General features: G+C 43.3%; 1 protein-coding gene across 3 annotated transcripts; it reads right to left on the reverse strand.

Annotated features, from left to right (window-relative positions):
* Nucleotides 1-22,523: 22,523 nt before the first annotated feature.
* On the reverse strand, nucleotides 22,524-53,215 carry LOC147454925 (uncharacterized). 3 transcript variants are annotated; one of them, XM_086516747.1, is made up of 7 exons: nucleotides 52,982-53,215; nucleotides 52,478-52,748; nucleotides 52,224-52,347; nucleotides 51,982-52,111; nucleotides 51,549-51,733; nucleotides 24,495-24,879; nucleotides 22,524-24,217 (listed from the first exon to the last, which is right to left on the reverse strand). In XM_086516747.1, exons 1-7 carry the CDS (start codon nucleotides 53,150-53,152, stop codon nucleotides 22,853-22,855), a joined length of 2,631 nt encoding a protein of 876 aa, XP_086372873.1. In that variant the 5' UTR covers nucleotides 53,153-53,215; the 3' UTR covers nucleotides 22,524-22,852. The 3 variants fall into 3 exon arrangements, with proteins under 3 accessions (XP_086372873.1, XP_086372874.1, XP_086372875.1); XM_086516748.1 differs by having other exon boundaries at nucleotides 52,478-52,756; nucleotides 52,982-53,120; XM_086516749.1 differs by lacking the exon at nucleotides 52,478-52,748 and having other exon boundaries at nucleotides 52,982-53,114.
* Nucleotides 53,216-72,089: the final 18,874 nt, after the last annotated feature.

Genomic DNA, 72,089 nt, shown 5'->3' on the forward strand with positions numbered 1-72,089 from the left:
CATAGTGCATATGTTGGTGTCCTTGAATGGTCCAAATGCTCTTTGAGAGCTTCTACATTGACCCCTAGGCCATCCTCTATCCTTTAGGCCATGAGTTCCTCTCTAGTATGATGTGAGACCCTATGGTCTTGGGGCCATAGCGTACCAATGTATAAGCTCAAGGGCCCAAAGGCTCTTTAAGAGCTTCTACATTCACACCTAGTCCACGCTATGGCTCTAGGGCCATAGAATGCCCTTTAGTATGATGTGAGATCCTATGGACTTAGGGCCATAATGTGCCAATGTATAAGGTAAAGGGCCATAGGTTGTTTCTCTCTATTCTAGTGAGAGATGCTATGGACCTAGGGCCAGAAAGTGCCAATGCATAAACTAAAGGGTCATATGTGTTTCTCTATTGCAAAAGAGATCCTATGGTCTATGGCCAAAGGGCTACTGTTATGCATATGTTGGTGCCCTTAAATGGCCCAAATGATCTTTGAGAGCTTCTACATTGACCCCTAGGCCGCTATCCTCTACCTTTAAGGCCATGGGTTACTCTCTAGTATGATGTGAGACCCTATGGATTTAGGGACATAGGGTACCAATGTATAGGCTAAAGGGCCCAAAGGATCTTTGAGAGCTTCTACATTGACACCTAATCCAGTGTATGGCCCGAGAGCCATAGAGTGCCCTTTAGTATGATGTGAGATCCTATGGACTTAGGGCTATAATGTGTCAATGTATAAGGTCAAGTGCCATAGGTTGTTTCCCTCTATTCTAGTGAGAGATCCTATGGACCTAGGGCCACAGAGGGTGCCAATGCATAAGCTCAAGGACTATAGATTTCTTCCTATTCCAAATAGAGATCATATAGTCCTAGGTCCAAAGGGCTACCATAATGCATATGTTGGTGTCCTTGAATTGTCTAAATGCTCTTTGAGAGCTTCTACATTGACTTATAGGCCATCCTCTACCCTTAAGGCCATGGGTTCCTCTCTAGTATGATGTGAGATCCTATGGCCTTAGGGGCATAGGGTACCAATGCATAAGCTCAAGGGCCAAAGGAACTTTTGAGAGCTTCTACATTGACACCTAGTCCACACCCTATGGCCCTAAGGCCATAGAGTGCCCTTTAGTATGGTGTGGAATCCTATGGACTTAGGGCCATAAGGTGCCAATGTATAAGGTAAAGGGCCATAGGTTGTTTCCCTCTATTCCACTGAGACATTCTATGGACATAGGGCCACAGGGTGTCAAAGCATAAGCTAAAGGTCCATAGGTTTCTCTCTATTTCAAATAGAGATCCTATGGTGCTAGGGCCATAGGGCTACTGTTATGCATATATCGGTGCCCTTAAATGGCCCAAATGCTCTTTGAGAGCTTCTACATTGACCCCTATGCCATGCTCTACCCTTACGGCCATGGGTTTCTCTCTCTAGTATGATGTGAGACCCAAGGCCATAGGGTACCAATGTAAAATCTGAAGGGCCCAAAGAATCTTTGAGAGCTTCTACATTGACACCTAGTCCGCCCTATGGCCCTAGGGCCATAATGCTACCATAGTGCATATGTTGGTGTCCTCGAATGGTCCAAATGCTCTTTGAGAGCTTCTACATTGACCCCTAGGCCATCCTCTACCCTTAAGGCCATGGGTTCCTCTCTAGTATGATGGGAGACCCTATGGTCTTGGGGCCATAGGGGTACCAATGTATTTGCTCAAGGCCCAAAGGCTCTTTGGGAGCTTCTACATTGACACCTAGTCCACCTATGGCCCTAGGGCCATAGAGTGTCCTTTAGTATGATGTGAGATCCCATGGACTTAAGGCCATAATGTGCCAATGTATAAGGTAAAGGGCCATAGGTTGTTTCCCTCTGTTCCACTGAGAGATGTTATGGACCTAGGGCCAACACTGTGCCAATGCATAAGCTAAAGGACCATATGTGTCTCTCTATTGCAAATAGAAATCCTTTGGCCATAGGGCTACATGGCCACTATAATGCATATGTTGGTGCCCTGGAATGGCCCAAATGATCTTTGAGAGCTTCTACATTGACGGCTAGGCCAGCCTTTACCCTTAAGGCCATGGGTTACTCTCTAGTATGATGTGAGATCCTATGGACTTAGGGCTATAAGGTGTCAATGTATAAGGTCAAGGGCCATAGGTTGTTTCCCTCTATTCTAGTGAGAGATCCTATGGACCTAGGGTCCGAGGGAGCCAATGCATAAGCTCAAGGACCATAGGTTTCTCCCTATTCCAAATAGAGATCCTATGGTCCTAGGGCCATAGGGCTACCATACTGCATATGTTGGTGTCCTTGAATTGTCCAAATGCTCTTTGAGAGCTTCTACATTGACCACTAGGCTATCCTCTACTCTTAAGGCCATGGGTTCCTCTCTATTATGATGTGAGACCCTATGGACTTAGGGACATAGGGCACCAATGTATAGGCTAAAGGGCCCAAAGGCTCTTTGAGAGCTTCTACATTGATAGCTAGTCCACCCTATGGCCCTAGGGCCATAGAGTGCCCTTTAGTGTGATGTGAGATCCTATGGACTTAGGGCCATAAGGTGTCAATGTATAAGGTCAAGGGCCATAGGTTGTTTCCCTCTATTCTAGTGAGAGATCCTATGGACCTAGGGCCACAGGGTACCAATGGATAAGCTCAAGGACCATAGGTTTCTCCCTATTCCAAATAAAGATCCTATGGTCCTAGTGCCATAGGGCTACCATAGTGCATACGTTGGTGTCCTTGAATTGTCCAAATGCTCTTTGATAGCTTCTACATTGACCACTAGGCCATCCTCTACCCTTAAGGCCATGGGTTCCTCTCTAGTATGATGTGAGACCCTATGGCCTTAGGGCCACAGGGTACCAATGTAAAATCCAAGGGCCCAAAGAAACTTTTTAGAGCTTCTACATTGACACCTAGTCCACCCTATGGCCCTAAGGTCATAGGGCTACCATAATGCATATGTTGGTGCCCTTAAATGGTCCAAATGATCTTTGAGAGCTTCTACATTGACCCCTAGGCCACCCTCTACCCTTAAGGCCCTGGGCTCCTCTCTAGTATGATGTGAGACCCTATGGTCTTGGGGCCATAGGGTACCAATGTATAAGCTCAAGTGACAAGGGCCCAAAGGCTCTTTGAGAGCTTCTACATTGACACCTAGTCCACCCTATGGCCCTAAGGCCATAGAGTGTTGTTTGGTATGGTGTGAGATTCTATGGACTTAGGGTCATAATGTGCCAATGTATAAGGTATAGGGCCATAGGTTGTTTCCCTCTATGCTAGTGAGAGATGCTATGGACCTAGGGCCACAGAGTTCCAATGCATAAGCTAAAGGGCCATAGGTGTCTCTCTATTGCAAATAGAGATCCTTTGGTCCTATGGACATAGGGCTACTGTAATGCATATGTTGGTGTCTTCGAATGGCCCAAGTGATTTTTGAGAGATTCTACATTTACCCCTAGGCCATCCTCTACCCTTAAGACCATGGGCTACTCTCTAGTATGATGTGAGACCCTATGGGCTTAGGGACATAGGGTACCAATGTATAGGCTAAAGGGCCCATAGCCTTTTTGAGAGCTTCTACATTAACACCTAGTCCACCCTATGGCCCTAGGGCCATAGAGTTCCCTTTAGTATGATGCAAGATCCTATGGACTTAGGGCCATAAGGTGCCAATGTATAAGGTAAAGGGCCATAGGTTATTTTCCTCTATTTAAGTGAGAGATCCTATGGACCTAGGGCCACAGGGTGCCAATGCATAAGATCAAGTACCATAGGTTTATCCCTATTCCAAATAAAGATCCTATGGTCCTAGGGACATAGGGCTACCATAGTGCATATGTTGGTGTCCTTGAATTGTCCAAATGCTCTTTGAGAGCTTCTACATTGACTACTAGATTATCCTCTACCCTTAAGGCCATGGGTTCCTCTCTAGTATGATGTGAGACCCTGTGGCCCTAAAGGACATTGGGTGATGTTATTTTCTTTGGGGATATGAATGCTCACACAAAAACATTACAACATGATACTATATGCGATACATTTCAAGGGAGTTGGAGGAAGTTCATTTGTATGATCGTACTTCAATGGATGAGAAAGAGCAGGATCACTATGAAAAGTTACTTTTACACATGTGTAATAGCACGGGTATGCTCATTGCCAACGGTGTATCTTTGTGGAGTGAAACCAATGGAGTTACATGTAGAAAACATAATGGGGATAGTGTGATTGACTATATGCTACTCTTCAAAGCCATCATGTATTACATAAAGAGTTTTACGCTTGGGCAATGGACCCCAAAATTAAACCATCGGACCTTATGTATTGATCTTGTATGTGGAGAAGCAACTAAGCACGATAATCTTAGCCAAAGGGAAGAGAAGTTACCACTATGTATGGATTTCAAATGGGTACCTATGTACATTGAAATGGTTGAACAAAAGTTATGGATGACAAAGCTTCAATATGATGCACCATTGGAAACTAAATGGAAAGCTTTTAAGAAAGTTATTTGTTCTTGTTAAAGCATGTCCATGGTATCAACAAAGATATATCATGCATAAGGTGGTTTGATAAAGAATGCCAAGATGCTCAAAAGTCCTTGAAAAAGCTTGATGCAACTATGGACACAGAAAACTATCAAAGTTATTTGTATGCATACAGGCATTGATTCAAAAGAAGATGTGAATTAAAGCAACCATTGTCTCAAGTCCAAGAAAAGGCACATGCATGTGGAAGATTTTGGAGAAACTTGAGGGGCAAGCTGGTTGAGAGTTTTGGTAACTTGAGTCTTGTGGATATGTACACACATTGTAGGCAACTATATGAGCAACCAAATGTTGGAACAATGCCAATTTATGATTCACTCCCATATATGTTCTCTTTTTCTTAGTATTGAGGATGTATGCGATGGGCTCAAAAAGGTTGCCACTCGCAAAGTGGGAGATCTTCAAGGTATTAAGCAAAAAATGATTAAATGGACATCAAATTTTACACATGAGTGGATGTGTGATATGTTCAACCTTGCACTTCAACATGGTATGCTTATGATTGGAGTACTAATTGGGTCAAACCTTTGCGGCATAAAGAAGGGGATGTAAAGAATATTAATAACTACCAGACTATAATGATTGGGTCTCTCATGGTCAAGTTGTTTGGGTGCATAATGGAGATAAAATTGAGTGATTGGGCTGGAACTAAATGCCCACTTTGCATCTACATCAACATCATAATCTCCTTTCCCAGAAGATTCTACACTAGATGCACATGTAGTAGAACCAGTCTTATGTAGGCAAAAAAGGCAAAAAAGGATACCAATTACTAGCAGTGTCTGGTAAAAATATGGCAATGCATGAAGAACAGTCTACACAAGTGAACTGTCAAAAATGACTTCTCCTGCAAAAGTGAGTTACTCATTAATTTCCTTGATACCACCAAGGAAATTATCCATGTCATCTTCCTCTTGCATAATCTTTGAGTCCATCTCTTTACGCAACAATGCAATTTTATCCCCATTATGTCTTGTATATAAAGACCTGGCAAAATATCCCAAGCTTGTTTTGCTGATTTCGTTGAGCGAATGTGAGGATTAATAGTGCGCTTCATAAATAATGCAATCAATATACTACTCTCTATGTTGTGTTAGCTTGAGCGTCTCCTTCATCTTCTCCATCTTTGTGTGCATTCTTGTAGCTGCATTTTTACCAACATATGTTGGGTGTGAGCTTTGTTGCACCTTATGTGTGTGAACACCCTCTACCTATGTCGAAGCTTGTGTGGTGGCATAGGTCATGTGATAGATCTACCATGTGATAGCATATGATTTACTTTTCACCTTGTGGATGATGATGTATATGTTGAGGTTTCACCTCATGATGTAGCCATGATGTCACCCTTTATGATGCCTATATAAGAGGCTTGTAATATCTATTTTCATAAGCATAATTTGTGCTTATTGTTTTTGTGGTTTACAAGGGAGGCTTGTTCATCTCCACCAAAGAAACTTGAAACTATAAGGAAACAAAAACATGTGTGAAGACAAAGGAGCTGATAATAAAAGATGTCATTCCAATATCCAACTTTTGAAAAATGATAGCATCTATCACAACTTGAATTAGAGGCATACGAATTCATTGGATGATTAAACAAGGTACTAGCATAGGGAGGTGTAATGCTATTGCAAGATGGTGAGCTTGAAAAATGGAGCAAAAAAAATCCATGAAGTAGTACATTTCGAGACATTTCCATCCATAGCCCCATAAATTGTTTAAAGCACATGAAAACTTCAGATTTATCTTTAAGCGGATATACCCATGCATGCCTGGAGCAATCACCAATGAAAGTCACAAAGTAGAGGTAATTGCCCGAGGAGGGAGTTTGCATGGGCCCACAAACATCACTATGCACAAGCTGCAACCTACATGTAGCCCTAACTGAACCATCCTTTGGAAACTTTGAATGTTGCATCTTACCCAAAATACAACATTCACAAACATGTCTAACAGGTACTTCAAGAGGCAGCAAAGAAGCAACCATATCAGATTTTTGTAAATGCAGCAAACTGGCAAAATTTAGATGCCCAAAACGTACATGCCAATGTTTTGCAGCTAAAACAACCCTTGAATCCACAACAACATTTGCAAAATTCTACCCACACTTGTCATATAAAGTGAGCTTATACTGCCCACATCATAAAATGCCAGATGCAAGAATTTCATCACCAAAATTGAGATCATATATTGTACATCTGTCATCCACAAATTTCACAACAAGACCAAGTCTAGCAAGTGCAGATACATACAAAAGATTCTTCTTGAGCCCAGGTATATACAATGCATCAACAAGTGTGAAAGAACTACCATTTGCAACAAGATTCACAATCTTTCCACTCCTTGAACCAGATAAGAGGCATTGTTGGCACAAGTGACTCAATTCCATGAGGGACAGACTCAAGAGAGGTTAACAAATCACGATGTGAGGTAATGTGCTTTGTAGAACCACTATCAAAATACCACACACATGAATTTGTAGCAACAAATTTGCATGCATCACGGACAACAGGATCATAACTACACTCTACACTAAAAGCTCACTCTACATCTATATCAACATCACAATCTCCTTTCACAAAAGACTCTACAATAGTTGCACTTGTATTGGACCATGTAGTTGATCCAGCCTCTTTCTTCTTAGCCTCTTTTGCCTTCAATTTTGGGCATTACTTGATCAAGTGATCACAACTTTACAATAATGGCAACGGATCTTCTTTTTTCCCTTATCACCAGAATTTCCAGACAAAGTGTTGTCAGCAGAAGCATTAGGAACATAATATTCTCCACTCACAAAAGAACCATGAGAAGTGGCTACATTGCTCTTACCACCTTGAGTCTTTGAGCAACAATAAAAGCATGTTTAATTGCACGTTGTTTAGAGCAAATTTTTTTTGGAAGATGACTCTTGCAATAGCAATGTGTGTAATGCATCAAACTTGACAACTTCAGGATTTCCCTGGGTCATAAGTCTCCAAGTACTAGCAAAAGTCTGGTAAGAATCTGGCAAAGCATCAAGAACAGCCTGCACAAGGGAACTGTCATAAATGACTTCGCCTGGAGAAATAAGTTGCTCATTGATATCCTTGACACCAGCAAGGAAAGTTTCCATTTCATCTTCCTCATGCATAATCTTTGACTCCAACTCTTTATGCAACAATGAAATTTTTGCCTCATTGCGTCTTGCATGAAGACCAGCCAGAATATCCCAAGCCTGTTTTACAAATTTTGCTGAACAAATATGAGGAGTAATCGTGTGCTTCACAGACAATACAATCACTGCATGAGCCTGCGCATCTTTTACAACCCAACGATCTTGCTCAGCCATAGGAAAAATAACTTTGCCAACAACAATCCTATCGCCAAAACTTGCAACATCCTCAACATCGCCTGCACCCTCAGAACTAGGACGTTCATCAATTCTCTACATAATATTCCAAATGCCCTTTGACACAAGAACATGTTGCATTATATAAGCCCACATAGGGTAATTGTCCCCATCTAACCTATCCTCAACATCAAACATTTTGAACACATCTATGTTGTTGTCAGCCATGGCAAATGGTGCACCGTATGTGAAAACTGCCCAAAAAGAGGAGAAACAAAGCAGGAACAAAACGTTCTATATAGCACAAACTGTAGAAGATTGTAAGGACCTGTTATGCAGAAAAAGGCATTGACAAAAATTATGCACATAATGATAGAATAGCCTCCGCAGTACTGCCTGTAGTGGAAACAGAGACCGAAATGAGCCCACATGAAATTTTTTAGTAGATCAAGCTCTACTAGCTTACCCAAAGTATTTGTCGACTTGATGACGCTCGCTAAAGCTCACAAAAGTCAGAGAAAGTGAGCAGGCGTGTGCTGGAGCTGCTAGCAACTAAGTCCGGGAAGACGCAACCTACTCTGATACTAAATGTTGGAATTAGGGTTGCAAGAAAACACACACATCTTGGAGAAGATGAAGGAAGCTCAAGGTACACAACAAAGTGTATTACTTAGTGTGCAATGAAAATATAAGATAGCCCTAGAGTGATGGGTGTATATACAATGCACGGGGGGGAAAACCTCCTAGAGAGAAAAAAAAAACCCCAGCGGTCCTAAGTGTGTTCACACACATCACTACCACATGTATATGGTAATAGTTTTGGAACTTGTCCCAAATATTGAACAATCATGTCATTCTTTGACTCCATCACATTCATATTCTTGACCAATTGAAATAAGTGCTTGATCATAGTAGCTTTCTTCCATCATGGTAATTTGTTTATCTCGAATCTTACTCGGTTGTGCTCCATCATGTTAGAATTGACTATTGATTTTGTAATCCATTTGCTTCCATGATGCATGCATTCTCTTAAGCATAGCCTTGAATTCTTCCTTTTCTTCCTATACCAAAAGGTTGGCTTGCTCCCATGAGCACCTCCATCTACATAGTGAAATTGTTAACAGCTTCTTGATACTATGACCAACATCTTTGTCTAATCCTAGTAGAATAAAGATAGGAAATCTCTAAAATACTTGTCTTTTACTAGAAGGTTACAAAAAAACACATTCTTGATTGTCTTGAAATATTTTCTCTTTCCAAAATAGTAGCATTTGCCTAGCCCCTTCAAAGAGGATTGCAAACTTGTTGCTCTAAATCTACGTAAGCATCACTTTCTTCCAAATAAACCCTTCTCTCTACCACATCTAACATGCGCTTCAAATGTCAAAATTTCCCTTCAAGTATTACCAATTGACTTTTCTCCTTAAGTAGGTTCTGAAAAAGCTCTTGGTACTACTTTCTTGCTCCTAATGCATCTTTGATGTTTAAGGTAGTTGTCTCAAAAGTGTGTAGCTCTTGGTACTAAGGACTCTGGTGTCCTTCTTGTTCTTGTCTTCAGGCTCTTTACATGAAAAATACGTGTGTGGAACAACAAATGTCACATACTTTAACATGCAGAGAAATATCTTACAATCTTCTCCTAGCATTTTCCACAAAGTCTAACTCATAAATAAGTAATTTCTATGCATCTCTTGGCCAATTTTATATATAATAGCACCAGATTGAAGCTTACTGCCATCCTTATCAGTCAAGAAAATCCCATACTTAGTGACACGAAGACTAAATAAAAGTGCACATATATTTCACATTGAGAAGCAAAATTCATTAGAAGGAAAAGGCACAAGAGTTAGCTTTAACTCTTGTGGGTGAAGGTCTCCATAACTATGATCATTGTGTCCCCAAGAGTGTAGACACCTAGCTCTAATAGCCCTACAAAACTTGGAACCATGGGGAGCTCGCAAAAAACACTCAATAAGAAGATATGAGAGAGAGAGAGAGAGAGAGAGAGAGAGAGAGAGAGAGAGAGAGAGAGAGAGAGAGAGAGAGAGAGAGAGAGAGAGAGAGAGAGAGAGAGAGATCAACATGCATTTATGTGTGCAAGCATGTAGAAAAGTGTATGTGTGAGAGCATACATGCATGCAAGAGGGAAAGAGAGAAGGACATGCATTTGGTACAATTGTGGCCCATGTAAGAGTGAGCAGCTCCCAGAAATTATCAGTTTGGTATGATACTCAAAATAGATACCTCAACGTGGGCAAGAATATGAATTATTCATATGTGCTACTTACAACAAAATAGTATGTGTCCTTGATAATACTGAGGGGGTTATAGTCTATGCCCCCACCATCATTATACTAAATATGACTATATTCTCCAAACTTGCAACCATTGCTCATCTTGCACTTCTCCATCACACTAATCTACAAAGAATCAAACTACAATAACATGATATCTTTGTAAATCGATCCGTATTCCAATATATATTTCCAAAACACACAATCTTTCCAACTACCATACCTTGAGCAATTCCGTCAGCTTTTGAATAGAAACCTTCCAAAATTTTGGTTGGAAACAGTGTTTGACATTGCCAACTACCCTTGATCTTGCTATGTTTCCTCTTCATTTGTAGCTTTTCCCTTACGTGCCTTGTCTTTTTTTTGTTCCCATTATAGATGTGACATGATTAGAAGAATACAATGGATTCTATGAAGAGGATGAAAAGACAAAAAATGATGTAATAGAGGTAGAGATTATGGGAATGAAACACTTGAAGAGGTTGATGTGAGAAGCCACTCTGCAGAAAAATAAGATTTTGAAGCATTTTGTGAATGACTTGCCTTATAGCGATCAGGTGATTCAAACATGGTGTGAGTGAGATCCTTGAATGATTTTCACACTTTCTATACCATGCTATTAGTGGAACATATTTGTTATAGAACATCCACTCCTCATTTTAGAGAACTAGAATGAGAAATTGGTATGTAGAATGCACGCCTTTTCTTAATTGCTCTAGAGATGTCTCTTCAAGGCATCTCTACAATCCTTGCAGATCTTGATGATACTTTGTACTTGGTATATCAAGAAGCATACTTTACTTGGTTGGGAAGCCTTATCTATGTCTACGTACATAAAGGAGAAAAACCTTTTGATGGAAGAATGCCATGTGACCACCTCCACTAGAATCTTTACCTCAACAAGTCTTAGAGCTGCATAAAACCTCAAGTGAAACATAAATGCTTCTATAGTAGCTTTCTTGAAAAATTAGCTCAATAATCTAGTCAAAGAATAAAAAATTTGAGATATTTTTTAGCAATATGAGTTCAAATGAGGTTCAAATTTTAAAAAAGCTTGCATGTGATTGAAAGGTCTAATTCTTCTTTGCACACCATATTTTGAGAAATGTGAATTGGAAGTCTCGAATTTGTTATGCAAAGATCAATGAAAGGGTTAAATAGAGGACTACTAAACCCAAACTTGATGTACGATTGAAAGGCTAGCTAAGCACTGCATACACACACTAATCAACTGCCTAATTATTGATAAAATTGAGAGTAGGGGATCAAACCAAAAGCCGATGACACCAAAATATGAGCAATACAATAAGAATATTAGTGTGATAGAGGCTTATTGGACCACGTCGATGATTGGAGAGAAAGAGAGAGATTGAATAGGATAAGTATGATCTCATAGTGATTAGGAAATGTTTTCTTGTATATAGTCAATCTGAGCAAAATAGATGAAAAACGATGAGGAATTTGTAAAAAGTTTCTTCTGCAAGTTTCTAGACCATGTCAAAATGGAGGGATGTAGCGAATAATATTTTCTCCTTGTAGATTGCAAAATAGTGCTATTGTGCACACACAAGTTTTGGGGTACCTTTAATTACTATCTTTTACACTCTCTTCTGAGATTCCACAAGAGTATACATCACTCTCAAGTGAGCTCACAAGATCCTATTGTAGTCTCACAAAGCTTCCAAGATTTCTTGATCTCCACCATCAAGAGCGAGCAAGCTATCACCTCAGAGCTCTCGACATTGTCATTCTCTCTTCCATCGCCAAGCCGTAGCTCTGATACCATTTTTGAGTGCCAAATCCCTAAGTATTTTGGTCCTCGATCTTTAGTACTTTTGGAACTAAGGATGTGGTCATGCCTACACCAATTATCAGTAATATGTTACGGAGGGAACTATGCCAAAATAGACATAGTTATAAAAAGGCTTGCATAGTTGCATATAAGATAAATAACTAATGCATGCACGTGTGACCATGCATAAGGCATAATTATTTCAAAAAAAATGCTAACTATGCATTGTGTGACCAGTGCCTAAAGAAAGCATTACGGCTAAAAGAGCTCTCAGAGGCTTAAAGAGTACCCTTGCCTAGACTAGGGAAGGAAATTAGATGGGCCAAATATAAATATGTCTAATGAGCTCAACAAAAAGATAGTGATTCATTTTATTGAACACTTGTGCGTTGTACCCTCCTAGAGCCAAGTACCCCTATCCCTTAGTAATATTAGTAGGATTGATGTAATACCACTATAATCTAGTCACGCCTCATTTGAGCCAATTTAGCAGGACTTACGGAACAAGATCCTAAAAAATAGAAATCCTCCATATAATCTTTTTTCCTTTGCATTAAGAGGACTTTAGCAAAGATAACCAAAGAGAATTGAGAATAGGAGTCTTGGATTTTGTACAAGAGATGCATGTTCCACTCTTTTAGCGTTTCTAGAAAAAGACTTTTTAATTTTTCAAGTCGGACTACCTATCAACTATAGAAATTTCTTAATACTACTAATTCTTTAAATACAAAGGGGGACCCGGCTCTTATTCAACAAATTTTATTGAGTGTTGTACATAAGTTCTTCTCCAGAGTACCCACTAAGAACTGAGGCTATCACTAAGACCGAAGACAAAGTTGTTGAGGGACTTCTGCCTTACCTTGGCAACCTAACTACATCCACTCAATTGAAGCCAGTTGCCAAAATAGCCCTATCACTTGTCAAGAAAGCATGTCAAAGATGACATGGGTTTAAAAGAAAATTGAACACAGCTTCTCACCTTAACTAATATGCATCTCAATGGGAGTACTAGGTCAAGTCAACATGGGCTTTTGCTAAATCAATTATAGTGCATAAAGTCTTACGAACTGTTAACACGGCTAAAAGATTTTCCATGATGGTTGTTCTAGGTGCAAGAAGGCAAAGAGACTATCCCCCATCTTGTCATGCCGTCAAACCTATCTTGGATCTCCTCCACAAAGCCGTTCTTGATCTTCACCCCCTTCCCGTCACTTAGAAGAAAATCATTATAGGACAGTGTCGTTGTTTGGATGTTTTATTTGTCAAAGTGCAGCCAAGATATGGTATCATGGCAACATGCATGTGCGAGAGAGAGAGAGACAGAGAGAGAGAGAGAGAGAGAGAGAGAGAGAGAGAGAGAGAGAGAGAGAGAGAGAGAGAGAGAGAGAGGGGGGGGGGGGGGGGGGGGGGGGGGGGGATGAAATGTCATATTAACGTCTGCAAAAAATCCAAATGACCTATGAGACCACAAATTACAACCATATGAGATATGATACAATTATTAGGGAGAAACATAATAAGGAAAAATCCAACATCCTAAAGAAAATCTGCTTACCAACAAGGATAATGAAGCTGAGGGGTGACTAGGATACACCTTAGTGATACAAATTGTAGTAATGGGGATGTAGAATGGGAAGGAGACAATGATGGGAGAAAAGGAAGTGAGTCATCCCATGAGCATTAGCATAGGTCATTGCAACATAGCATCAATCTCCTCCATTGTGAATAGTTTGGGAGGTCTCGTGCGGTCTCAAGTGATTTCTTAAATCTTCCTATGCATGTGTCTTGCCTATTCATAGACATCGGAGTCTAAGATGGCCAAGTTGGATTGCTCGATCAAGTAGTACACCCTGTGGAGGAGGTATCTTGTGGTGTCGCTCATAAGTCTCTTAAGTGATACTCATGAAGAAAGATGTAAGCTATCTTTGGACCAGCCCTTTATGTGTCGATCTTTTGCTCCTCAAAATTCTCTTTCAAAGTGGGCCCTTATAGAAAGAATCCCAACCATCTTTGATCAATGCAGTCCATAAATTAGAGAGATTCCTTTTTAAATAGAGAGTGGAATTGTCCCTAGACCTTATAATAAGCTATGCAACAACATTCGCAATGCTCCTTTGTCTCAGGCTCCTATCGACAAGTTTGACATATCCCCTCCTCCGGACGTGTATCATTATATTTGCCAACCTAAATATCTAACTTATGTGATGAGGTGTGTATCTGCCAATGGTACATCGTGAAAGGTGGATATCTTTATATTTTGGACACCAGATAAAGGCAAACGAAGGCATCCTCTGTATGTGAATAAAATGCTCTCTATAGAATGCCATTTTCGTCCCCACTTGTGTCAAGGTGTAAGGCATATCATCATGATATCCAATGGAGAGAGATCTTGCCTAAAATTCATGGTAATCTTTGAGTGACTCAAAGTAAGGGATGTTGTATCCACGATCTTGCCTAAAGATCAAGGTAATCGTTGAGTGACTTAAAGTAAGGGATGACGTATCCAAAGAGATCTCGAAGGGAGGTAGATTATCCATAATAAAGCCATGAAGTTGAAACCAAGATTATATTTGTAAATATCAACATGACATGTCACTCTCACTAGCTATAGCCGACATGAACCAATGCCAATTGAAAAGAAAAGATTGGAACACACTTTAGAACTTCAAACACAACTAAACACACACACACACACAAACATAGAATCCACATAGTAGACACAGAGTGGTGGAGTTCCACTCCCAAATGTGTTGGCCCCAAACCCTGGCGCCCCTTTCAATATTTCTTTTATATTGCTCCAACAAAGGTATAACTTCCGGGGAGATCCTATTCTGCACTCTGCGCACACTAGAATGCCAACGAGGTCTCCCATGGCTCATATTTAAATGTCCCAGGCCCTAAAAGCATCAAATAAAAAATCTATCATCAAAACAACTATTTTTGGATTTTCAAGGATTTCCATATAGCCTCCGTGATTCGGGACATGAATTTTTGGATGTCCAAAGAATCATGCCATGTCATCAATTTTAGCACTGAAAGTGGTCTAGTCCCCTTCAATTGGCCACTCATGGGTGCTTAAAAACATGTCCTCTTTAGTTGGTAGGCCACATCATCATTTTGTGACATACCCCCTCTTAAAGGAAGAGTAATTGCCCACAATTATACCTCTACAAAATTCAATCTGATTCTTTAGCAGCCTGCCTTTATGCATACATGCCAATGACCATTAGTACCAGACAACCCATTCTCTATCATGCATTACACCATACAGTTCCACAGTCAAATTCGTATTTAGTCATCTCATCCACATCAGAACTCTTGATTTTTGGTGTGGCAATATTAGCCCACCACACCCAAACCGTGCTCATCTTTCAAGGGTGCACTAAGACAGATAACACATAAGCACTCTTGATATTTTGGTATGGCAATATTAGCCATCACACCCAAACCGTATTGATCTTTCAAGGGTTTCACAATCAAATTTGTATTCAGCCATCTCATCCACATCAAAAATCTTGATATTCTGGGGTGGCACTATTAGCCACCACACCCAAACCGTGCTGATCTTTCAAGGGTGCCTTGATGCACTAAGACCACATACCTAATCAATCTCATCCAAATTGGAACTATTGTTGTGCTAGATTCAGATGCTTCACAAAATGCGATGCAAATGACACAAATGCATAGATTCGATTACAGAACATAAAGACATTCTGATACAATCAAACCCTCCATAGACCGTAGCTCGTGTCATTCAGAGCATCCCATATTTAACCGAACGCTCCCTTGATTGTAGCCTGCATCGTTCAGAGGTATCCATCTACAACTAAACGCTCCTCAGAACACAATTTGCACCATTTAGAGGTTCCAAGTACAATTAAATGCTCCCCACCCATAGTCTGCGTCGTTCGCATGTTATCAAATAATATTGCAACCACGATCAAATAAATTCAATCAGCAGATGAACAAATTCAAAACAAATATAATCTATTCCAAACATTTTAAAAATAATATTCTCAAATAGTGTTATGAAAAGTATCAAATACAAAGCAAAATATAAATTATTCGGTGGTTTCTGTAAGCCAAACATGAAGGACAATTTCCTTCCCATCCTAGTTCAAGGTAATGGATTTGTTTACGGATCTAAATGGTAGCATCGTTTGGATCGGGCCAAGGCATTCCCAAAAGATCGATGTAGTGCCCCTACTTCATGATGTGAAAGTCAGCCTTGCCGTGTACCCTTGAATGGTCATAGGAAAGGCACCAATAAGTGGGACAAGTGTGCTAGTATCTCGTGTATCAAGTTCAGCCTCAATGCCTCCAGCAAAGTGGTCATGCTCAAAGTCCAAGAGCTTGAGGAATTCTAGGTGGATGAAACTTTTCGTGGCTAGAAGATAAGTGTTTTGTGCCATGAATCTTTCCATAAGCTCTACCCAATTCCTTGGAAGCATCGGGTACATAAAATCGCATAAATGTCTAGAACAAGTCCCACTATGGTTGTGGCTTTCTTGGTAGAAGGTTTCTTGGGAGTTTTATCTCCTTTGGGGACACACATAGGAAGTGTGTCCTCTCTAGAAATATTCGAAGCACCTGCCTTCCTGTTGAAGAGTATCTCATTGGTGAGTAGTCAAGTGAGGTCGTGCAGGCGGAGTTGAAGCGTCGTGAGAATCCCTAGAATTTGAGCATTGTGGTTGAGGGTTCTTTGTAGTTTTCGGTTGGTCCTCAGTTGTAAATTATAATCTTTCCTTCTTTAATTTGTAACCAATTGTAGCATGGTCCATAAGCTCTTGTATGGAGAAGACTTGTTTTGACAAATTGTATTCTTGAAGAGGTGATGGTTGTCCAATAGTGTAGCGCTCACATTGATCCTTCAAGGTTATGAGTTTGAAGAAAGAGACCGAGGAATAGATGCCCAAAAACTTTTGGTTGTAATCGTCCATGTTTTCGGTGGCCAGCTATACTTTGAATAAGGGGGTCTTGTAGCTTCGGGCAAGAATATTCTTGGAAGCTTCCCAAGTCCTTGGAGCGTGAGGCTTTGTGAGTATAGAATCTTCGAGAAAAGCGGCTACTTGAGAGATTTTGGATTATGCTATGTAGTTACCCAACAAATAGATATTGTCGAACTTCTAAAGGAACTGCAGTGCTTTCTTCTAATCTTTCACTCCGAAAAAAGTGAAATTTTTTACCGTAGATCCACTATCCTTGAAGTCTTTAGGTTGCTTCGTTGCAGGTAGTGGGGGTGGATAATAGGGGTAGGCATACGGGCTCCCATTGTGAAACACAAGTGGTGGTGGCAAAAGAGGCGGCACTGGTGGTGAGAAATCAGACAATGCAACCATGTGTCTGAAGACTTCCCCAAGAGGAATAGAGGATTATGTGGGCTATTGAGAAGAAGCTTTGGTACTATCTAGTGCGAGAGGAGGGAAACCCTGAGGTATCAATGGTGGCGAGCCGCGGCAACATGTGGTTCAAGAACTATTGAAAGCTCTACAAAATAGGTAGATTATGTTTTGAGAGGATGTTGTAAAGTTCATCGCGAGGAGGAACTACAAGTACTTGGTAGAATCAACAAATGCCATCTTTGTCTATTCCGGTAGGACCGGTTTAATTTTCAACACATCAAACTACTGAAGCTCTGAAACTGTTGTAGCCGACAGGCACCAGGTGCCAACTAAACAGAACAGACTGGAACGGACTTCAACACTAAGAAAGCAGTTGAGGAGAGAGAGAGAGAGAGAGAGAGAGAGAGAGAGAGAGAGAGAGAGAGAGCACATGGTAGACACAGAGTGGCAGCGTTCCACTCCTAGATGTACTGACCCCAAACCTTGGCACCCCTATTGTTGTTTCTTCTATATTGCTCTGACAAAGGTACAACTATCGGGGAGATCCTGCTCTACACTCTGCACACACTAGGTGCTAGAGAGGTCCCCCAAGGCTCATATTTAAAGCCACGTGCCCTAAACGTAACAAATACAAAAGCTGATGTCAAAATAACTATTTTTGGATTTTCAGGGATTTTCATACAGGCTCTGCAATTCACTGCTCGAATTCTAGGATGTTCGTACAATGATACTACATCCTCAATTTTTAGCACTGGAACTAGTCCCCTGAATTGACCACAAGAGCTTTAGGATTTTCAAAATGTCAAAAGATTTTTGAACAGGCTCCGCGATTCACTGCGTGAATTCTAGGATGTTTGTACAATGATGCCACGTCCTCAATTTTTAGCACTAGAACTAGTCCCCTTCAATTGACCACTTACAATTGCTTCAAAACAGGTCCTCTTTAGTTGGTAGGCCACATCATCAGCCAACTTTTGAGAGAGAGAGAGAGAGAGAGAGAGAGAGAGAGAGAGAGAGAGAGAGAAGAAGAAGAAGAAGAAGAAGAAGAAGAAGAGAGTTTTAACGTTGTAGGAAACTATCCCAAGAGACGTGAGAGAGAGAGAGAGAGAGAGAGAGAGAGAGAGAGAGAGAGAGAGAGAGAGAGAACTTTTTATGTCTATTAGAAAGTCAGCCAGTGAGATAAATCAAATATACATGTGTGCCCTCCATCTATGGGAAAGGGACAGAAGTACAAAGTAACAAAATGTGGTCCTCTGGGATGGGAAAGGGGGGGGGGGGGGCTCGTTTATAAATAACATGGGGTCCAACTCGAGGGATCAACGACGGGGACGCGATCGACAGGGCGGGAGGGCTTGAGGCCGTCGGATCCACGCAGCAAGGGGGGCAAGGTTTTATAGCACTAGACTCGTATGCATCACAAGCAAACGCAACGGACGGGCTGGATAGGGAGCGTGGGTGGCCAGCGGGAGGTCGCGAGGTCGAAATCGAGGCGGGGAGGCTAGGGAAGTAGCTTCTTTGCCATGCAAAGATTGGGATCGACGGTGGATTGAACATCCACCGTAGATCCCTCGAGAAGCGCCCGTGTCACTTATGGACGAGGGGGGCGGGGCGTGTTTGGGGGTTTGTACGATTCTATCTCTAGGGTGTATGGGTGCACATCTAGATGTTGAAGGAAGTACAATCGCAAAGTGCATCAAGCTTACTAGTTCCATCCTGTGTCAAAGTAGCGGTGTGAGATTTGGTACATTGGTGAGTGTGGTGAAAGGGTTGCACGTATGATCGCAGCTGGGTTTGGTAGCATCCGAGAAATCTCTCCAAGGTTGCCTGGTGGTGGCGAGTCTAGATCTCTTGGATCTGTAAGCGATGGAGTCTCATAGCTCTGTATTGTGGAGCTCGAGGGCGTCCTAGTTTTGACCGTCTTAGCTTGTTGTAGGGTGACCCCTCTATAGAGAGAGAGAGAGAGAGAGAGAGAGAGAGAGAGAGAAGCGTTATGAAGTGTCAATATGGCTTAAAAGTCTTATGATATGTCAACATGCCTAAAAGCTTTGGATATGGCGATAGTATTTGCTTTAGGTGCAGGAAGGCAAAGAGACTATTCTTTGGTTGTCATGCCAACAAACCTATCCTAGATCTCCTCCACAAAGCTTTTTCTGATCTAAGAGACCCATCAGACCAGAAAATTACATCATTGTCATATCATCCACATGTCCAATATAGAAATCACAAAGGACTCCAGAAACAATAATTGAGCCGGTAGAGCAAGCTGGTGGCCTATCTACCAAAGACTGGTCTCCTCAAAGGGCTTCCCCTGTAAGTGCCATCACACCAACTCTCTCATGGGCCACTGTATCATGGCATCAAATCTCCTCTATAAAGAACCTCATGAGAGCTGCTTTGTGCCTCTCAATGCCGGCTTGGACGCGCCGATGATAGATATGTCAGTGACATGGTCTATGACAGGTACAAGAGCTCTGTAGCTCTATCTAGGAGAGACCCATGAGCTGAAAACAAACGTTTCAAGGTGTCTTGCTGAGAGTTGTTGCTCTGGAAGAAATCTCTCAACCTTTGCTACGATGTCTAGAACTCTGCAATAAAGCACGTTTGTGCTTGAGAAGCTCCAACAAGAATAGCCCAAGGCATCATACTTCGTCACCTGTCCAAGCTCAAATCCCACTCTGAAGAGAGACTGAACTCATTGTTGTCTCATAAGATACAGGGCACTGACGTATGTGATGGTCCGAAGCTGTCCTATGACACATCGAAGCAGTGCGACAACTGTGTGAATCCATGTATCTTGGTCATCCATCCTAAGTAATTTGAAGTAAATTCATCCTAAGTAATTCGAAGAGAATGCTTTCTGTAGAAAGCCATTTTCTTGCCCAACTCCCAAGAGAAGTCATCCAATTCCTCTCTATAACAATCCATGTGAGATTCTATTTGATAGTCTTGTTGATCTTTGAATGTGTGAATGCAGGTGATGGTGCATCCAATGAGTACTAAAAATGTGACAATCTGTCCACAGTAAATCCCTGCAACTGAAACCAGGCAGACGTTTGCACATACCGACATCTACTTCACACCAATAGTATTAGGAAAGGGCTCTGAGGTGCCTCCTGGGAAGCATACTCAGCCTATCACCTGCTCATAGCAAGAGCAGATCCCCTAAATCATCTCTGATGGTACACGAGTGTCTGTAGGCACTGGAAGAGTCTCTTGGGTGGGAATGTTTCAAAGGCTTTGTGGAAAACCACAAAGCAGCAGTGTCTTGAGCATAACTCCATGAGATTGGCCAATCATGATGGTCCAATAGTTGCACGGGTCAAGAGCGACCCAATAGTCACAACAGTGTGCCTAGTCCACTCTGCTAGTAATTCATCCCTCTACTAGTGCTAGACCAAGACGATGAATGGGCCGAGGGTGCATATTAGAGGTGTTCACTCTAGAGCTTGTGTGATCTGAGGAACAACCATGCGACAAAAAACCAGATAGTTGATAAAAGTCTCTATGCATAGTCATGCCATCTCTATGGGTCCTCAATCATGGTGGGTGGGTGGGCAGGGCTACTGAAATCTACTGAATCACAGCTCATGAGTAGGTGGTACAACTCTAGCTCCAGGGCCTCCTTGAATTCCCTCTATGTGTGTATCTGTGCAAGGTGCGTCATGGGCAGCGAGTCTCTATTCGACGGTCTTGCCATCACTGATGACTCGACCATCGTGATATATACATATATGCATATGCGGGTGTGTTTGTGTGTATATATCACATATATATGTATATGTGTGTGTGTGTGTGTGTGTGCGTGTATACATACATACATACATACATATACATACACACACACACACACACTCTTAGTGCAAATGCCTTCACATGAAGTATTCCTGGCAAGATCAGTGGTCCTTCACTCCGCAGATTGCTGTTGGCACAGACAATGAATGGGGTGGTGCCCTTAGAGAGCTGTAGTAGCCTTGCTGCAATAGATGTCAGTTGCAACTTCATGACTTGCGCCTTCCCGACACCGCTACCAGCTATGCCTAACATGAAAGAGATGGTTATGTTGGGTATTGAGCAAGAAATCCCCATTGACATCCGCAAGCAACAAGGCAACTACAGCTACTGATGCTCAACCTCAACCTTATCGATGGGACCATCCGGCCCACCCTCTCAAACTGCAGCAGCCTAGAGTGGCTAACTATTTCAAACCACCGTCTCACAAATGTATATATACATGTGCACATATACATTTGTAAATAGGTATATATACGTATATTTATCTATATATGTGTGTATAGAGAGACAGGGGGAGAGGAAATGAGTGTAACAATTATTTGGAACAATACTGAATATAAGATGACCTAGAACTAGACAAAATTGGTACGATACAAGGAGTCAAACTGTCGGGGGGAGGCGGGGAGGCACACAACAATGTATTGCTAACTTTTTAACCTCCTCTTGCCCATCCTCTACGAAAACCAAACCTACTTTCCGATTTTCAAATGTAGATGCAAAATGAACACTTCAAGGTTCATACCCATAGTCCCTTTTGTGACGAGGACACCCTCGACTATAATGTGCCACTCAAGAAGTGAAGGGATCGACGGCCGGGGTTTAATCCGCTATTGATCGCATTCCATTGAGGAAGTCCATTGAACCCACGACCTCCCTCTCCGCAAACATGAGCTCTACCATCTGAGCTAGCGCGCATTGATGCATGATAAGGATGCCGCGCATATCTCGTGGCCCCCCTTGCACGGCGATTGGGCGCCCAAATCACACGCGCCCCGCCGATCATACGCCCACCGTCGATCCCTTGACACTGACCCCCTGTCACTTATTGACAAGGTGAGGACACCATGTCATCAGCTTATTTGCGATTCTGAGCAGTTTGTTCTTGGAAATCATCGTTGGGGGGGGGTTGGAGAAAGTGGCATGGCCAAAAAAATTGAGAACATTCAGAAGCAGTGAATTGAGAGAAGATACAGTAAGGAAAAATTGACACAAAAGGCATTACTGTTGTCTTAATCAATTCATTCATGACTAATCAACTGGAAGTATTTGGCTATAATCAAGTGCTATTGCCATTTTTTCACCGGACTCTCGTCAGCACCACCCTGCTGGACCTTGCAACATGAATCTTCAAGGGGCCAATCATGAAATGTATGCCAATGGGCCATGTATGTGCTTTTAAAAGAGAGGAGTCGCACTTCAAGAACTGTACCCCTGATAAGAAAGCCAATCACCCCAAAGATGACATTTACAAAGAGAACTTCCCTAGTATATGTAAATGACAATGATGTTTAGCCATTTTATCGTTTGTATGATCAGTCAAAATCCCTTGACCAGCTCTTGTGTTTATTGAATCCTTAGCTTTTCTTGGCAGAACTGTGCTCATGTAAAAGCAACAACTACTGACAGGAGAGACTCTCCTTACATGATAGAGGCAGCAAACAACTCCCACTCCTGCTCCTCAATGAACACACACTCTGCTTTTGCCAGTAGTCAAGCAGAAAACTGGCATTAGTTCGTCTGTTTGTGGGCAATGAGATTAGCTTCATTTAGCTTCCTCCTGCTCTCCTAATATGCCCATATCTGCTCTTGATTGAGCTCTGTGTCGCGATTCTCTCGCTCTTGGTTGTCATGCTACTCACTGCTGAGGATCTCAATGAAGATCTGTACTCATCATGAGGGACCATGCTCCGGGGCTCCGTCAAGAAGGGGCCGGCATCCATGCCATACAATGGAAAAGGAGACTCTCTTAATCCAGGTAGCTTTCCACGGTAAGCCCTGGTGGAAAGAAAGCTAGCAGTTCTTCTCTCCAATAAGGATTCTCTTTTGAGCTCCAATGATGTCCGGGTTAAGTAATGCCTTCTCACAAGCAGGCTGTCAGGGTCCAGCTCAGGAATTCTGTCATGATGGGAAGCCCGAGAGTATGACGTCTTCCTGAAGTGATGCCGGTAGAAGGCTTGTGGTACAATGCAAGGTAAAGAAGAAAGTCTCGGGATTGCAGACGTTGAGCTGTATTTATATTTTACAGCTTGGTGCATCATCCTAGCCGGCTTTGAGCTTGTGGTTGTCTTGGCGAAGATGCTGCTATCTGAAATCTCTTTTGTTAGGTAGTCAATGGAAGTCTCTTGCTGCCCATTACTTTTCATTGCATCAGAAAAGACTCTCTTATGGGTATGTGTATCCATCGTAGGCTTTTCTTCAACTTGTTGGGGTCTGCCTCTCTCCGATACCCTGTCTAAGGCAGTGCGTGCCCTATCCCAACCTGTTGGAGTCTCCACACTAGAGTGAGGACTTGCCATGTCAAAGATGATCCTCTTCCCGAAGTCATTCAACGAGTCACTGCTGCATTCCACCTGAGCATTGTTTGAATAAGCGGCAGCCTGTTGTTGTTGCTGCTGCTGCTGGGAGAGAGCCAGTTTGGCAGATTCCTGAGCTTTCTTTCTCATCTCATGAAGCTTTTTTTGCTTTCTCTTTTCTGCTGCTTCTTTCTCCATCTCCTCCCTCTTTCTTATCTCTTGCGCTTTGACTATTGCATTCTTGACTTTCATGTCAAAAGACTGCTTAAAAAGCTCCTCAGATCCTGCCAAGAATACGTCATATAGCGCTTGCAGGTTCATGTCATCAGGGGGGTAGATGCGATCAAAATTCCCAAGGTTTTTATGCTCAAACTCATCATATTCAGTAGCCCTACAATGTCCTTCATTATGGCTACTTTGAGGAGAAAAGTTCTCTAATTCATCCTTGATACTTCGGCGGCCATACAGTCGCATTTTTGACCCCTTCTTATCTTGCAGCTTGTATCTTGACACACCTGAGGGGTCTACATTGAGTAACCTAAGGGTATCACTTAGCAGAGACTCCTTGACTTTGAAATCTAGCGGAGTGTCGATGGCAAATGAAGGAGAATGATTGACCTGCACGTTTAGCCATATCATGTCAAAAATGCTACTTCAGCTAATGCAAACAACAGAGATGCAGATGTAATATAAGTTAAAATCTATACGCTTGTCCCTTATATATACGGATACATATATACAAATATCATATGTGTGTACATTATTATACATGTAAACAAATATTTACATATGTATACACCAATGGTCATAGAGTCTTGATGTGCAGATCAATCCTTGGAAACCCAAAATAGAGATTCTGGAATATGGAAAACATATATTGTGCAAACTCGCATACCTCAAGTAGCCAAGGCCTGCATTTCTCATCAAGGAGCACATCCATACCCAATAGCTCAAAGCATGTTCTCCCATTGTCATCCTCATTCACACAATTTCTGTAATTGTGAATGAGAAGGGGGACAATGGATATGATGGTCATCACCACCATTTTTCTTATCTGCCTTTTGAGCCTTCCCGTATCATACCCTCCGGCAGCCAATGCCTTGAAAAGTGAGCTCAATGTCCACTTGCTTCCTCGATCGGTTTCTGCTAAGCTTGAATTGAACTCAAAATTTGTGTTGTTTTTGTTTACTGCATAATTTGTGAGGTGCATACAGCTTGACTTCAGGTTCCCCTTTTCTGGTTTCATGTATTTCTCCGTGCAAAAGCGAACAAGGCCTTCCCTGTAGATTGGTAAAATACAAGTAAGAGGGGGTTATCAGAATATACCACTGATGGTGAGCAAGTGAATGTACACCAGAAAATCAGGGAATTCCTAAGGATTTGCAAATTATATCTATTCTCTTAATGAAGTGCGTTCAAGACCTATTTAATAAAGCCATTATTTGTGTACTTCTCATCAATAAAACATTCTCTTTTCCATAGATTTTTCCACCTTTTGTGACACCCCCCATGACTACCATCAACCACCAAACTGCAGTGTACAGTGTGTCAGACCGTGTAAGTGGGTACCCCCCTGCCTCCCTATATAGGTGCCCAAAGGGGAGGTAGGGCAAATTGGATGCATAAAAAACCCCACGACTCAGCAAGAGGAATATATATAAGAGGGCGCCCGGACAAAAGTGGGCGGCCAGACCAGGTACAACCTAGACTATGGGTTGCCAGCCCGGAGACATACTAGCCATACAAGTATGCCCTAGACCTGTGAAGCAACAGAGTCGTGTAAGTCTAACACCCCCTCTCAGCACCTGATGCTGAACAAACCGCATGAAGCCGAAGATGTGAGGCAAATGATGAAGATGTCTGCTGCAATGTCCACTAAAGGACAATACTCCGGCAAGTTCCGCGAGTGTAGCAACAGTCTGGGGTGTCCCGACCGCCAAGAAAGCTCCATGGTAAAGTGCCGTCACAAGGAGTGTAGCAAACTATTGTACTCCGCCGATACAGGGTGAAGATACTGCGTGAAGGTCCCGAACTCAGAGTGAAAACAACTCCTTGTCGTGAAAGAAGTGCCAATAAAACTGCAAGTGTCCTGTCCAATAGGATCTGTGGTGTCTGTAGTCAAACCGTCCGGAGAAAATGGAGAAGCCCAGGAACCATCATGAGAATGACCGGAAGCCTGTCAATGCATGAACCTGTAACCCAGTGTGGCCAGGTGGCTAAGCTGTGTCCAGATGTAGCAATCTGCGCCATAAACATCCTCTGAATCACGGAAAGCCTCAACCCTCTGCACTGTAGAAGCTACCGTAAGCTGCAACAGTCACCGAGAGACCACACGGACCACCACAGGATGGTGTCCAGACAGTAGGTAGGGTAATCCAAGATGAGGGGAAAGCCAGACTCAACAGTCTGCACTGTGAAGGGCCTCTTAGAAGAGGTGTGGTCAGACTACGTTGTCTGCACCGAGGGTGAGTGTAAGTAACTCTGAAGGTAGCAATCCAACTGATCAGGAGTGTAGAAGAGCAACTGCACTACCATCCAAGCCAAGCTCCGCATGACTCCGGATGTAGTCGCGTAATGATGCCTGATCTCCCGCATTTCAGGGGTAAACTCTCCAAAAGAGTCCAAAGCACTGAAGTCCCGCTCCAATCTGTAGATCCAAGCAATGAACCCGTCCAAGAAGAGATCCAAGATCCTCTCCCTGAGTCCATGTAGATGCTCCTGTGCCAGCAAGTGATTTGACGTGTCGAGGTCGAGTGGTAAGTGTCTGTCCACCCAAGATGGTGGTGTCTTCTCCAGGAATGTCTGAATCCCATATGCCATGAGCATGGCCATATCTCGTGTGAACTCCTCTATGAGTGCATAGGTGTGTCCATAGCAAACCACAAGTCACCACCCCCCCTGAGTGCGCTACCGCCGAATGATGGCTGGAATGGATCTCCCAAGGATCGTATGCCCGTAGATGATCAAGCCGATGTCGAAAATACCGTGTACTGCAGCAGTCACTGAGAGACCGCATGGACCGCCACTAGTTGGTGTCTTGGCAGGAGGTAACCTCATCCCATGTGAAAAACACAAGCCGAGTGTCTGCTGTCCACCCAAAAACGCAACTGCACGATGACGAAAACACTGCTGTCCAGCGATTTTCAGCGTGCTCGTACGCTCCCGGCATGGTCCGCAACGGTGCAAAGGGTGTAGGGATGGTTTATCTCTGTGTGCGGAGGGCTGAAAACAGAGAAAACAGCAGGTGTTTATGGCTGAAAACAGAAGTAGAATTAGAGGAATCTCGCTGGCAAGGCACCGGATGTCAAGCCGTGTAGGAGGCAAGATCCAGTGGGTGAGAAGCTGAGTGCTGCCCCCCATGCTGAAAACGCAGAAGATCCCAAAAAGGCAAGAGGCAACAAAAACGCTGATGGATTGTGTTATGTCCCGCTCATCATAGGAGAGGGGATCTAGCCCAGATGCCGTCGGGATGGGCATCCAGTGTCCGGGCGGACGTAGTGTGAACACGGCCAGTGTGGCCGGCCATTATTATAAAAGGGAGGCCAAGGCCTCATTTTCAGTTATCGACCACACTCGCAGAGTGCCAGTGGTTAGCCCGCGAGGCTAGGAGTGTGCGAGGTCACCTCGAGGAGGTGAGGCTGGGTGGTATGGGACGCTCGGTCTTACAGGTGCACGCCTACATCCTCGGACGCTGGCCCGAGCACGGGGGAGCTGCCGGATGGTGGCTATGGTTGGGTGGTTCATCCGACGCGTATCTGTAGGCGGTCTGTGTAGCCGGGAGATCCTTTCTCCTCGTTCGTTTCATGGTATCAGAGCCGGCTTGGCTGCACGAAGGACCGTGTGCACACCTACGGGCTGTTTAGAGTCGGATAATCATTGTTTCATGCAATTTTTGATGAAATGGTTGTTTAACTAATTCTTTTCCTTCTTATAAGCAGGTGTGCAGGTGAAAAATTGATGTTTGGTTGCTGATTTTTGATAAAAATCAGCAAATTAGCAAGGGGAAGTACCCAAAATCGGAGCTTTTTTCATTAATTTTACTGATTTTGAGAATGTACTTGTTAACTGGCTGATTCTTTTTGGGTGGTTTTCGATTTATTGCTGTTTCATCTGCTCGTTGAGCGTTAAATTCAGCATGCCTTATTACAGCTCCTACTAAACTCCTTCTCTACTTCTCTCTGTGTAGTGATTAAGTTTGCACAGAAAGAAATAGAGAGAGAGAGAGAGAGAGAGAGAGAGAGAGAGAGAGAGAGAGAGAGAGAGGGGGGGAGGGAGCAGCAGTATGCAGCGAAGAGAAGAGAGAGAAAGGCTCCTGACCTCTTGCGCTATAGGAGGAGAGAGAGTCATCGTGAGCAGCCAGCATGGATCCAGAGTGGAACCAACGTGGGCTGATTTTTGTGCGAAGGTCCATGTTGGGCACACGCATGCGTAGGCGATCTCTCCAATTCCACGCGCGCTGATTTTCTCTCCACGCAGCATCAATTTGCCAGCGCTGCCTTCGCAAGCTAATCCACGCGCGCTGATTTTCTCTCCACGCAGCATCAATTTGCCAGCGCTGCCTTCGCAAGCTAATCCACGTTGCAAGTTTTTTTTTACGCTATTTCACTGAGGCCTTGGTTTATTTAATCAAGTGACCCTTTTTTTACAGGGTGCCCAGGGCACTTTGGGTTTTTTTTTTAAAGTATGAAACCTGTCATTTATTAAAACTCACTTCCAGAGTTGCAGAGTTTACAAAGCCTCACTTTATGAGCTCCCTGCTCCTCTCCTGCTTCCGCGCTCCCGCCATCACCTGCTCGCCTTCAGACGCTCACGCTGATGCGTAGAGCTCTTCAAACTTCAACTTTTCGTGACCGAAAAGTGTAGAAAAGACTCAGTTTCGCGTGAATTTTCCAGTTTTTCACGCACTTCGCCATGGATTCCTCCAGCTCAGATGTGCACGTGACGACGTGCTAGGTAACATCCAAATTCCATTCACGCATACTCTCTACACATGGATTACAAGCACTTTCCAGAGTTTCGACCAACGTGTTACCGCTCTGGAAAACGTCAATGTTCAGACCTTCGCTTGGCCTCTCTCGAAGGGGTTGTACAGGGGCTCAGTTCCCGACTTTCCACTCTCGAAAATATGGCTCAGTCGACGACTGCGCGTATTTCCGAGGGAGAAACCCATCTCCAACAATTGCGGATACAGATTGCTGCTTTTGGGCGTTCGCAGGGTGGTCCGACTGCCACAATTCCGACAAAACTACAAATTCCTCAAGTGAAGAGAAGGAGTGTACGGAATTGGCCGTAAATAACTGACTGCACCAGTGGACCACATACTTTGATCTCCATGGGGAACATGATGAACGGAGGATTCAGACGATTCCTCTCTATCTACGCAGTAAGGCGCTTACCTGGTGGCGTGACATGACAGAAAAGCCTACAACGTGGGCTGATTTTTGTGTGAAATTCAAGAGGGATTTTGCTAAAATGGACCCTTTGAAAGCTTATGCCAAACTGCAGAGTCTTTCGATGAAAACTCTGTCTTTTGATAAATATACGACAGCTTTCAAAGAGACGCTCACCTTCTGCAAGGTGGATTCTACGCACGTTGTGCACATGTATCTGCTGGGATTGCATGAGGATTACCGTTAGGCCTTAATTAAGGATAAAGCCCCGACTGACGCCGAGGATGCAGTGGCAAAGGCCAGGACATTCCATTTAATAAATGGAGTGAATTATGAGAAGAAAAGAATTGCAGACCATCAATCCGGTGAGGGTGCTTCGAGGAAGCGACCCCGATTCCAGCATAAGTCCAAATCATTGCCGAGATCTTCTCAGGAGAAGAAGAAAGCCAGAAATGCTTCAGTTGCTGATGTAGTGAAGAAGGGGGCTTGCTTCGGATGTGACCAGACGGGTCACCAAATCAAGGATTGCTCCAAGAAGAAAAAGACGCAAAAACCGCAAGGCCGTCCTTCGGTTCAAATTCACGAAATCTCAGGTAACTCTGATGTTGTTCAAGTTGAAATCCATCATTTAGCGCACAGTTCATGCACTAATTGTACTTTTAGCACCAAAGTGTTTGATAAGCACGATCTTCTCCGTTTCCCTGGGAAGATCAATGGTCACGATGTGACCGTACTCCTTGATAATGGAAGCTCACACAATTTTGTGGATACAAAATTGGTGCAGAAACTGAGCCTGCGGACGTGGGGCAGTGACTATGAGTATCGCGTGAAGATGGCTCGTGGCGTGGATACAGATGTATGGAATCGGATGGTTCCAGACTTGTCGCTCGAGCTGGCTAATTACAACGAGAACCTGGATTTCCACATCATGCGCCTGGACAGAGTAGATGTTATTTTAGGAATTCCATGGTTTTATGATAGACAAGACTCATTATATATAGACTATGTACATCACTCTCTTGTTTTTGTTAAGCAGAACATGCCTCATGTATCTGTGTCGCTTTGTAATCAGAAGTCTGTAAATAATGGTTTTGCAATATCAGTTGTTACTGCTTTGGAAATGTATAAAGAAATAAAGTCTTCTGATGTTGACTTTTATCAATGAGTACCATCTGCTTGGTTTGATTCATTAGTGCTTGGTACTTCCGTCTTTGAATTTCATAAAAATGTTTCGTATTCTTCTGTTGAGCTTGGGGATTCCGACGAATCCAACCTTATCCGAGAAATCATGACTGATTTCAAGGATGTTTTTCTTGATGATCTACCTCCTGGCTTGCCGCCTTCGAGAGGAGTAGATCATGGCATTGAGTTGGTGGCTGGTAGTCGGCCCTTCTCAAAGCAACCCTATCGGTTTAGTAAAACCGAGGACGAGATTCAGCGACAGCTGAAAGATTATCTCGACAAGGGTTTTGTTCGGCCTAGCAAATCCCCGTGGGGAGCGCTAGTGCTACTTTGTCGAAAGAAGGATAACACTATGCGCTTCTGCGTGGATTACAAGGGGTTGAATAAACTCACTGTCAAGAACAAGTATCCGCTCCCGCGCATGGACGATCTGATAGATCGGCTCCATGGAGCGTTGTATTTTACGAAGATAGACCTACAATCAGGCTATCATCAGATACGGATCAAACTGGAAGATACTCCTAAGACAGGCTTCCATACTGTTATGGTCACTACGAGTTTTTGGTTTTGCCTTTTGGTTTGACCAATGCTCCAGCTACGTTCCAACAGATGATGAATGATCTGCTGAGACCATTTTTAGGCAACTTCGTTGTTGTATTTCTCGATGATATCTTGATCTACAGCCGAAGTTTGTCTGAGCACCGAGTGCATATACGCACTGTTCTCGAAGTACTGAGAACTGAGAAGCTTTACGCTAAGGGTTCTGTCACCAGGAGGTGTATTTTTCCTGTTGCCTTCCGAAAATAAGTACTAGATATTTTTATTTATTTTTATTTTTACTTGTTTTCCCCAGAACCCTTGAAAAGGTGCAAGTGGACATTGCATGGCCAGTGTGAAACGGCTGCGGCCGAATAGGTTTCTCACAGCGGGAGTCTGGGTCGGTTAGTCTGGGACTGGTCGGGCCAGTTAGCACTGAATTCTGATGAGTATGGAAGCCTGTGTGCGCCGAATGAAGTCTGGGCCACTCGGAAAGTCACTTATAACTTTATAAGTCAGTGGGAACTAGAGAATTAACTCAAAAGGGGCAAACTAGACACATGGCGGCTCCTGGTGAAGTTTTCCACTTCCATCAGCAAGAGGGGGCGCCCAATTTGAGAGAGGAGGCTGATTTGACTCATAAGTGACCTACAGTGTGTGTGTGAGTAGTGGGCGCTGGTCTACAGCTTTAATGGAAAGCTTGCCTTCTCCTCTATCTCATGTAGCGCGATGATTTGCTCTCGTGCATCTCTCTCTCTCCCCTTTGGCACATATGGTAATGCCCCACTAGTTGGGCTACTCAGTTGAACATGTACAGTTCTGGGGGTTTATGCACGTTTGCCAAGGCAAGAGCCTTCTGAACAGGAACCGGATTAGCTAATTGCTAATCCCCCACACGTACGCACAGTTCCATCACGAAAGATTGCGAGTTTGGAGAGTTTTCTCGCGTGAAAACTCGTCCAATTCACAGGGGAACTGTCCCATTGCGTGCGGGAGCCATAGTTACATGGGACGGTGGGTCGGGGTCAGGAACGGGGTTGGGACGCAAAAGTCAGGAAACGGGGACGGGGGTCGGAACGGCAAAAAAAAAAAAGAGTTTTTTTGGCATTTTTTGACCTACACACATGCCACACACATAGAGCATCACTTTGACCATAAATTTACACTAAATAGTCCAAAGAACACGAGTCATATAGGCTGAAATGTACTAATAAAACATCGATGATCGATGGATACAAAATGAGAAGTGCATGCCACAAGGGCTCAAGAGTCAAAAAGCCTAAAGGACTTAGGACAAGCCTGAGGCCTCAAGGATAACAAAAAGTACAAAGGGCTATGTAGTAGGTAGAGTTGTAGACTCGAGAGTCGAGTGATCAATGATCATCAAACTCAAGAAGTGCTCGCCTGCTGAATCTCCACATCGTCGTCCTAGTCGAGGTCGTCAGCGACGTATGAGGGCTCGGGAGGCTCGCATTGAGGCTCGAAATCCTCCTCTAGCTCCTCCAAAAGAGTATCGGCCATAGATGGATTCTCTTGTGCCATCTCCCACTCAGTGAAAGGATCTGCCTTGTGTGTGACGCTCTTGGCAAGCATGCGCAAGTTAGCGCTCACAAACACCAAATCATTGGCCCTCTGAACCCCAAGGCGATTCCTCTTCTTAGAGGCAATGTGGCTGTACACACTCCATAGTTGCTCCAAGCAACTAGTGGTACATGCTTGGCTAAGGACACGAACAACCAAGCGCTGCAAATGTGGGCCATCTACTCCATAGTCCTCCCACCACAAAACCGAGCCAATCTTGTTGCGATCAAGCTGTGCATCTACACCAGAGTTACCGGGGAACGCCCCCTAGCCCCCGTTCCGGCGTTCCGGGGGGCAGTTCCTTTCCCAAACGTTCCGAAACGTCTCGGAACGTTAGACGTTCCGGGTGGCCAGTGCAAACCGGAACGGCCGTTCCGGAACCATTCCGGAACGTTCCGGAAAGCCCCTGGAACGGCCAACAGTTACAAACAAATCTGGCAAAAATTGAAAAAATTAAAGTAAATGTTTGGGCTTCTTTTTGGAGTGTGCAAGGCCTCAAGGACTCATAAAATGCAGCCTCCTCCCCCTTTCTCTCCACAAGCTAATCCTCAAGGCTCAAGCTCTCTCCCTCTCACACTCTCAAGATGTCTCCCTCTCAAGGCTCACTCTCTCAAGGCTCAAGGCTCCAAGCCTTCAAGCTCTCTTCCTCTCCCTCCCACTCTCTCAAATCTCTCTCTCTCTCTCTCTCTCTCTCTCTCTCTCTCATCATCTAGTCATAGCAAGGTTGAATGGTCTTCAAAACAAGTTTTTTGTGAGTATTAGAGTCAAAGCACTCTAATACTCCTTGTATTTAAACACAAGGAGCTAAAAAATGCACTATTTGGGTGTTTTTTATACCTCCCGTTCCGCGCCGTTCCCGTTCTGGACCCCTAGCCGTTCCCCCGTTCCGCGGGGATCCCGTCGCCGTTCCCGTTCCGCGTTCCGGGTAACTATGATCTACACATCCATAGGAGCCCTTCTTTTGCCTGTAGTTGAGTAGCTCGTCTCTAATCTTGCGCCTAATGTCACTGCTAGGCTCAAGGCGCTCCAATGCAAGCCGCCATCCTTTGCTCACCTCCTTGTCGGTCTCTTGACGCCTTCCTTGAAACTCAGGGTCAAGCACATAAGCTGCCGCATGAAGTGGAGAGTAGTATCCATTCCACCTCCACTCACACAAGCCATGAATCTCCGCATACTGAACAGGGTCAGGCACAAGCTTCTCAAGTGCCTCTATCATCCGATCCATGGCTTCGTAGACTTTGCCAATGCATGGTTGCAAGCCATCCACCACTCGAAGTAGGTGTAGAATAGGTTTGACCATGGCGTCAAGAGTCTTCACCTCCTCCCACCAAGCGGCGTCGTCGGCCCATTCTCGGCATTTCAATCCTACTGCTGATGTAGACTCCGGCATGGCCTGGAACTCATCACTGAGAAAGAGGCCCCTTAAGGCTCCGCCACATGTAGACAAGCGGCCTAGCATAAGCCAATTAAATGCAAATCTTGTCTCTGAATATTTTAGCAAGGACAAGTGGCTCCTCTTTGAGAATTCATCGCGCACTTTTTGATGGTTGAGCACAAAGGAGACAATTCGAGAGGCGTCACCAATGGTGGGTGAAATCCATGACAAGTTCTCTATGTCCTTGAGGAGGTTATTGAGGCAATGCGCCATGCAAAATGTGACATGGATGCTGGGATACATGCCCTCAATGATAGCTCCGGTTGCCCTATTTGACGCCTCTCCATCTGCAACCATACAAAGGACATTCTCCGGGCCGGTGATCTCTATGGTGCTTGTCCACTCCGCAGCAAGCATCTCGGCGGCCTTGCCACTATCGGATGCATCATGTGACTCCACAAAGTACATCTCCCCCCGAGAGTAGGCCACCACCCCGTGGATGGACCGCTTGAGGGTGTCGCTCCATCCATCTACAAGAAGAGAGACGCCATTGGTCTCCCACAAATCCTTTGTTGCTTGGGCCGCTTGCTCCACGGCAAGCTTCTCTTTGTCAAGGAGGGTGGTGCGAAGCCTCTTCGATGAAGGTGGCACATAAGAGGAGCCATATTCCCCTATTTTCGTAACCATGGTTCGAAAGTATGGAGACCTATCCACACAAAATAGAGCATGTTGTGTTAGTATGGAGAGTCGAGAGTCGAGAAGTTATAACCCATTATGAATACAAAATGGAAGATTGCAATGTGCATATGCCAAGGGAAACTCACCGCGAAGCATGGAAGGAAATGTGGTCGTGGAAGAAGAATTGGGCAACCGACCTATCCACCTCTTCCTTTAGGATTCCAATTTTCGTTGAGAGTGGTTTGGCGATGCGGAACGGAAGAGGACGGTGTAGATCCATGGCTCTTGAAGGTTCGAGAGATGTCGTCAAGGTTGGCTTCCCTTTGCTCTCGCGGTGTCGCCGTGGCGGAGGGATCAACGGCAACAAAACGGCCCCTCTTGGCCACTTCCGCAACCTCATACACCGTGAGCTTCTCAAAAAGATCCAACCTCTTCTCGGGAGCTACATGAGGGCAAAACTTCACCTCGTGACCGGGTTCATGAAGAAGATGGGCTCGCACTTTGTTTGAACCACCCGATCTCTTGTATGGACATAGCTTGCACGTCCATAGTCTTGCACCGCCACCTTTGCCACGCGAGCTAAAGTCGACTTCATCCCACCACGACCACGTTTGCACGGCGGGCCTCCTTCGAGAAGAAGTGGCTTGAGAAGTGGAGTTGGCTTGAGATGACATGATGGTGGAGAGACTCGAGAGAGTAGAGCTTAGAAGTTAGAAGAGTTAGAGGAGAGCTTGTGTGGAGAGAGAGTAAAGGAGAGCTTCAAAGTGGGTAGAAGAGGGAGAGGAGAGCTTCAAAGTTCAAACTTCAAAGTGGGTAGAAGAGGGAGAGACTTGAGAGTGGAGACTAGAGTGTAGAGTAGTCAATGGTCATGCTTCAAGCTTGAGCAATGAGCATTGAGTAGAGAGGAAAGCATTGATGATTGAGACTTGAGTAGCTTGAGCCTTGAGCTTGAGGGAAAAGGAATGAGCATTGAGACTATGAGTATTAAGAGGCCCAAGGGAGCCTTTTATAGCCTCCCAAGGGCCAAGGCTCCAAAAATATGGCAGTTGGGACTGCACAGATCCGTTAAAAACGGTAAAAAACGGGCAAATTTTTTAACGGACCCCGGCCGACCCCGGTCGTTCCGTCCGACCCCGGTCCGTCCCCCCTGCGACCCGCCCGTCCGGCCCGATTTCCATCCGTCCCTCGGCGTTCCCTTCTGTTCCCAGCCCGGTTACGGCCGTCCCCCGGCCCTAGGACCCGTCCCCCCCGTCCCTTGTAACTATGGCACCAATAGCCTAATCACTAGCATCCATTTCAACCACAAACGGTTTGCTAGGATCCACAATGTGCAATATTGGCGCAATAGTCACCAAGTGCTTTAGTGTCCGAAAGCTCTCGTCGAGACGCTCATTCCAGACAACAGGGGGATTACCTTTACGACGAGGACCCGAAGTCTTCGGCCCTTTCACCCCTCCTTTTAAAAGTTGCGTAAGCGGAGCAACAACTTTTGAGTAATCCTTGATAAACTTGCGAAAGAATCCAATAAAGCCTAAAAAGGACTTTACTTGGCGTACATTCTTCAGAATGGGCCAATTTCGCACTTTATTCAACTTTTCAGGGTCGACGCGAATTCCATCGCGAGTAATGATGTGACCCAAGTACAGAAGCTCTTTCTTAAAGAATTCACACTTAGAAGCTATAACCGGCCTGTACAACGTAAAGGGCGGTACTATTTCAATTACCTGTTAACTTTACACAGAGCACTAAGAAGGAAAGAGAACACAGTTGCGTCCAGCGACTAGAATGTCACTGAGCACACGAGACCGACACCCTGTAGGCCCCAAAGACTGGCGCCTCTTTCCGTATTTCTTTATTCAAATTAAGGTAGACGATCCGACCACTTCGCACAAGCTGTCACAAAGCTGCCCAAACCTGGAGAGGGCTGAAAACGCAGGTGTTCGACCTGATTTTGGCAGCATAACGACGCAAAAACCCCTGTAGGTCAAAAGCACCTGTCTAGGACGGATTCCCTCGCTATCTGGAAGCTTTCTGGTGAGCTGTCACAGAAATTCAGCGGGCTGTAATTCCCTGTTTTTCACTGCCGGGTGCCCAAAAGCCTGTACACGCATCCCAAGGCTCTCATGAGGCTTCCCTGGTGTTCCCTTGCAGTTTAGGTGCAAAACCCTAAACCTGCAAAAAAACACAACAGGCTGTAATTCGCTGTTTCGGATCGTTTTTAGCGAAGCGAACACGCCTACGCGTGTCCCAAGGGCTCACGCACACAATGGGACAGTTCCCCTGTGAATTGGACGAGTTTTCACGCGAGAAAACTCTCCAAACTCGCAATCTTTCGCGATGGAACTGTGCATATCTGTGGGGGATTAGCAATTAGCTAATCCGGTTCCTGTTCAGAAGGCTCTTGCCTTGGCAAACGCGCATAAACCCCCAGAACTGTACATGTTCAACTAAGTAGCCCAACTAGTGGGGCATTACCATATGTGCCAAAGGGGAGAGAGAGAGATGCACGAGAGCAAATCATCGCGCTACATGAGATAGAGGAGAAGGCAAGCTTTCCATTAAAGTTGTAGACCTGCACCCACTACTCACACACACACTGTAGGTCACTTATGAGTCAAATCAGCCTCCTCTCTCAAATTGGGCGCCCCCTCTTGCTGATGGAAGTGGAAAACTTCACCAGGAGCCGCCATGTGTTTAGTTTGCCCCTTTTGAGTTAATTCTCTAGTTCCCACTGACTTATAAAGTTATAAGTGACTTTCCGAGTGGCCCAAACTTCATTTGGCGCACACAGGCTTCCATACTCATCAGAATTCAGTGCTAACTGGCCTGACCAGTCCCCGACTAACCGACCCAGACTCCCGCTGTGAGAAACCTATTCGGCCGCAGCCGTTTCACACTGGCCATGCAATGTCCACTTGCACCTTTTCAAGGGTTCCGGGGAAAACAAGTAAAAATAAAAATAAATAAAAATATCTAGTACTTATTTACGGAAGGCAACAGGAAAAATACACCTCTTGGTGACACACCCCACCCTTGAAATACTGCAAGCGACCTCGCTTGCATGCCAATAATACATGTAGTATCTCCTGATATCACATATATTCTATGATGGGAATCCAAGATATACATGCTTCCGAATTGGCTAAGGATAGTATAAGAACGGCTCGTGATCGAGTCACTACTTATGCTAATCAAAAGAGATCTCCAAGGACTCTAGATGTGGGACAATGGGTCTATCTGAAGATACCCAAGGATTCCAAGACTATGCGAACAAGAAAGCATTGTAAGCTTTCAGCTAGATATTGTGGTCCATTCCTGATCACAAAGAAAATTGGCCAAGTTGCCTACAAACTGGCTCTTCCTTCGGATGTTAGTGTACATCCGGTGTTTCACGTCAGCCGCCTTAAAGTGAAATTGGGCGAAGCTGACGTTGTTGTGCCTATCGAGGAAAATGTATGGCAAGATATGCAAACTGAGTATATTCCTCGAGAACAAGAAGCAGTTTTAGATCATCGTACCCGTCATTCGCGCCAAAAGGCTTATGACGAGTACTTAATTAAATGGAAGGGTCAATCTGAAAGGTTTGCTACTTGGGAACCTGTTAGAGCTTTGAAGGCTCAGTATCCCCACTTCATTGATGAGGACATCAATGGTTCTTAAGGGGGGGAGTATGTTATGTCCCGCTCATAGGAGAGGGGATCTAGCCCAGATGCCGTCGGGATGGGTGTCTAGTGTCCAAGCGGACGTAGTGTGAACACGGCCAGTGTGGCCGGCCATTATTATAAAAGGGAGGCCAAGGCCTCATTTTCAGTTATCGACCCCACTGGCAGAGTGCCAATGGTTAGCCCGCGAGGCTAGGAGTGCGCGAGGTCACCTCGAGGAGGTGAGGCGGGGTGGTATGGGACGCTCGATCTTACAAGTGCACGCCTACGTCCTCGGACACTGGCCCCAGCATGGGGGAGCGGAGCTGCCGGATGGTGGCTATGGTCGGGTGGTTCGTCCGACACGTATCTGTAGGCGGTCTGTGTAGCCGGGAGATCCTTTCTCCTCGTTCGTTTCAGATTGGAGGGATTTTCCGGCGACGAAATTACCCAAAAAGTGTAGTGCTAGCAGCTAGAAGCAAAAACGCTGGCCTAATAAAAGCTGGATGTGATTGTCTTGGGCCTCAAACTACTCATGAATGAAGCAACACTTCACATCATGGTGCTTTATATATCAGTTGGGACGCTTGATTGTGTGCAAGTTGGATAGCATTATGACCATCACAATGTAGAATTGTAACCTCTAGAAGAGTCATCCATATAGCTTCCTTGCTGGCCTTTGACACAACAACATACTCAGCTAACGTGGCAAACCTCACGAGACGTACAATGTTGTAAACAAGAAACTGCACCACTAGTGAATGTGAATGTAAAGACATAGCCTAATTTAGATGTTACAAACTTGTGAACCCCAAGTCGAAAATCGGGCACGTCACACAAGAGAATCACTCAAAACACTTCACAACTTTATCACATTTTGAATTTAGAGCCGACACGGCCCGGTGTAGTTCCGTGCACCAGAGGTATTGGCCCCAAAATCTGGCCCCCCTTTCGGTATTTATTTTTATGTTAAGGCTTGAGCAAAGTACAACACCCGGGGGACCTCTGCTCTCAGACTCTACGTCCAGTGAGTGAGGCCCCAAGGGTCTATTTATTCGTACAAGGGATGCCCCAAAAGCAGAGCCCCAAAAGCAATCAGATCCCAAAAGCATCTGGTCTAAAAACTGCCCATACAGCAGCCAACGCAATTGGTGGAAATATGTAGAGCAGCCACGTCAGCATGTCAACGCTTTTTGCGGAAAATCCATAGGGCAGCCGCGTCAGCCATCATCAGCCTAAATTGCGGGGTCTCTGTACAACCTGCCACGTCATCTGGTCCTGCCCAGGTCGTCATGCCACATCATCAGTTTATGGTATGCCCCCCACTTAAAAGAATTGTAATCGCCCTCAATTACCCCTGCAAGATCAGACATAAGCCATAAACCAGTTCAGTAGACACTCGCTCTAAGTACCGACGCACTAGATGACACAAATCCAACACTTGTACAAAGACGCTCTTAGTCATCACACCCAGACCTCGCTGATCTCTAACAGTTTTCTATATGCACTTAGTTCATATCATTCATCAGACCAAATGCTGCAGACATTTCATCGTTCTCTACATGTCTCTTACAATGCACACATCAAAGAGCACATGTCTTCCGTTCAATCAAAGAAATTTCCAATTCAATGTGCATATATCCATAAAGTCATTCCGAAAAACAATGTCAATCTATCAGTATCCTTAAAATCTCAACGAGAAATTAGTGACTTTATTCAATCTAGGCAATCTATGACAAAGGACTCGAGTGGCTCACCTCTTGTGCAGTCCGCACGGTACCAGATTCAACCTGTTGATTGGTAACTTTTGGCATAAACACTGCTAATATTCCAAAAGCCTCAAGGTAAAGCTCTCTTTGAAGATAATTTGCAATGTTTTCCTCCTTCATTCACTCTGCATCGAGGGCCAAAAAGTACCCTTGACCAATATATCCGGTGGATCTAGCTTACCTTTCTGTTCTTTTTTTATGTGCCCTGTGACCTGTTGTTAGCCCTACTTGCCTCCCCTTTCCTTGGCACCTCGATCTCAATCGTTCGAATTGTCTGAAGAACCGTCAATTGAATGCCCTGTTTCTTCAAAACCCTCACATGCACCATCATCTGATTCCCTTTCTTCTTCGGAATCCTCTGATGAACTTGCATTTGGTTCCCTTAGCTCGTCGGAACCCTCGGATGCATTATCATATAATTCCCTTATTTCTTCAAAATCCTCTGATGTACTTTCATCCGGTTCCCCTGGTTCATTCTCTTCAATGCAAGACTCTTGCCCTGTTGAGGTGGACATTGGCTTGTCCATAGGATAACTGAATGCACCAGCATGCATTCCAAGCCTTGCTTGGCATGTCCCACAAGTCTCTAAATAGAGTAAGACATCTGTTGCAGACACTATTGTCGAATCTCTTTCAGCAAACCACAGCAAAACCACTCAATCTGATCCCTCAAAGTGACCCTCCGAAACAAGGACGCTAGCAAAAAGGTATCACAAAACCTTCGGCAATAGTCATCCAACGTGTTTTTCTTAGTCATTCTCAAATGATGCCAAGCCATGATGACATCTTCTTCATATTCTTTTGATATCCAAGTTGAATGAAATTCTCTTGAATTTTACCCCTTCGAAGGTGCTTTTTTGCATAACAACACAGTAGAACACCATGTCTGTGCATTTCCTTTCGAGTAAGATGCCGCCTGAAACCGGCCCGTAGGGCGGTAGACTTAGGCTTTCACCCGAAACTTTACTTTAAACTTTAGGACACAGAGAAACTTTGCAAACAAACACCTGTAACGGGAATTGACACTTCAAACACACACGGCTTGGAAGCTAGAGTGCTACCAAGCAGACACCGACACCTGTTAGCCCCAAAGACTGGCGCCCCTTTTGGTATTTCTTTATTGTATTCAAAGAGGGAATAAAAGCAGTGATTTCCTACGAGCTGTCCCGCATAATCCGGGCTGAAAATGACATGTTCTGGCCCGATTTCCGAAGCATAATTGTACTAGGACGCTTCACAGACAGTATCTCCACACACTGGGTGACTTTCTCGACGCATACGGACACTTTGTAAAACCTGGCGAGGATCTGCAGCACGCTGAATTCTCTGTTTTCTGCCCTGAAAATGCGCCAGATCACCCACACAACAATCCCCTTGCGTCCCCGGACCTCCTAGGGGTATTAGGGACCGTTTAGGACCGAAACAAGGCCGAAACACTAAACCTGCAATAATACACAGCAGGCTCCGTTTCACGAGCCGGTCGCATCCGTAGCAAGTCCTCGAGCTCCCACACTGTAGGGCAACTTGCCCTTTGAATCGGACGAGATTTATCGCATGAAATCTCTCCGATTCTGTATCTGCAGGGGATTAGCAACTAGCTAATCCAGTACCTGTGCAAGAGGCTCTTGCCTCAGCAATCGCACATGAACCCACACAACTGTACATACAGATGAAAAGCCCTCGAGCGGGGCATCACGTTTCTGTATTCAAAAGAGGAGAGAGGCGCGCGAGAGCACAATCATCGTGCTATATAGTGCAAGGGAGAAGGCAAGCTTTCCGTTAAAGCTTCATCACCTGCACCAACTACTCACACACATTGTAGTTCACTAAATGAGTATAAAAACCAGCCTCCTCTCTTGATTTGGGCGCCCCCTCTTTATGTTGGCTTGGCATGTTTGCTCAAGAGCCGCCATGTGTCCACTTAGCCTCTTTTGAGTTAATTCCTGGTACCCACCGACTTATGAGTGTAGCGAGGGGGCCTAAATGACTTTGAACTGAGCCTAGACACCCTTTTACTGTACCGGTGGGCCCGACCAACTTGTGGCTTCCTGTCTGCGGGTGACTCTCTCGGCCATCGGCCGTTTCACGCTGGCCACACAATGTCCGGCCATTTGCAACTTCAAAAAGAGGGTCCCAAAAATTAAATAAAAATCATTGGAAAGAAACCAACAACTAAGGTTAGCAGTTGCCACGTCCTCGTGACATTAATTAGCCATTGCCACCTCCTCGTGACATACCCCCCTCTTGAAATCGCAAACGTCCTCGATTGCATGCCATATATACATGCCATTGATGATCTTGTGTTGTTAGCACGCTTTTACCATCGCATGTACCCGCAAGAAAGGTCATAACTCAGATACAAATGACTTAATGAGACCTTCATACTTTTGTCATTTCCATCCATGATAGAAGTGAGCATTATACTATTAACACTTGAAGAGCGATGCACACTTCTATTACACTGAATCCATATGCACAATTGATGTGCTATCTCTATCATTACCCCTCCTTTGAACACGTTGAGTTGGGGCATACGTAGACTGTAACCTGAAGGCCTCAAGGTAAAGCTGCAATTCAATTGGTGACTCTGACAATTCATGCTCTTCCATCCACTTTGCATCCATAGGTGGATATTGAACTTCACACGCATCAGATTGTTATGCTTTGGTTGTGTCTAGCTTACATGATGTTGAGGAACCTCTGTCTTTTGATAAAGCACAGAATTCAAAAAATTGGATGGCTGTCATGAAATCAGAATATGATGCACTTATAGAAGGCCATTGGTACGAAGTGGGTTTACAAGTTGAAACTACCGGATGGTGAGATTGATCGCTATAAGGCTTGACTTGTTGCAAAGGGTTATGCACAACAAAAAGAAATAGATTATGAAGAGACTTTTGCTCCCACTTGACGTATGACTACTGTGCGTTTTCTATGTGCATTGGCAACTCATTTTGGTTGGGATGTACATCAATCAGACATTGTTACTGCTTTCTTGAATGGTGACATATTTGAGGAAGTTTATGTAACGCAGCCTCACGGTTTTGTCAAGAAAAGGACAAGAGGATAAGGTGTGCAAATGTAACAAAGCTTTGTATGGGTTGAAGCAATCTCCTCGTGCGTGGTATGAGAAGGCTGACACTCATTTGGTCAAACGAGGCTTTCGTCACAGTCCAACAGAAAACACTTTGTATATAAAGTGTTAGTGTGATGTACTTCTCATTGTGGTTCTCTACGTGGAAGATTTGTTGATCACTAGACCAAATGAGAGACATATTGCTGAATCTAATGCTGATTTGAATGCTACTTTCAAGATGAAAGATTTGGGGCTGTTGCATCATTACTTGGGTAAACAGTTTGAGCTGTGTGAAGGTGTAGCGCGGATAGTGTGTCCCGCTCTCTACAATGGGTGCTCCTCAGTGCAATGTGCGTGACAATCTCACTCAAAATAGACTGAAAACAAAGGAACAATAGATAACAACTGAGCTCACACAACAATAGACCAGAACATATGACTCGACTATCTCAAAGAACCGATACAGACTCTGGCGTGGCAACACACTCAGCTCCAGCCCAGGACTCACACGTACGATGGGGGTGTTGAGGCTCAGATCTGCAGGGATGGTGTAGACAAACTGTGTGTATAGACTCTCTACTCTAGACGACGACGCAGGACCATATATCCCGAAGATGATGATGACCGTGACCCAACAGCTACTACTCATGTCCCACTATAAAGAGCCACCAACGGCTCATAAATGTCAGCCATCCAAGTCTATCTCCAAACCGAGTGGTGGTGGTGACCTGGCCACGATGTCCACTAGACCACCATCGTATCCTTGCCACGTGTCACTGGCCAACCCAGAGAGATTCCATCCAGTGTGAACCAGACCAACCAACTGTACTAACTGTGTGTCCTGTGAAAGTGACACTGTAGCCTGCTACAGGTTGCCCACCACAAGACCGCTCATTGTCTTGGTGAGAGGAAATACTGAAAAACCGTGAAAGAAAACCACTGGGTACCGCATCTATACATCTTTCTTGAAGCGGGCTCTAGGCCCACATTTGGAGTTAAAAAGACTGCTCCTTGCAAACGACTACGGGAACTCAGTATGATTGCATAGTCTAAGAATCCCAATTGGCAAAACAGAATAAGGCTCCACAGCAAAGAGATATGCTCCGTTTGGATCCAGCTATCTATGACCTGGTACGTGCTTGCAGATGGACCTTGCAACACTTTCTGCAACAGCACTCTTCTCGAAAAGAGGGATGACCATAAGCTCGAGTAACACACGAAATAAGGGTACGCTCCATCGTGATGGCAGAATCTTAAGCTTGCTCGTCTGCTGAGGGTGAGGAGAAACCTGAGGGTGAGGAGAAACCGCAGAGGGATTTTGCGGGCCATGTATGGCAGGGGCGAGGGGTGGGTAGGGCGGGGGGTTAGGATAGATAGGGGCGAGCGAGGGGGAAAGGTTAGGGGCGAGGGCAAGGGAGGGGGTGGGGCGAGGGGGTGGATAGGGGCGAGTTGGGAGAGGGGGGTAGGGACGAGTTTGGGGTAGGGGGGACGAGTTGGGAGAGGGGGGTAGAGTTGGGGGAGGGGGGAGGGGCAAGTTGGGCAAAAGGGGGGGGGGGGGGGGGGGGGGGGGGGTGAGAGGGTGTGAGTAGGGACGAGAGCAAATTGAGGGGGTGGGTAGGGACGAGTTGGGGCTAGGGGGGACGAGTTGGGAGAGAGAGGTAGGGACAAGTTGGGGACGAGTTGGGAGAGGGGGGTAGGGACGAGTTGGGGGTAGGGGGAGGAGCGAGTTGGGCAAGGGGGGGGGAGGGGCGAGTTGGAGGAGAGGCGAGTTGGGCAAAAAAAGGAAAGGGGGGGGGGGGGGGTTGGGAGAGAGGGGGAGGGGCCAGTTGGGCCAGGGGGCGAGAGGGTGTGAGGGGGTGCGTAGGGGCGAGAGCAAAGGGAGCAGACCATTATGAGCAAGACAACTATGAGGAGCAGGGAATTCATCAAGCAGGACGGGCTTTGTGAAGGGAGTTCGCTAGACACAGAGGATAGGTTTGTTCTTGTCGGAGAAGCAAACACCAATGGGGCTGATGTTTGAGGGGGTGTGAACTCCTGCAAAGGACATTTCTTCCCGCTTCTATGATTCTTCGTACGCTCACCAAAAATTCAAAGGCTTCCACCAAGGGCGTATCCGGAGTAGCTGGTATGACCTTCAACATTTGAGCTGGCTCAGGTGGCTCATTAGGTTTAGTTATTGTGGAAACATTAAAAGAGAGTGTACCTTCAAGCAAAGAGTGAATAGAGACTCCATAACAAGGCATAGATTTGGTAGCATCCAACCACTCTAGCAGATCCTCGTCTGACCCATCAGGTGGAGTAGGCTGTTCCAATTCAAGGCTGGTTGCTAGGGACAAAGAACTATGTTGCACGACGGGATCCATGCCTCCTTCTAGGCGAATGGGTTGCATCGGGGAGCCAGGAGTATGTATCCACATGGCATCGTTTCCCCAATCATGAAGTGCTTTACTGTGTCGCAGCCATGGTCTACCGATGAGCAAGGGAAATCCGCCCTCCACCTGTGGAAGACGAATCACACAAAATCCAAACTAAAAGTGAAATCTTGTACCTGCAGAGGCACCTTTTCCACTATGCCCACAGGGTATACTGTCCTTTGGTTGGCCAATGTTACTGTGAAAGGGGCAGGTTCAGTAGGCTACAGGCCTAAAGCCATCATAGTGAACTCAGGCATCATATTGATGCCAGATCCACCATCGACAATTACTCCTGAAAATTGCTGCCCCTAGACAGACACTGTCAATATGACTCCACTAGGTGGTCCTTGCTCCTAGTGCATGGAGTTGGAGGTGGAGTTGGAGGTGGATATGCTCTGAGAGGGAAAAGTGCTCTGCATATCTTGCATAGGAGGGGCTGTCAATAAAGGTGGCATGTGGTGTGGATGGCCACAGGGAGAAACCATGTTGGATGCAGGTGCTGGCCCTTGTTGAAGAGTAGGACCAAGACTTTGTTGTATTTGTCGCAATCCCTTGAGGTAGTAGCAGTCCTTGTCCTCATGCCCATACTTTTCGAAGAAGTGGCAATAAGCCCGAAGGGGACAGTCCTGTGGAGGGTGTCCTGGAGAGCGACACGAGCTGCACCATACCATAGCCTTAGTCTCTTGTTGAGACCTAAGCTCTTCTAGCTCTCTCTTGATTTGATCCAAAGCGTCGTGATGTGGGGGCTTCTCCTATCGGAGGGAGATTGATTTCTCCTCTTGAAGAGCTCGCTGTAATTTTAGGGCTTCCAGTTCCCTGCGTAAAGAAGTTAACGGATCAAAAGGACTTTCCGAAAACACTGAAGTGGTCTCTACCTGAGGGGAGTTGGTGAACAGCTGTCTAGCTCCCTCTATCCTAGTAGCAGCCGCGACAAACTCCTCCAAAGTTGCGTCAGGTTGGAGACTCTCTCGGAGTTTTTGCTGGGAAGTTTTGGGAAGAGCCTTCTCCACCCACTTCTTACCCATAAATTCCCCTGGTTGCTGAGGAAGCTTGGCAACCAGAGACTTGGTTTTAGTCATGAGTTCTGCAAAAGTCTCCCCTGGCTGGAGCACCATGTTGGCTAACTCATCCAACACCTTTTCTTGGTAGTCACCTGGCCTAAATGCTGCACACAACTGTTGTCTTAAAGCTTCCCAAGTTGCAAAATGATTCTCTGCAAACTGACTGTACCATTTTTCTGCTAAGCCATCTAAGGTAGATGGAAAGAGTACCAAATAAGCATCTTCCCTATTAAGACCACGACCTCTACAGAGAGATACAAACCTCCTTGCATGGTCGTGTGCATCTTCTGAGGAGAGTCCCTTGAAGGTAGGAAACTTGATGTTTACCTTGGCCAACACATTGGTCAATGCCTCCATGGCCTCTTGCTCAGGAGCTTGTTGCTCAATAGCTTGCTGTAACAAAATGGAGGAGAGCTTCACTAGGGAAGGTGACCTGGAAGCTGTAGAACTTGTATGTGGAGGTATGGGTGATCAGGTTGGTGGACTTCTACCAGGTACCAAGGGGGACGCCTTCTGTTGTAGTACTTGAGAGGACTTAGTAGTGCGCTTTGACGCTCAAATGACCGCCTTGTATGTGTCATACAGTGACCACAAACCAACCAAACCTTGGGCAAGAAGACCCTTAACTGCTGAACACGGGTCTAGACTCTACTAGACCAGGAGAGTGACTAGACCACCTGGCTAGACTAGGGACAAGGAAGGCCTAGACCAGGACGAGCTGGTTGGACCAAGGCGAGAGAGGACCATACCAGTTGGACCAGGTGCAAGAGAGGACCAGACCAAACCAGACCAGCAGGTGCACACGAAAGGCAAAGCAGGTTGCACGACGAAAGGCAAAGTAGGCGAAGCTAGGTACATACCAGCTAGCTTCTCGATTTGTACCTGAACAAAGAGTGAGACTTCAGTTGAGGTCCCACCGTGATCGCCAAAAATGAGAGCACCTGTAGGGCGGATAGTGTCGTGCTCTCTATAGTGGGTGCTCCTCAGTGCAATGTGCATGACAATCTCACTCAAAACAGACTGAAAACAAAGGAACAACAGATAACAACTAAGCTCACACAACAACAAACCAAAACATATGACTCGGCTATCTCAAAGAACCGATACAGACTCTGGCGTGGCAGCACACTCAGCTCCAGCCCAGGACTCACATGTACAATGGGGGTGTCGAGGCTCAAATGTGCAGGGATGGTATAGACGTGCTGTGTGTATAGACTCTCTACTCTAGACGATGGTAAACAAATCACGATGTGAGGTAATGTGCTTTGTAGCACCACTGTCAAAATACCACACATGTGAATCTGCAACAACTGACATGCATGCAACTTGGACAACGGGATCATAAGTACACTCTGCATCTACATCAACATCACAATCTCCTTTCACAAAAGACTCTACAATAGCTGCACTTGTTGATCCAGCCTCGTTCTTCTTAGCCTCTTTTACCTTCAATTTCAGACACTTCTTGATCAAGTGATCATTAGCTTTATAACAATGGCAACGCATCTTTTTTTTGCTCTTATCACCAGAATTCTCGGACACACTGTTGCCTGCAAAAGCACAGCATAACCGCGAAACGCGTTTCAGCAGGCTTGAACGCGAAACGGATGAAACGGCCGAAACGTTTCACCTGCAAGGTGAAACGCCTGAAATAAAAAATTTCTTTAGAGAATTTGGCCATTAAATAGTTATTTATTTATTATGTATATGCTATTTCAAGGTTAACATAGCATGTGTCTCTACTCACTGCACTGTGAACACCTATTTTGTCGATACATAACTCAATATATACACAAAATTGGCGTTTCGATTTGACATTTCGTGAGGCCTTAGCCTAGGGTGAAACGTTTCGGGGTGATGCCAGATTTCGGAGTAAAACATTTCGGCTCTGAAACGTTTCGCGGTTACGATGCAGAAGCATTAGGAACATAAGATTTTTCACTCGCAGAAGAACCATGAGAGGTGGTTACATTGCTGTTACCACCTTTTCTTTGAGTATCAATGAATGTCTGTTCAACTGCACGCTGTTTAGCCCTGTTTTTTCTGAAAAGTGTCTTGCAACAACAATGTGCATAATGCATCAAACTTGACAACTTCTAGATTTCCTTGGGTCATAAGTCTCCAAGTACTAGCAAAAGTCTGGTACGAATCTGACAAAGCATCAAGAACAGTATGCACAAGGGAACTATCAGAAATGACTTCACCTGCAGAAATAAGTTGCTCATTTATATCCTTAACACCAACAAGAAAAATGTCCCTTTCATTGTCTTCAAGCATAATCTTCGACTCCAACTCTTTACGCAGCAATGCAATTTCTGCCTCATTGCGACTTGCATAAAGACAACCAAAATATCCCAAGCCTGTTTTGCACATTTTGTTGAACGAATATGAGGAGTAATAGTGCGCTTCACAGACAATACAATCAATGCATGAGCCTGCACATCTTTTGCATCCCAACAAGCTTGCTCAACCGTAGGTAAAACAGCTCTGGTAGTAGCAATCTTGCCACCGAAACCTGCAACATCCTCAGAACCACGACGTACATCAATGCCCTGCACAATATTCCAAACGCCCTTTGCCACAAGAACATGTTGCATCATATAAGCCCACATAGGGTAAATGTCCCCATCCAATCTATCCTTAGCAGCAAACATCTTGAACACATCTGTGTTGTCGTCAGCCATGGCAAAAGCTGCATCTGATGTGAAAACTGTCCGAAAAGAGAAGAAACGAAGCCGAAACAACACGTACTATATAGCACAAACCATAGAAGACTGTAAGGGGCTTGTTATGCAAAAAGGGGCACTGGCAAAAATTATGCACAAAATGACAAAATAGCCTGCGCAGTACTACCTGTAGTGGAAACAGAGCCGAAATGAGCCCAAATCAGAAATCTGAGCAGACCAAGCTCTACTAGCTTATCCTTGTTGACCTGTGGACGCTTACCAAAAGTTCATAGAAATCGGAGAAAGTGAGCAGGAGTGTGCTAGAGCTGCTGACAACTAAGCTCGAGAGGACGCAACCTGCTCTGATACCAATTGTTTGAATTAGGGTTGCAGGAAAACACACACAGCTTAGAGAAGACGAAGGAAGCTCGAGCCACACAACAGAGAGTGTATTACTTACTGTGCAATGGAAAGATAAGATAACCCTAGAGTGATGGGCGTATATACAATGCAAAGGGGAAAAAACCTGCTAGTGAGGGAAAAAATGCCCCGCGGTACTAACACACATCACTACCACATGTATGTGGTAACAACCCAACTACCAAAACTGCCATAAAATTCCAAAATAGCACCACACAAGCAAACAATAACACTATACACAAAGGATGTATGGAGACCACAAATAAACACCACACAAGCAAACAATAACACTATACACAAAGGATGTATGGAGACCAGGGATGTAGAGAGAAAACTGCTGGTAGCAGCCAATGCACTCGAACAAGCACCAAAGAGAAGGAAAAATAAAAACATGCTGATACACCTAACTACCACTGCACAGAAGTTCGCCCAAGCATGGCATGATTTCTTAACGCTAGATGGTGTGAGTTTGATGCACTTTCTGTGTGCTTTGATGCATGGAGGTAGGTGTATGCACTTGTCGATGCCTCACATGACATAGACGGCATCACATAGGATGCATAAGCCTAGCATAACTCATAAATCAGACTGATTAAAGTGGTATGACTTGTTGCCTCATAAAGCTTAAAAATGTCATCAGGTGTGAGCCCTCAAATCTGCCCATACACAACGTGGCTCATATCTAGCATAATTGAAGCCTCCGCATCACAAAGCAAGGCTCTTTTCAGAGCACCACATTGCACATGGAGCTCCTATGCAAGCACACACTCATACATGAGACTCCAAATCAGCCCCAAATTGGCTCAACCCTAGTGCATACGCATGGTACTCTACTCAATGACAAAATGGTCTCAAGCCGAATCCAATCTGCAGAAAGAACTTGCCACCATCATGGTGCCCAAAAAGTATAAAGAGCCGAGTATTAAGCTTCACATAGCACCACATGGCTGTACATAGCTATCAATAGCACTCAATACAAAGCCCGAAACACAACTTTACATCCAGAAACTGTTTACATCTGAAAAACTCTTGCTTTGCTACTTCAAAACCAGCCTTAATCTTAGTTGTCTTGCCTCGATTGGGTATAGGACACAGCCTATGCATGCATAAATCTCATCGTCAAGCATTTTTAGTGCTTCAGAATGCACCACCTTCGTCATACATGTCAAATGTAGCATTCCCAGGTACATCCAGCCTCTCAAGACACTATATTGAACATCAGCTCTGCCTCAAGTGTAAAGCAATGTTGTTATTTGCTTAAATTCAAGTCCACCTTTAACATTTCTATGTTGCAACTTGCAATGCAAGATACCCTGTGCTAATAGTGCTCCTTCTGAAAATAACTGGTTGGGCACAGAGGTCTACATACAACGGGCTCAGATACCTCTTGCTGGGCAGAAGCGATGAGACGAGAGGAAGAGAGGCAAGGAGAAGAGGACACTACTTTTGGTGAAGCAGCTGCAGCCGATAAGCTGCACTCCTTATTCTATATCAAATTATGTAAGAAAGAATGATCAATTAGTAAGGATTAGTGGGCGGCGAAGACAGTCAGCATCCATAGGCACATGGACTTTGCCCAACACTCCATGGATAGATAAAACATTGTATTAGGACACCAAAAGTAATAGCCTTTTGGTTTATAAGCTGTGAAGCCAGTAGACTGAAATAGTGCCTCGATCACCAAGGCCTGAACTGAAAACTCTGCTCTAACATGTCATGTGGAACAGAACGTTTGCCGCAAATCAACCGTGAGACCCAGAAGCAAAAAAATATGTGGTCTCTCATGCTGTCTCTAATCATCAAAAGGTAAGCCTAGTTGTAGTGACAAAGTGTCACAAATAGCCAAGTTGTAGTGACACAGTGTCACAAATAGCCAGCCTTTCATTCAAGGCTGCTGACAGTGCCAGAAAATGACATTTTGTAGCTGGTTGCACCTGTCAAAGGGTGTCCAAAAGAGCAACCTTTATGCAACCTTGAGCCTGGGAGATTTGACAGATTGTTAGCGTCTATATTTATTTGGTAGATGTGTTTTGAAATTACTCCTCTATCCGTAAATTGTAACTTGTACTTGACCTTATAGCTCCCCTTGAAAGTGCCTACTAATAGAAAACCTTTTTCCTTGAAAGAGGGAGAGGGAGAGACAGAGAAAGAGAAATTACTTGTAAAGAAAGAGCCTCAAGGGATCGCAGGATAGGATCAGAGCATAAATGCGTAGATCAAACTTGTATCCATTTAGCAGCATGGGGTTTGTCAAGTATTTCTGTGCAAGCATATTTGATCCAGCCATACCTCCAATGGCCTGCTTCAAGTCAGCAACATTTTGTACTAGCACAACCCCACGACCCTACAAGGACACTATGAGATCGTCAAATTGCCAAGCAAGCATAAACACACATCAGTTTCAAAATTTTGAAATAAAGTAGCTCTCCCTCTCTCTCAAAAGAAAAGAAAAGAACAAAAATCAAGGTTAGCAATTGCGTTAGATCTACCAAGGAGCATTTGCTTCTGTTCATGTAAACTAGATGTACCATCACTCAGTTATTGCAGAAACAAGTTTTGAAATGATACACTCAGCAAAACTGTTGAGCTTACCTGACAACCATTGTCAGGTTTAAGAATGTACGTCCGTATCCTCTCTGAGTTGAGGCGAATGACAAGCTCCTGGATGTGGTTCGGAAGGATGAAAGCTCGAGGGAAAAATTTGTACTCAGCTGGAAACATCCTAATTGCATAGCCACTTCTCCAGTTACGTAAAGCTCATTCCTCAAAAAACATTTTAATGATTCAAAGCAAAAAGCAGAATCTGCCTCTAAAATTAGAGAAGAAAATCAGACCTCCTCATGTTGGAGAGGTGTCGAGCGAGAGATTTCTTTCGGCAAATTTGCAGCATTCCCAGAAAATGATTGACCTTTTGTCCTCGTCGCAAGGTCATTAGCCTTTCGGGGCCTATGGATGTGTCTGCAAGCAATATAGAAAGGATAACCAACACGGATCTCATTCATGCTATTGCCCAAAGCTGGTAGACTGAATCCTAAAAACCTATGTCACATGCATGGAGCTTTCAAGCTTTGAAAGGTTGACTTGAGACCTGTCCAAAAAAGATGCCAACCCTTGTCATCAGAGGCCTCTTGCCAACCCATCTTCTGGATAGCGATCCGCAGAACCTCATACTTGCAGCAAGACAAATCAACTCTGACTTCTTCACACCATTTCTTCTTCCTTTTCTTCTTTGTCGCAGCCCCATCCTCATCATCTTCCTTCTTGGTGGCCGGACTGCTTGCTGCAGTGTCCACATGAGAGATGGCAGTGGGCAATGCAGTTCCCAAAGATCTGCCTCGCGCAGACTTCTTCTTGCCCTCCTGAAGCACTTACAGAATGCACATACAACAGAAATGTCTTCAATGCCTACACGGGGCTCGATAGCTTCCAGATGCAAAATGGAACACAAAATTCTGCCTTTTACAAATTTAGCTGCTGAAGAACTTGCTGTCTCCTTCAGTAGAAGATATGAAGAGCATACTGCCCCAGAACACATAACTGCTCTCTTCATGCATATGCAGGGAAAAATCACTTGTCTATGATAAGAGCCTACCTCTGATGGAATGTTGCAGGCATTCGTGCGCGAAGACAGAGGGAGGGACAGGGTTCGCTTAAGGGGTGGAGGAGGGGCTTTCTGCATGTAGAGGGTGGAAAAGTCCGACGTGCTCTGCTTGCTTTGGAGGCGATGGTGATGCTGCTGCAGCGCAGCAGCGCTCATTGCCATGGCCGGCGACCCCTTTCACTTCACCTCACCCTTCACACGACACGGAAAAAGGCGGTTGGCGCCCTTTCACCATTTTTGGATGGAATACTCTATGGTCATATTATATAACGCTTACGGTAAACCTACATAAGACTTGTCTAATAACCTACAGTGAGGACCATATACTCTATGGTCATATTATATAACGCTTAGGGTAAACCTACATAAGACTTGTCTAACCTACTTTGAGGATTAATTGACACGAAAGGCACTGATGGCATGCTTTTACGGCATTGGATTGCGATTGTCTGATGTTGCGATCATAGTCTGCACTACAAGGATGTGATCGTGTTGTGAGCACACTGTAATCTTGACAAGAGTTATATGTGGTATTTGAAAAGCATGTGAACTATGCATGAACATGATGTGAACCATACATAAATTATGAGAACGACGAAAACGTACGTTTACTTCATGCATTGGCCTAATGGTAAGACCTTGGCCTAGCAATGTCCGAGTTGTGCATTTGAACCGCAACCTGAATGGCACTTTTTCCTTTCCAAAGAAACAGACAATTTATGATCATCGAGCATCATAAGCCATCGATAGTGTCAATTAGTGACGTGGCTAACCTGGTGTTGAAGCAAATGTGATGCCTAAAGGGGGAAATCCTCTGGAGTAGGAGAACAAGGGGCAATCGTCTCACACGCAATGCCCTAACATATATAACATACATTCTAAATGCAAAACTAAGTCATTTCAACCGAGTCCATTGAGCTCATGAAGTCCAAGTACGTGCATTGTGATTTTTATTTTGAATTTTTATGAAACCTATTGTTAGCTTTCTTTAGGTATAAGTTCATGTTAGTAAATTGGACGTAGCTAAGTAGATATTAGAATAGTCTACTTAATGGAGAGAGATAATTTTCACACACGAGAGATTAGAGAGAGAGAGAGAGAGAGAGAGAGAGAGAGCACACGATATACGTGGTTCACCCAATGTGGGCTACGTCTACGGGAAAGCAGCAACTTAATGGCTTTAGTACTTCAAACTAGAAGTAGGTTACAAAGGGGTTATATTCTTAATGGAGCTCCCGCCTTGCTTCACTCTCACCACCTCACATACACCTTATTTCATCAACTTCACAATGCCTTTTGTTTGTAGAAGATGCCTCCTTTTATAGGCCAAAAGGGTTGCCCTCTTTCATAAGAGGCAGTCGTGTGTAGCCGCCCTTGTGTAGACAAGTCCGAGTTGAATTCTCCCATATACTCATGTGTGGCCGCCCTTGAGAAGACAAGTCTGCCTAGAAATTGGCCACCGGCCAAAGAATTTTGCCCACCGGTCATCAACCAACTGACTGGCCATTTTTTGAACACTTTTCGATCGCCGTCCGGCCATAATATTTCGACGACAAAAGTCCCTCTTCCAAAAGAGTACGTATGAAGTAATATCTCACCTCGATGTGCTTTGTCCCTGAGAGAAAGGTTGAATTCTTTCGCAAGATGAATGGCGCTTTGACTGTCACTATACAAAACACGATTGTCTTGCTTGTATCCAAGCTCCTCCAAGAATCTCTGAAGCCACATAATTTCTTTGCTTGCCTCCGTCATTGCTACATACTTTGCTTCCGTGGTAGAAAGTGAGACCACTTTCTGTAGCTTTCAATCCCAACTTATGGTTGTGCCTCCAACTGTGAAGGTGTAGCCAGTAGTGCTTTTTAGAGTATCTTTGTCACCTGCCATGTTTGCATCAACATACCCTTGCAAGAAAATATCAATGCCTCCAAAATACAAAAGCATTTGTTGTTGTTTCCTTTATATACCTAAGTATCCACTTCACAGCTTTCCAATGCTCTTTACTTGGATTATCCATGAACCTTCTCACAACTCCCACTGCATGTGCAATATCTGGCCTTGTTCAGACCATATCATACATTAGAGAGCCTATCGTTGCAGCATATGGAACTTTAGACATATAGGTTATCTCCTCTTGTGTCTTTGGATATATATCCTTGGTTAGTTTAAAGTGACTAGCCAAGGGTGTAGAAACCGATTTTGCATCTTGCATTGCAAACCTTTGTAGTACCTTCTTGATGTAATCCTCTTGAGATAGCTTTACTATCTTCTTTGTCCCGTCCCTTGATATCTTCATACCAAGTATCCGCTTTGCAGCACATAAATCTTTCATTGAAAAATATTTAGATAGCTACTCTTTTAGGTCTTTTATATCATGCATGTTAGCACTTGCAATCAGCATGTCATCAACATACAACATAAGAATGATGAACTTCCCATCTCCCAAATTCTTCGTGTAGACGCAGTGATCTGAGTTGCATCTTCTGAATCCGTGATCCAGCATCCATCGATCGAACTTCAAGTACCATTGTCTTGATGCTTGCTTTAGACCATACAAGCTCTTCTTTAATCTGCAAACCATTTTCTCCTTGCCCTTTACTTCATACCCCTTTGGTTGAAGCATGTAAGTTTCCTCCTATAAGTCACCACGAGGGAATGTTGTATTTACATCCATTTGCTCAAGATTTAAGCCATGAGCAGTCATAAGGCTTAAGACAAAGCCTAATTGAGTTTGAGACTGGGCATGAATTTTTGGTTTTTGGGTGAGTGATTTTTCTCACACAGGATGGCTTCTCTTCATAATGAGGGCCTTACAAACGTGCATTTTTTAATCTAAAAGTTACTAGGGGTAAATTAGGCTCCATACATAACAATTCATGCTAGCATGGATTACATTTTTGGGTGCATAATCGAGCATCATTTCTGCATATATATTCAAACTAATATATTAGAAGATAAGATTGAGGGGTGGATTTCATAAAACCACCCCCTCCCCCTCCTTCTAAAAGCTTTTTTTTACTCATGCTCTTAGAGCTATTATAACAAAGAAAAGCTTTAAAACCGTGGAGGCTAAGATCTCCATGGTCCAAGTAACTAAGCGCCTTCCTTGATCATCATATGTCATTCCCCTCATCTTCAAAGTATTAATGAATAATCAATACAAGGATATTGCAGAGAAAAAGAGTGGAATCCATAAGGCTTTGCTTATGAGATTAAAAAGAAGAAGCTCCATCGCATCATATGTCATTCTCCTCTTCTTCAAAGCATCAATGAATAATCAATACAAGGATATTGTGGAGAAAAAGAGTGGATTTCTTAGGGCTTTTCTTATGAGATTGAGAAGAAGAAGCTCCACTCCATAGCATAGTAGACGCTAGTTAATGAATCACTAGTAGACGTTTTTGAAATTTTGGATAGTCTCTAGTAATCCCATCAGATGACCTCTATACTCTTAGAATTAGCTTTTGACTTCTTCTACAAAGTTATAGAGCTTGAAAAGAGCTAAATTTTGAAAAGAATTTTTGCAATCAAACCTTGTATGAGCGAGTTATAATCAATTTAGTGAAGACTACCTTTTTTCCTCCCTTTTCAAAATTAGTAACTTTAAATTTTTAGGAGGTGAAGAGTCCAAAGTATGGGAATATGAAAGTGGATATTTAGCCTCTTTTAAAAAATTTAAAGAGGCAAATGGATTTTTAAAGCCCTCATGCCCACCTACATGTCTTTCTACCCACTTTGCTTTCCCTTTCCACCCACCACATGCAATATTTTACCATTTTGAGCTTCATGAAACTCTTGTGAGATCTTAGGGAAAACTTACATCTACTTATAATGTGATACTTATGTATTACCTTTCCACTTTTCAGAATACTGTCTCCATGTTTAAGGATAGCCTCAAGTTGTATGATCTCCTCTCGCTCATCATCAAACTCTAGAGGATCCTCTTCAATGGGGTCCATTGGAGGTGTACCCTTAAACGACTTCATTGGACTCACATGAAATGCGTTATGTATATGCCAATGCTTATGCAACTTGAGTTTATAAGATGTTATATCATTGATTCTTTCCAAAACTTTTGATGTCTTGCGGGTTTGCCTTGCCACTTCATGCCCGTCTTTGGGATAATCGAGCTTTAAGGAATTTAAGCAAACCCCATTCTTCTTTCTTAAATTATATTTAAGTCATCAATGGTCCATAATAGTCACCTAGGCTGGATCAATTTTTGCATACTTGCCGATCATGCTTGTAAGGTCATGGCTATATGCAATAGAGACAAAGGTCATGGCTATATGCAATAGAGACAAAGGTCATGGCTATATGCAATAGAGACAACATTGACCCTAGGCCAATGTGAGAATGCATCTACGATGGTATTTTTCTTTTCCAAAATATGAGCTATGTGAAATTGAACTTGCAAAATAAAATTAGCCCACCTCATTTATTTGTCAAAAAGCTTGGTTTGTGTAAGAAAATACTTAATACTTTGATGGTATGTTTGTATCATGAAAGGTATGATGAACAAGTAGTACTTCCATGAATCTAATGCATGAATACAAAAAACGGTCTTGTATATGCCATTAGGCTCAGTCCTTATTTGATGGTTGCGACTTTTAAGGCCAATTTTGCTAAGCAAGAAGAACCTTGTAGCTTATCAAATATCTATGCAAAAAACTAGGAATCGGTTCTTTATTGTGCTTATGCTTAGTGCACAATAGTCCACACACATATGGTAGGACCCATCCTTCTTTTGTGTTAAAAGCACAAGTGAGCAAAAAGGAGATGAACTTGAATGTATTATTCCCTTTTCTATGAGCTCATTAACTTGGGAGAGAATCTCCTCTTGCTGTGCATGAGAAACACAATAAGTAGTTCTATTAGGAGGAACAATTCCAAGCACTAGCTCAATTTTATGGTGTTTGTCCCCTCTTATGGGAGGAAATTCAATTGGGATAGAGTCAGGAAAACAATAATTAATGATTGAAGGAAAGACCGTGATTCATTTCATCATTAGAACATGAGTTGGTATTAGATTCCGTGGTGATAGGAGAGAAGTCTTTGATTACAAACCATGGATTTTCATTAGATTTATGTGATACCATTAGAATTGTGCTTCCCTACCCTTAATACTAAGAGAAGTCTTTAATATTGGATTTTGTGTAGGTATATGTGATACCACTAGAATTGTACTTCCCTACTCATAATACTAACTCTACCTTTATGAGATGAAAACTTATGACTCTATCAAGAAACTTAAGTTAAGCAATCATGCAATGAAACCATGATGCTCCTAAAAGTACACCCTCATGAAGCATCAGGAATGGTGTAACTGGAGCCTGTTGTCCTTTAAAAGCTCCAAATGCATCAAGCATTGGTCTCAATTCTTCAATTTTTATGCCCAATATTTTGAGCTAACTCAATCGCAATCAAGTTATGAGTAGATTTAGGATCAAAGAGAATGAAAACACTTTGATCCATAATCTAACCCCATGCATTACATAGTTGAGTAGCTTTTTGATTGACATCACTGAGGCAAGAGACATGGGTAACATGAGAGAGTCCTTCTTAGCATTCCCTATGGGACATGCATGCTAGGCATGCCCTTGATCTCCACACCAAAAATATCGATACTCGTTCTTGTTTTGTCCCTTCTTTACAACCTTCTCTTTCTTCTTTTCATTGCCCTTGCAATCTTAAGAAATGTGTGCATTGTAGGGAGCCTTCTCACTCTTCTGATATGCTTTATCTTTATAAGGTACCTTGTTGAGAGAGAATATCTTGGTAGAAACCATAAAGTGGTGGATGACTTCTAGGATTGTCTTAAGCTGTTGTGCAGTAACATATGTGCACATATCCTCAAAAAGGCCTGCATAATATTATTGCTTTTGTTGTGAGAAGTTGATTCTTTTGAAGGTAGTGGCTTTGAAACGACAACCCCAAAACTTGTCCACGTGCTTTTGAGTCGAGTCCCCCTTCTCAAGCTTTAGACCACACCAAGCCATAAGCACATTTTTTTTTCTTCATCCATGCAAAATTGCCATATAATAGCAATTTTACTTTCTTTCCAAGTCTTTGGCTTGGTCCCTTGGGTTTGCATTCTAGTCCACCATTGACGAGTAGACTTTTGGAGATACATAGCTACATGGCGTAGCTTGAATTGCTCAATGAATCTCTCACCTCCAAAGGTGGCATCAAACTATTGAATGAAATTGAACATTTTATCCATATGGCCATAAGTGTCATCAGAGGAAAGGAAGGTGATGATCTTTCTCCCTTCCTTGAACTTTGAAGTTTGTTTTTGTGCTTCCTGTAAGAATGTAGGGACTGTTACATGATCGTCTCCACCTAACCATCCTATATATAGACCCTTAACACTATCTATATATAGACCCCTTAACACATGTGTGTCCCGGCCCTTGGTCTAACATTACTCCCCCCTTGGAGAAGTGTTTTTGTCCTCAAAAACAAAAGTGGTGATATCTTTGTAAGAACACTAATGCTTTTCGCAATGGTACACCTCACAGGTCTAGCTATGCTCATTTAACCGATGCATGGTGCAATAGGAGGTTCAATGAAACTAAGAAAAACATCTTGAAATCTACATTGTTTTCCCTTTGCAAACATTTGTGTAACCGGCTTATATCCAAAATAGTGTGTAGACACTATTTAGAACTCACTTATTTTTAAATGAGTTACTAAACAAATGACTAGTTTCTAGACTTTCTTCTTTCTAGTTGTATCGCTTATTGCTAAGATATGCTCTTAGCATATCCTTTAGCTCAAGATTAATCTTACAAAGTGCCATCTATCTCTAGATGAGTGGCCATATTGATATTGAGTTTTTTCTCCCCAATCTCCTCCAAAAATGATTGAAAAAATGTGGGTCACAGTTACCTCAATATTGTTGAGTAATCTATATAATCATTATGAACAACCAACTTGGTTAATAGTGGACTTGATTGGAGTAAACTTACAAGGTTTAGGTAATGTATCTACAAGCACCCATACCAAGTGATCACCTAGTATGGTGGTATGTAGACCTACCATAATTCTCATAGAGATATTTCACATGTGGTGCAAAATGCTTCATAAGCTATCAATTTCATGAATTTGCATGCCGCTTCAAATATGCCTTTGCTAAACATTAGGGCCCATAATACCTAGTGTGCATGCATTTAGCAACAACATATTTGAACCTGCATTTTCATGACTATTGTTGCCAATGCTTATGGTGGATGTGTCAAAGGTGCCAGCGGAAGATGCAATGAAGACAAGAATTGGCTCGTGATCTGGTGGGTACCTTGACTCCGATATAGAACACTTGCAATGCCAAATACATGAACAAGGCACACATGGAGAAGAGAGTTCAATGAGGTAGAGAGAGACAAGACATCTTAGAATATGAGAGAGAGAGAGAGTCTCCATGTTGATAACAATATGGTCACACAAATGACCAAGGGTGGTCCGGATAGAACCAACATGCCCAATGGATAGACCTGAAGTGCACACAACTACAACTTCTACTGACACTACCAGCTGCTCTTGCACATGAGACCACTGGCACACCCTCAACATGGGCTAGGCTGTAAAGAAGGAGCACCTTCAAGTAGTGCCCCTGGCTGCTACCGATCTCCTCCATGGCTTCTCGACAAAAAATGCTAAGAAACTACCTCAAAAAAATGCTAGGGAAGGGGCTGCAAGAAACGAAGATCCACCCCCTTTTGTTGGTGTCCAAAAACGCCAACAAGGGCCCCACACTTGGTTGCCATGCAGGGCTGAGAACTCCCCTCTATAATGACCCCTTGGTGCCTATATATAGGCACCAATCAGATATGCTCGATCCAGCCAGATACCTCCATGACCTGGCCTAAATCCCATAACTGGGAAATAATGGGAAAAGTGGTTGTTTCTGGCCACTACGACAGTGGGAAGTCACGAGACTGCAAGGGGGAAATGTACCCTACAACACAATGAGACTCCGTGGCTATGGGATTGAACCAAAACCCAAGCTAAAGAGAGCTAGACACGACCCGACATGAGAGACCTAGCTCACACTTGTCGGGCATAGCCACAACACAACCCTCACTCCTTAGCCCCTCTATCTCTTGGAGAAACCAGGACCGACTAGATGAACCAAGAGAGATACTTGAATTCTAACACCCCCTCTTAGCTCCTAAAAAGGAAGTCAGACTAGGATGCTGGAGTGAGCAATCTGCAAATGGAAAGAGAGTGTTTTGTGGACGAGGATATCTACTATAGAACTCTGAAGTTGAATAGTACCTGGCAAGTATACCATCCAACCGCAACCCTCGAAAGACGTCCGAGAAGTATAACGCTATGCACTGAAAGTGAATTGAGCACTATCAAGAATCTCTTCAAGCCAACCAACTTTCAAGTCACACAACCAACATATGCAGAAAGTACTGTTGTTGACTGCTCCAAGAGTATGCATCAAAATTGAGGGTAAAGGCACAAAATATTGGTATCCATATCATTTCTCAACTCTAAAGCACTCCACCCTTGAGGAAAGAGTCAAAAATATGCACCTTCAATCATATACCACATGCTAGAAACTCCAAGCTGCTACAAAAGTCCAAGGAAAGGGATAACCGAGGCTATTGAGGAGCTATATATCCAATGATGAAGAACCAAATACCTATACCAACCACCATATAGAATGATGAGTTGAAAACTGTATCCGAAGGAACTTCATCAAAATTGAGAGTGAAATTGCAATTAATTTTCAAATTTCTAGAACACCATGCAAGAGAATCACCCCACTCTCAAAGTGATTCGGGAATAAACATCTAGCAAAAAAGGAAAACACATAAATACTGAGACTGCAGCTAACACGACGAGATCAAGTGGAGATCCTGTGTCCAAGATCTACAAGAGAAGAACAAGGTGTTATAGAAAGCCACCAGCTAGATTTTCAATCATGTCCACTGCACATGGAACCATTGGCACTGAAAGAAAGTAGTTCGCATAAACTGACTCCCAACCTAGCGCCACATCCCTCTCTGAAGGGAGAACACCCAAACCATGGATAATTGTCATAACTCTCCAACAGTCTTTGCCGATGTAACTGTATCACCAAAGGGTGGTGAATCCTAAAGTAAAATATACCTATGGAACCTAGAACCAAATCTGAGAACGAAGAAGACCGTCTCCCCACTATGAAGAATGCTGGCTAACTATAAATGGTTCATAGTCCGTGAAGGACCGCTATCCACCTGTATGAAAGATAACATGCCAATGTAAGGATAAGGGAAGTAGGTGTGTCCTATATGGTACAATCTCTAGGGATCAATTAGGCATTGGGACTACTGCTAGGATGCACTGGGAAGAGCAACTGTTACACATATTCTAGAATGAAACTAAACCAAATCATATGCTTACTATGAGGTGGAAAATATCTTATACTTACCTAGAGGTCGTGCAATTTTCAACACTCAAAGATACATTACCAAAATTCCTTTGAACTATTATAGGTTGTTAAACACTAAGAGATTGTTGAAGATAAATAAATATTTAACTAATAACCATGGGTGTTTCCTTGACAATCCAAACCCCTTGGTTAGATTCTCCAAGAAGGTAACCAAGACCAACATAGGTCATTGTGCTACCAATATGATTGTAAGCACTTGGGAAAGTGAACTTATCTACTACCCCTTGGTAGATTGAAAACTTATTTCCTTAAAAGTACGAATGTGAAGAGGCCCATCAGTGACCATCAACACTTATGGAGTGATTTTTCATAGTCATACCCCTGAATTACTGCTCCAATAGAGACAATCAATGCTATAAATTAAGCAACACATCCTTTGAAGTTGAAATCTTATTCACAACTGGATCTTGACATAATCATATCTCCCCATGAAAAGAAGAGAAAATTTCCCAACACTAGCAAGAAGGTAGTCATACTAAATTTTCTTTGGTTTTTAAAACAAGGGATTACCTGTCTTGAGACTCTCTTAGTAGATTCAAGATATTCCATGAATTGGTTGCTTTATAGCAAGGCCATGCCTACTTGTTGCTATAGACAAAAATCATAATCTATAGTGCATGCACCTTGTGAAGATAATGAATGATATAGGGTGCGTGCCATTGTAGTCATATGCAATGAACACAAACAAATATACTAGTCGCACTTATTATTTTGTAGAAGGTTATAGATTTGTATAGCAATTGCAACAACTTCAATAGGAGAAGCACCAAGAAAAATCATTAGAAACATACCAGATTTTACTTCGTCCTTGACAGAGTAGCTAGTGTTATAGTGGAAGTGTAAGCAATAATGTGGTGGAATTAATCCTCTGGATCTACACTAGAGGAAGCCAAATTAGGTGAATTCTATAATCTCTTTTTCCATACAACAACAATCGTATCAATTGCTTGATATAGTCAATCCACACACTGGCTTCCCTCACGCTACTTGCACACAATGACAACATCGTCATTGGATGGGATTCCTTAGCGACAAAGTTTTGTATCGTGTCGTGCCTCATGCCACCCAATGATAGCATCACCATTAAATGGCTTACTTAGGGGAGCAACAATCGGGCCCCGCATGGAAGCTATTGCACTTATAAATGTAAGTTTGTCCTCATATTGCCATCAAATCCTTCTACCAAACCAACTACAACAAAGAGCTTGTAACATCTCTCAAACCTCTCAACTTGAGTGTGCTCTTGCTGCCAGGACTGTTTGGTTTCCAAGCCCTGGTTTGATTAAACCCGTGGGTTTCCAAGCCCTGGTTCAATTAAACCCATGGGAACATGCTCTTATGGCATGCAGGCAAGGCCAATTACCATGGAGTTTGCATGGATAAAGATCTTTATATATGTAAGTCCCTCAATACAAGAAAAAGTATGGTTCTATTTTTGAGTTGTCGATTCTCTCTCTTGCTCTTTCTTGTTCCCTCCTTTGCACGCTCTGAAAGGTCTCCATGGCTCCTCACCGACACCATCTACCACAGTACTCAACCTTTCAAGTGGTATCAGAGCGCCAGTTGCTCCTTGGCATTGCATCTCAAAACGCTACCATAGATCTAACGTTGGTGAGGCAGCATCTGCAACCATAGAGGTACAGGTTGGCACTTTCCAAGACGTTGCCAGGCTTGGTCATCTTCTTGGAAAGGTTCTTGTGCAAATTGCTTCTCAAAATACTGTTATAGCTAATGAACTAAGCTCTTGTGCATATCAAAATTTTGTAGTAAACAAAGTAGCCATCTTTTGAAACGCTGTCTTTAGCAGTATAATTTTGAGAGCATCTCAAAATGCCCACCAAAACACTGCAGGTAGTGGCACAAAACATAGCATAAATTGGCAGTTTTTCCTAGCATATCAATACATGCGGTGGTTGTAGCAGGCAAAGTGGTGAGGAAGGTGCAATTTTGCACAACTTTTCAAAATGCCCATAATTGGTTGCATAGCGGTGGCAATAACACCTTGTAGAGGTTAAGCACCTTCACAAAATCTCAAGATTGTATAGCACCTCAAAATGCTGCTAAATATGATGGTATCAACCAACAATAGAAAGGGCTTCAAAGAGGTTTTTCACATTGTGACAATGATCGAGAATGATCTGATTGTACATGTTGCTCTTGGAAAACGTAACCTTGTGGATGAAGAGCACCGAGAACAAAGGTTTGCTACAACAAGCTGGTCAATCTACACATGCAAAGTACAAAAGCTATTTTTCACTCTCCAGTGTCATAGATTTGTTAAGTTTTGTGTATTGTTTACAACATTATATGTATTCTATCAAAGTCTTGTTTTAGGCTATTAGTTGTCACTTACCACCATGTCAAAAATTTGTACGGGTTATAGACCACTGCCACATATAAGTGGTAAGACCTCCCAAAAACATCTATTCTCAGCATGTTGTCCCACTTCTCATGAGGTTATTAGGTGACCCAAAACCCAAGGTAGTGAACCAAAAACTCCACATGCTAGTAGCTTAACAATAGCACCAGGTTTTATGGGTATACCAAAACCCTTGGTTGTGAGAGAACCTAACACTCACGATTGACGAGTACACAAAAAACTCGCCGTGTCATGAGAGCGGTAAGTCTACTCGGGCTTGAAGGGGAAATTGTTGGGTTTCCAAGCCCTGAATTAAACCCGTGGGAACATTCTCTTATGGCATGCATGCAAGGCCAATTACCAATAGAGTTTGCATGGCTAAAGATCTTTATACATGTAAGTCCCTTTTTACAAATCAATACAAGAAAAAGTGTGGTTGTATTTTTGAGGTGTCGACTCTTTGTCTTGCTCTCTCTCGTTTTCTCCTCTGCATGCTCTCAAAGGCTGCCATGGCTGCACACCGGCACCATCCGCCATAGCATTCCAGCTTTCAACAATTGGGTAGCTTGTGCACCTTAGCTTGCAAGTACAGTGACACTATACCTTTATCTTTGACTTAGTTACCAAAACACACCATAAATCAGAGCCATTGGCTATTGGAAGCTCATACATCAACCCAAGAGGCACAATCTACAAGCCTTATCTTCCCCTATTTTTGAGGTGTCGACTCTCTCTCTTGCTTTCTCTCATTCTCTCCTCTGCACGCTCTCAAATGTCGCCATGGCTCCACACTGGCACCATCCGCCATATCATTCAACCTTTCAACAATTGGGTAGCTTGTGCACCTTAGCTTGCGAGTACAGTGACACCATACCTTTATCTTTGACTCAGTTACCAAAACACACCATAAAGCAGAGCCATTGGCTATTGGAAGCTCATACATCAACCCAAGAGGCACAATCTACAAGCCTTATTTCCCCACAGCCAGAGTGCCATATCAACAAAATAAAAAAAACTTGTATTGTGCTATATTACAAATGTTACAAAAAGAATTTCGATTCTTTTGAGCATTTTCTCTAAGAGAGCATTCATACACTTACATTGGACTTGGTTTTCAAGTTCTAGTGTGCAAGTCACAAAAGTCACTACAAAGTGCATTATCAATTGGTCAGCACAAAACACACAAGGAATTGTCATTCAAAGCTTTCACATCTTCATACTCATCATTCGACACAAAACACTCTTGTCTCTATCTTGTATTGTTGAAGAGACACAATATTTTGTAAGTAAATCCCTGGTTTGCATATTGTTTCTTGCCATAAAGGCACATCTCTCAAGTCTCTTTGTAATAAACATAACTGTCGCTTATGAGTGAGACGGTTAGACTGCCAAAATATTTGCACTCACATTTTTTCACATTGCTTTGTATAAAGACACATCCCGTGGAACAAATGCCCATGTTGGTTAAGACCTCCTTCACGTCACATGTTAATTATGTACAATATGCAATAGTGTTTTCATTCGAAAAAAATAAAATTTTCATCAAAGATTGCCCTCAAAAAACAATTTTTTATTTTTTATTTTGGCAAAGGCCAACCTATGCGCAAGGAGAAAAATCACATTGAATGATCATGTGTAGCTTAAAGGGGAAGATGAGATGTTTTCTATAAAGCAATCCCAATACATATGCTTAGAGGGCAAGTGTAAACGCATGCCTAAAGGGCATTTTTGAAACCTAAATGGATAAATTTTTTGTAAACCTACACCCTAAAGACATTATCTAAGTTATAGATTAGGAAAGCATTAAGGGGGGTAAACCTAGACTTTTGGTGATTCCGCTCAAGTTAAAGGCTGAGTAGGCATCAAGGGGGGGTGTTGAAGCAAATGTGATGCCTGAAGGGTGAAATCGTATTGAGGAGGAGAACAAGGGGAAATTCTACCACAAGTAATATATCCAAGAGCTTGGCCAATATAATAGGCCTCATTCTCAATGCAAAATTAATGTCATTTCAACCCAATCCATTGAGATCTTGAGGTTGAAGTAAGTGCATTGTGGTTTTATACTCAGTTTTTAGTTGACAATGTTTGATTACATTGGCTTTGAGCCTCCATAGTTTACACCTAGCGGGCATGCTACTATAAAAACAAAACATGACAGCATAGAATCTTAACAGTCATCCTATATCTTTGAAGGAATTTCATGATGTATAATAGTTTTCTTTCTAAAATAACCTCACTGCCTATTTACCAATAAGAATCCAATGTGGTATCGGAGCTCATGGTTCATAAATAGAGCTACAGAACTCTCATGTTGAGTCTTCATTTAGGATTATATTTGCCTTCTCCCATGAAAGGTTATCCAATCCATGCTCCAACTAGTGATGGTTGAAAATTCTTTCTCTATATTCTAATATCAATTTCCAGCTCTTCAATGGGTCTACTAGAAAAGTGGGTTTGCAAATTTGCTAAAATCACAACGCTTTATTTTCCAGAGGCACATATTAGATATCTGAAGCCAAACTTTTCTTCATACTTCTGATTCCACTCACTAAGCTCCCGCATGACAGTCACATTGGCAGTCTCAACTACAACTGACTGCTTCACTTAACTCCAGTGTGCAGATGGTGCCCCTTTTCTCAGTGCCTCTAGATTGCCTATTTGAGGATGGGCAGCAAAAGCCTCTAACCAACCAGGTCGGAGAAGCTTCCATTGCTTGCGACAAGCTCGAGAAGAGAGCCGATTTGGCCATCTCTACAACAAAATTGGAGCTTCCGTAGCACATGAGAAAATCCTTCACGTCCACCTGAAGGTTTGTCATTGTTGTGAGGGAAGTTATCTGAAATCCGTGCAATAAGCGGTAGCACTTTCTACAGTAGATGTTGCTCACAGAGACGCCCCCCCCCCCCCCCCCCCCCCGCTCTCTTCGTCGCTAATGCCCTTGATTCACAGGGCTAGAAAATAAGGGCAAACTTGAAATTCTCTCGGTTTTAGATCAAAATTTCAGGATTTTATAATTTCAGTCGGTTAAAATACACTAGACCTCTGTTTTTTTCTAGCACTGCTCTTGAACATGAGCATGAGAGAGAGAGAGAGAGAGAGAGAGAGAGAGAGAGAGAGAGAGAGAGAGAGAGAGAGAGAGAGAGAGAGAGAGAGAGAGAGAGAGAGAGAGAGAGAGAGAGAGAGAGAGAGAGAGAGAGAGAGAGAGAGAGAGAGAGAGCAAGAAGGGGGGAGAGAGGAATATATATTTATATATATATATAGATTGTATATATATATATATATATGCACACATACATACATACATAGAGAGAGAGAGAGAGAGAGAGAGAGAGAGAGAGAGAGAGAGAGAGAGAGAGAGAGAGAGAGAGAGAGAGAGAGAGAAAAAAAGCTCTATCCAAAAGCTCCCTCAATACCTCAACTCAATGTAATGGGACACCATCGCGAGAAGGGTTCACATAATGCTTGCTTTTGGCAACAATTTTACCAGTCCTTTCCACAATTGCGGCAAAGATTGTGTAGTCCATGCATGATTCTCATGAAAAGCAAAGGCTGCTTAAGGGATTCCAAAAGGCGAAGGAAAAATTCAATCATAAGGCCATCCCATCCAGGAGATTTCCAATGACTGAGCTGTAAAAACTTTTGTGCAATTTAACTTCAGTAAAGCTAACCTCAAAAATAGCTACATCATCCAATGTCAATATAGGATGTGCAAAAACAATAATTGTCTGGCTTGAAAAACCTCACTTGAAAAATCCTCAGGAGTTGCAAAAACCCGTTGAAAGTGATTCACCATGGAATTTGCCAACTAAATCCTATTGGTATTTCATTGCCCAGTATCATCCTTTACTCTTTTAATAGGAATAGATTGCCATGAATGATGGAAATGCTTAAAAACTTTCTTTGACGAACAATCTTTATCCATGAAAGCATACTCTATCGATCTAACTTTTGATTTTTCAAGTTTTCTCATGTTATTATGCATCAAAGAGACTTTAGCCGCACATAACTTCTCTTGTTTCAAAACCGTTAGCGGTCGATAGTCCGCAAGAATTTCTAAGTCTTGATAAGTTGACTTGTCTTCTTGCACCTTGTCTCTCTATTGATGCATATACCATGTACGATAATTTGTTACTGCCTCAACATAGAAGACCTAGGGGACTGACTCCGAGATCCACCTCCCTACCACCCTATATATAGGCCCCTACTAGCCTTCTTTAGAATCCCCAGTCTGCATGAGTAATTCACGCCCTTGGCCTAGGTCCGTGACTCCCTGGGTTTCCCTTGGCCTTACATTACTCCCCCCTTGGAGAAGCATTTTCGTCCTCGAACAAAAGTGGTGATATCTTCATAAGAAGATTAATGTTTTCTGAAGTGGCATCCTTCATGGATCCAACTGTCCATTTGACCAAAACACAGTTTAATAGGAGGTCAATGAAATCAAGAAGAGCATCTTGATTTTCCAAATTGTTTTTCCTTTGCAACCATCCTGTGTAACCGGCCCATATCTACCAACATAGCATATAGACATTTAGAACTCACTTGAGTATGCTAAACAAGTTATCACAAGTAAGATGTATCTAAAAGAGTACCTCTTTTCACTTTCCATGAAAGTAACTGGCTGACGTAACTCATCAGCAAAGTACAAGTCCTTGACTTAATATCATTCATCATTAGTAAACAACCCCACCCAGTGTTCAAGGGTGAGAACCTGATTTAAACATGAAGAGGCTAAGCTTAGTCGCAACATGCTTTGTCTTTTATAAGCAAATTACAACTAGAATGATAATTGTTTTCAATTGGATTGCTTGGTGCTAACATACATGGTTAGCATAACCTTTAGCACAAGATTAACACTTTTAGTCTGCCTATCCTCTTTGGATAACTGATAGTATTGAAGTGTGTTTCCCCATCGTTTACATATAGTCCTTCAAAATGATTGGTAAACATGGATCACAATTTCTTGCATTATTGCTGATTAATGAATAATTTTAGGAACAACCACCTTGGTTAACTGTAGTGAGCTAATGTTATGAATATGCATGCCACTCCAAATCAGCCTTTGCTAAACACTAGGGCCCATGACACTGAGCGTGCATGCATTTAGCAAAAGAAATATCTAAAACTACATATCCATAACCATACTTGCCAATGCTTAGGGATAATATTATACTCACAACTCACGGGAAAGGAACTAAATACTTTCCATGCAAAAATCGTGCTAGCATATTCGGACCATAATAGAATGCAAAAATCCATCACATCTAGGTACCAAATGAACTAGTTCATTAACAGAACATAACGTTGTTGCATGTATAAGCAAACATCCATTAAAGTTCTGTAATTGTACTTGTAATCTTAACAAGTCTTTTTAGGTATCCAACAATTTATGGCCACTGAAATATTTCTGATATGACGTGCTCAAAATGATCTAATAAACGGATTTTACCAGCACCTGGGGATTGAGTGTCTCAGATAAGGCTGCTTGAAAAAAGAACATCCTACAAGCACAAGATGTGTGCTATATTCTACAACAGATCTTGTAAGTTGGAATCGTATTCACAACTAGAGCTTGAAAGAATCATATTGCTTTAGGAAGAGAAGAGAAAGATTCTCAACACCCCAAACAAGATATCACCTTTTTTGAAGCTCTCTTAATATATTCATGTCATTCCATGAATGATTTGCTTGATAGAAAGGCCATGCCTACTTGCTATCCACAGATATCGTCTTCTATATTGTCAGCACCTTGTGCACAAAAATTGCACATCAATGTAGTCATATACAATGATTAGAAGCAAATATTCAGCAATCAAAAGCAAATATACCAGTCTCAACTCTTTCGAAACAATAGTTTGAGCCGATGGCATACGTGTATTGGTATGGATACATCATAGTTGGTCATTGCCAACCACAACTATGAGCTTATATCCAATTTTTGCCCATTTACAGTTAGGTTACAGGCCAGTGGCTGAGTGCCCACCCATTGTTCTTCTTTGTTTATAATGTAAGAATAAGGAGAGAGAAGGTTCACTTCTCCACACTCCATCAAGCATGTGTGCTCTTCCTTATTCTCCTCCTTATCTCCTTCCTTCTCTTACATCAGGCACACCCTTCCCGACAAGTGGTATCAGAGCCCAGGAGCCAAGCGGAATCCCCTCCCCATCCTGCGTGTGTAGTGACCCTTGGAATCTAGGGAGCTTTGAAAGCTTTGCAAAATAGGGGGAAGCAAGAGCTTGAAGCTTCAGAGCAAAAAATTGGGCAATTAAGTAGGTGAAGCATGTCAAATATAGAGCCTTGAAAGGAAGCACTGGGGAGTAAGCACACCAAAACAAGGTCGTGCAATAAGCAGCAATAGGAATCAAGGCAAATCGAGTAGGGCCGAGCAGAGTAGAAAGTGGAGATTGTAGTGAAGCAAGGTGGATATCGAACAACGAGGGACTGAGTGGAAATCATATAATTGACAATCAAAGTGTCAATTGCAATCTCATAGCATATGTTATCCACCTCTTTCACATACTAGCGTGATTAAGAAGCTTATCCACAGAAGGAAGAATCAAGGGATTTGTAGACTAACAGGTAGTTGTGAAAAAGCTCATCAAATATACCAATAGGATAGAAATTTGCAAGCTTCATCAATTTAGTGGTGGGTACACAATTTTGGAGAGATATTTGCGCATCGCTATAGAGCTTACTCTGCAATGCCTCACTCAATGTTGTGTTAGGAACTGGCCAATCCACAAAGTTGTAGTTGGTTGATAGAGCAACTTTTACCAATGTTCCTTTTTATTCCTTTGTTTGAATTGGTAGAAATGATCATAGAAGAATATGCTTTCATCTGCAAGAGTCTTGCTAGTTCTTCCTATATAGTGTAACACACAATTGTGAGCATGGGTTACAAAGATGAGGCCTATAATGCAATGTTAGGATTTAGGCCAACTGGTTGGCTGCCCATCACTAACCGCTAACCCTATTCTTTGGATATAATGAAGAATAAGGAGTGGTGAGATCTTCTTCTCATCAAGAGCTTTACCAGAATCGGTGTCTCCTCTCCTCCCTTGCCCACACTTGCACACGTTCTCTCATGCTCCCGCTCTCTCTCTCTCTTGTGCTCATCAAGTGGTATCAGAGTGCGAGGACCTTGAGCCCGTCGGCTTCCTCCTCCCCACCCCGCTCGTGTGGGGTCACCCTACATTGAAATAGAATCTTGAGCTCAAGCAAAGGATCTCTGTAGTGTCGATGAGAACAAAGGTCATTGTATAGGAAATTGGGGACAACCAGTTACAGAATCTTGCAAGGTA

Source organism: Adiantum capillus-veneris, chromosome 7 (genome assembly GCF_014529385.1).
Source record: "Adiantum capillus-veneris isolate H3 chromosome 7, ASM1452938v2, whole genome shotgun sequence".
Classification (NCBI taxonomy): domain Eukaryota; kingdom Viridiplantae; phylum Streptophyta; class Polypodiopsida; order Polypodiales; family Pteridaceae; genus Adiantum; species Adiantum capillus-veneris.

Bases quoted from the DNA above. Each gene is read 5' to 3' on its own strand.
- LOC147454925 (XM_086516747.1), bottom strand. From the start codon at position 53,152: ATGGCAATGAGCGCTGCTGCGCTGCAGCAGCATCACCATCGCCTCCAA. The intron at 52,749-52,981 runs GTAGGCTCTTAT...TAAGTGCTTCAG, and splicing joins CCTGCAACATTCCATCAGAG to GAGGGCAAGAAGAAGTCTGC. The intron at 52,348-52,477 runs GTCTCAAGTCAA...TATTGCTTGCAG, and splicing joins TTGGCATCTTTTTTGGACAG to ACACATCCATAGGCCCCGAA.